This window comes from Schistocerca americana, chromosome 5 (genome assembly GCF_021461395.2).
Source record: "Schistocerca americana isolate TAMUIC-IGC-003095 chromosome 5, iqSchAmer2.1, whole genome shotgun sequence".
Taxonomy (NCBI): domain Eukaryota; kingdom Metazoa; phylum Arthropoda; class Insecta; order Orthoptera; family Acrididae; genus Schistocerca; species Schistocerca americana.
Window position 1 is genome coordinate 446,688,749 of NC_060123.1, and position 72,089 is coordinate 446,760,837.

A 72,089-nucleotide genomic window follows, 5' to 3' on the forward strand; every position below is an offset into this window, starting at 1 on the left:
AAGTACTGCATTGGTTGCAATATCCTGTGGAAGTGGAATATCCAAGAAGCGTAAGTATAACAAAAGCTATTTAGAAATGGGCTTTGTGGAGACAAAGAAGGGTAAAGCTCAGTGTGTAATTTGTGCGCGAGTCCTTCTGAACAGTTCAGTGGTTCCAGTTAAATTGCACCATCATTTTGAAGGTACTCACCCGGATATCCAGGCTAAATACATAGATTTTTTCAAAAGGAAGAGTGCTGAACTAGCTGCTTCTCAGCATTGCATGAAAACTCATGCAAAAACAATCAATGAAAATTCGTTAAAAGCTTATTTCTTGGTTAGTTATCGAGTGTCAAAAACAGGCGAAACTCATACCATTTCAGGAAATCTCATAAAGCCATTTGTTAATGATATTGTTTCTTGCATGCTAGATGAAAAGGCATTAAAACTTGTATCTTAGGTGCCATTATCAAAAAAATACTGTCAAGAGACACATTGTAGGCGTTTCAAATGATGTGAAAGACACTCTTGTTTCTCGCACCCGACACAATTCATTTTCTCTGCAGGTAGATGAATCCACTGATGTTGCAGGATTAGCGATTTTATTGGCTTTGTCCGTTATGAATATTCTGGATGTTTTGAGGACCTCTTATTCAGCAGACCACTACCTGCCAACACAACAGGTGCAGGAATATGGATGATTTTTTAAGGACTAACGAAGTTTCATGGTCTAATTGCATAGATGTGTGCACAGATAGTGCAAAAGCTATGACGGGTCCTACAGTCGGAGAAATAACGAAGATAAAAGAAAACGCCAAGAATTGCAGCAGTAGTCATTGTGCTGTCCACAGATACGCTTTAGCTACGAAACAAATGCCTGTTTCGTTCAAGAAAGTTTTAGACGGATCCATTCAAATCATTAACTACATAAAATCAAGGCTGTTGAAGTCAAAGACTTTTCACAATAGTGTGTGAAGATATGGGAAGCCTTCATTGTTCCCTGTTTCTCCACTCAGAAGTGAGGTGGCTCTTACGTGGGAATGCACTCTCTCGGTTGTACGAATTAAGATTGGAAGCCTTAGCTTTCCTTTTGGAGCATAACACCAAATTAGACCTTATTAATGACGAAAATTGGCAGTGTATACTTGCCTATTTGTCAGATATTTTCTCCAAAATGAACAAATTTAATATTTCACTCCAAGGGCAAAGTGAAACAAAGGTCACTGCTATCGACAAAGTTTGAGCATTCAAGAGGAAAATCAATTTTTGGGCAGAGAGTTTTGAGGAGGGGGAGGTCGAGTGTTTTCCTCTTCTCAAGGAGATTTTGAAAAACAAAACATTGGCGCTGGGGAAGAGTTTGTTTCATCAAATCCTGGAACATTTCTGAAGCTTGATGTCATTGTTGGAGCATTATTTCCCAAAAGCTGAAGATGAGAAGCTGCAGAAATACGAATGGGTGGTCAACCCATTCCCTGTATCCAAAAAGCCAAACATTCTATCATCAAATTAATATGAGTTGTTAATAGAAATTGCCACAGACACTACCTTGAAATCAAGGTTTGACACTGAAGGTTACTCACACTTTTGGATCCATTTGGATAACAAGAAATACTATCCCCTTGTTCGAAAGGCAAAACGGGTACTACTTCCGTTTGCCACAACATACATGTGTGAAACTGGATTCTCGATCTATGCTGCCCACAAAACTAAGTACCAAAGCTGTCTAGATGCAGAACCAGACATCTGTCTCCAGTTGTCAAGAATTGAACCCAAGTTTTCAAAATTGTGTCAGCAGAAGCACCCTCAACCATCACATTAGGATTCCATCATTATTCCTACAAACTGATCTATAGTAAAGAAGAAAGCATTTTTCTTCTTAGATGCTCAGTGAACCTACCTGAACTATAACTCTGTAGGAATTTTGTTTCTGTCTTCTATCATTTACAAAATAATTATTAACTGAATTCTGTTGGCATTGATATTTTTGTCGCGAAAATTAAAAGATCTCTAAAGCTAATTTCTTTTCTTTATGATATATTCCATCCTTTCAGTTGATAATATGGCCTGGCCATACTTCAATTACAATTACTTGCTATTACTCTGACACTATATTGTGGCAACTGGCTGCGAGTGTAAACAAATGAGGACTTTTCACGTGCCACCTTGTAAAAGGTAAACCACTTCTACCAGAATTGTTTCCTTTGAGGAAAAAAGTCTTACGTTCTGTGAAATGCTTTGTCTTCTTATATAGAAATAAGAGAGTCCATTTGTTTTCCTAATTTGTTTACAGTCGAGGCTGACTGCCACGATATAGTGTCCAAGTAGTAGTTAAAGTTGTCAGCTGTGGCTAAACTATTGCCACGCCGCCTGCCAGTTGCCAGCTACCAACTGACAGTACACTGTTGCAACGTGGCCTGCTAGCAGCCGGCTATGGACGGACAGCTGCCATTCAGTAGATACGCAAAGACATAAAAATAACTAGACTTTCCGAGCTGTTTACATTGGCACGAAAACAGATTGTGGAACTGGAAAACGGCTTTTTAAAAGTGTTTACCTGACGAACCAAAAGCGGAACTGGGACATCGGCTTATGAAATCCGGTTTTGGAAACGCATGTAAACAGGGTGAATGTATTTGCACACATTGCACAACAGATGTCACAGTAGTCCTTTAAAGGTAATTCCTTGGCTTCTTTTCTTTCGTGATGTGTTTGCATCCTGAATCATGGGTCTGCCTCTTTTCTTCACAGCCGCGTGGAATGACTGCGCAGTCTCGGACGCCATGTTGTCGTGGGCTGCGCGGCCTCTCCTGCCGGACGTTCGAGTCCTCCCTCGGCCGCGCGCGCGCGCGTGCGCGTGTGCGCGTGCGCGTGCGCGTGCGCGTGCGCGTGCGCGTGCGTGTGCGCGTGCGCGTGGGCGTGGGCGTGGGCGTGGGCGTGGGCGTGGGCGTGCGCGTGGGCGTGGGCGTGCGCGTGGGCGTGGGCGTGCGCGTGGGCGTGCGCGTGGGCGTGGGCGTGCGCGTGGGCGTGGGCGTGCGGGTGGGCGTGCGGGTGGGCGTGCGGGTGGGCGTGCGTGTGGGCGTGCGTGTGGGCGTGCGTGTGGGCGTGCGTGTGGGCGTGGGTGTGGGCGTGGGCGTGCGTGTGGGCGTGCGGGTGGGGGTGCGTGTGGGGGTGCGTGTGGGGGTGCGTGTGGGGGTGCGTGTGGGGGTGCGTGTGGGGGTGCGTGTGGGGGTGCGTGTGGGGGTGCGTGTGGGGGTGCGTGTGGGGGTGCGTGTGGGTGTGCGTGTGGGTGTGCGTGTGGGTGTGCGTGTGGGTGTGCGTGTGGGTGTGCGTGTGGGTGTGCGTGTGGGTGTGCGTGTGGGTGTGGGTGTGGGTGTGCGTGTGCGTGTGGGTGTGGGTGTGCGTGTGGGTGTGGGTGTGCGTGTGGGTGTGGGTGTGCGTGTGGGTGTGGGTGTGCGTGTGGGTGTGGGTGTGGGTGTGCGTGTGGGTGTGGGTGTGCGTGTGGGTGTGGGTGTGGGTGTGCGTGTGGGTGTGGGTGTGCGTGTGCGTGTGGGTGTGGGTGTGGGTGTGCGCGCGGGCGTGGGCGTGGGTGTGGGGGGGGGGGTTGGGTGTGTGTTGTCCTTAGCGGAAGTTAAACTTAGGTTAATAGTGTGCAAGACTAGGGACTGATGGCCTCAGCAGTTAAGTCCCATACTCTTTACATGCATTTGAACATTTTTCTTCTGATTTCACGAAAAACTACACACACACACACACACACACACACACACACACACACACACACACACACACACTCACTCTCACTCGCGACTGTTACGAAATATGCATGCTCCTTACACAACAGTAGCCAAACAGTGGAAGTGAACAGACCACAAGCGGCAGCTTGTCAACAGCGAACAGTTTGGACGGCGTTGATTGCTCTTGGAGGAAGGCAGTTCCAACGTGCGAAATGTCAATTACCAAGTAATTTTAATCAGGCTATAGTGTGTTGAACAAAGGGAATAAATCCACTAGTAAGTGTCTGGATACACTGGGAATTCAAATTGGATCGTTAATTTCAAGTCCTTTTCATTCATCTCTAAACCAAAGACTATTGATACTTTGGGGGGAGGGGGGGGTCATTGGGAACATGGCACTTGCATTAACAAGCTTTCAGTTCCCATGGGTTTCGCTCTGAAATTTAAAGTTACTGTGCTCTTGACTGACAGGGATCCACCATAGATTTTCGACTGAAGAAAGGGTCCGCCAGCTGTAAAGGTTGGGGAGCCCTGATTCGGAGGAATGAGGAGGAGGAAGTACAAGAGCAGTTGGACATATGGGAATGAACAGTACAAGAATATGGGATGAAATTTAGTATAAGTAAGAGTGAGATGATTATCACAAGAAGAAAGGAGGAGAAAGGAACCACGGGAATAACAATTGGTGGGGAACGATTGAGGAGAGTGGAGAGATTCAAGTATCTAGGAAGCTTGATACAGGAAGATGGAAAAAACGACAGAGAAATAAATGAGTGGGGGAGAAAAGCAGAAGCATTTCGGAACAGTGTCAGAAGCCTGATATGGAGCAAAGATGTACCCCAAATCAGTAAAAAGGTTATATACCAGTCATACTATGCCCCAATCCTGACATATGCATGAGAAACCTGGGTTATGTAAGGAAGAGAGAAAAGCAAAGTACAAGCTAGTGGGATGAAATTCTTGAGAAACAGTATTGGAGTGACAAAGATAGGTTAAGAAATGAGAGAATCAGAGAATTAATGGAACCATTACAGGAGGAGATGGAGAAATCAAGGCTGAGATGGTATGGACACGTTAAGAGAATGGAGGACTAGAGGATACCCAGGAGGATAGACAAGATGAAACTTGAAGGAAAGAGACAAAGAGGAAGACTGGGAGACAGATTGCTGAAAGGAGTAGAGGAATGTGTCCAGAAGACTGGACTAAGGCCAAGACGGAGACATGATGCCAAGGCAGAAGACGATGGAGAGGCTTATGTTCCAAACAGAGATCCAGTCAGAGGCTGAAAACTGTCCAAGATGATGATGATCATGATGATGATGATGACGATGACGAGGTGTGGCAATAAAGAAACCGCACTAGTTGTTGTGCTCATGTCTTGCTTCATCGGTGACGAGGAGGAGAGTGCGGGGAATAGCTTTGAGACTCTCCCAGACATGCATACAAAATTTTATGCCACTGTGAGCCGTCTTAGAAACGGGTTGTGTGTCTGAACTCTGTCGAAATTTTGCTACGCTCTAAAATGTAACAGTGTGTTAACACCAAATTCCTCACAAAATGTGGAAAATCCACTACAGAAACTTGAGATTTGTTGAAACAAGTTTATGGTGATCAGTGCCTGTTTTGTACGCAAATTTATGAGTGGGTTAAGAGGGTCAAGGGCACTAGGGAAGACATCAAAGATGATCCGAAATCGGGCCGTCCTTCCACTTCAAAAACTGAATAAAATGTGGAGAAGATAAGTAGATTTGTTCGAGAAGACTGCGGCCTGAACATTCAAGCAGTTTCAGAACTCGCCTGAGTCAATAAGGAAACTGTTAAACAGATTTTGCATGATAATATGGACACGACAAAGGTTTGTGCTAAATTGGTGTCAACCGCACACAAGAGGAAAAGCAACACAGAGTGGACTGCTGTGCTGATACTCCTGAGAACATTGAAAATTACCCTGATTACCTCAGCAAAGTAATTATGTGTGATGAAACATAGATATTCCAATATGTTCCAGAGACTCTTTTTAAGTGGCAAATGATGCATTGGAAAAGAAGAAAGTGTGCGTGAACAAATAAAAATTCAAAGCAATGATGGCTGTCCCCCCCCCCCCCCCCTCCCTCCCCTCCGATATCCGAGAGGTTATCTACAATGATTGGATGCCTCAAGATCAGACTGTCAGTGAAGCTTATTATATAACTGTTCTGAAGGCCCTCTGTGAATGTGTGCAATGAAGGAGACCAGATCTGTGGAAGAATTGCTAATGGATTCTTCGTCAAGACAATGCAGTGGCCATAACACGATGTCTATGAAGAGGTTTTTGGTGAAAAACTACATTCCAGTGGTGGAACAGCCACCTTATTTGCTTGACGTAGCACCGTGCAACTTCTTTCTCTTCTCAAAACTGAAATCTGCACTCAAAGAAACATGGCTCGAGTCCGTGCATGCAGTGAAGGAAAAAGTTAGACTCCTCAACGGCATAACAAAAAAAGACTTACAGCGGTGCCTCCAACAGTAAAAAATTCACACAGAGGGGTAAAGGGATTTGGGAGGGGACTACATTGAAGGGGGACAACATTTCAGTTGTGTAAGTTGTTTTCAAAAAAGAGTAGGAGCATGAGTCCGGCTTCCTTATTACCACTCCTTGTACTGTAGAGAAATTCGTAGCTGACGGGAAGAAATATCAAGGTAAATTAGCATCAAAAATTAAAAAAAAGTGTTTACTTGCAAAAATCTTGTTTGACTTAGCAAAACCTGGAAAAATGGGAGACAACATTACTTCTGAAAAGTCTTATCATCATTTGTGGACAGTATTTCATTGCTTTTGTTGGACTCTTTGTCTGGACATAATGGCACCTCTGTTTTTAGGAGGATCATGAAAAGACTTAATATAATTTGGATTCCACCTGGAACTAATAGTGTGATTTAGCCCCTTGTTAAGAAAATTTTTCAAAAGTCTAAACATTGGGGAAAGGGGGTACTAGCTAATATCTGAGTGCACTCAGGGGTAATGCTCACAGAAAGGTTGGCAACCACTGGGTTAAGCTAGAATATTGACACTGCATTTCTTTCAGTGTATTCTTCCTGTGAGAAAAATTTCAGGTTAGTAAGTGAGGCGACCGTCTATGGAGGTAAGGCTGGCACAGATGGAAATCTTCCATGGACAACAGTTAGCAAAATGTCAGGAAATCTCGTCAACTTGATCATCAGAGGCCAGCCTGCCTGGCTGTAAGTCAAATGGGGCTTGCTTTTCCCTTTGTTGAATGCAGTCACCTGCTCAGTAAGACTATCTACCAATATGTGAAAGAGGTTGAGCTGAAGGTCACAAATGGAGGAATATTTCCAGGTGACAGGAACATGTGTTGGAAGAATAACTATCAATGATAGAACACATTTCTGTGAATTGTCCGTTTAGCAGAATGTAGTCATAATGTTATTCTTAGATAGGAATTCTTGCAGGCAGCACTAACGGTCACATAATTAGGAAGATCAAAGCTCCACATTGATGATGTTATTCCAGTTAGCATGGGTAGAAAAGGTGGCTGTGGATGGTTGTTTGCTGTTGAAGACATTGTTATCCCACTGTCATCAATTATATGAGTTCAAGTCATCAGTCGAAATGCTCAGTTAAACTGTGAAGATTTTGTTGATTGCAAAAAGCTGCTCATGCTCACAACAGAAGTCTTCCCTCCAGGCATTTTGAGTTGAATTTACAAATCATCACTGTAATACACAAATGTTGATCGAACCTACAGGTCACAAATGTAGCAGCCCACCTCTGAATTGCTTTGATGTCTTCCTTTACTCTGGCGTGATAGGGATCTCAAACACTTGAACAGTACTCAAGAAAGGTCACACTAGTGTCTTACATACTGTCTTGGTCTCCTTTACAGATGAATCAACTTCTCTGATATTCTCCCAATAAACTGAACTCTGCCTGTCGACTGAAACGTTTCTGTGTATAGAGAATAACAGTCGTCATATCACACTTCTGTTGGGCCCTTCTGACAATACCCTTGTTTCGATGAACACTTGCCATGAAGGACAATGTAGTGGGTTCTGCTATTTAAGAAGTCCTCAAGCCACTCATGTATCTGGGAACTTATCCCGTTTGCTCAAACTTTCGTTAAAAGTTTTCAGTGGGGAACCGCATCAAATACCTTTTGGAACTCTAGGAATATGGAATCTGCCGATTGCATTTCGTCCATAGTTTGCAGGGTATTGTGAGAAAAGGGCAAGTTGAATTTTACATGAGTGACGCTTTCTAAAACTGTGCTGGTTCGTGGACAGAAGCTTTTCCGTCTCGAGGAAATTTGTTATATTTGAACTGAGAATATGTTCAAGAATTTTGCAGCAAACCGATCTTAAGAATATTGGTCTGTAATTTTGTGGTTCCGTGCTTTTAGCCTTGTTATATACAGGAATCACCTGTGCTTTTTTCCGGTTATGTGAGACTTTGTGCTGGGCAAGAGATTTGCAATAAATGCAAGTGAGGGGCTGTGCCATAGAGTACTCTTTGTAAAACCAAATTGGCATCATACTGGAACTAAATGATGTCCAGGACTCATTTTGCTAACTGATGCAGACAACTGCTTATCTGCTTGTTCTAGCAAAAATAGTCTCCTAGCCTTCTTGATGGATTTTTAGCTTTAGTTAGTTAAATGATGATGGCGTCCTTTTGGGTAAAATATTCCGAAGGTAAGAAAGTCTCCCATTCGAATCTCCAGGAGGGAACTGCTCAGGAGAATGTCATCAGCAAAACAAAACTGGTATTCTACGGATTGCTGCGTGGAATGTCAGATCCCGTAATCAGGCAGGTTGGTTAAAAAATTTAAAAAAGGAAATGGATAGGTTAAAGTGAGATATGTGGGTATTAGTGAAGTTCGGTGGCAGGAGGAACAAGATTTCTGGTCATGTGAATACGGGGTTATAAATACAAAATCAAATAGGGGTAATGCAGGACAAAGTTTAACAATGATAAAAAATGGGTACGCGGATAAGCTGCTATGAACAGCATAGTGAATGCATTATTGTAGCCAAGATAGACACGGCAGTACAAGTTAATATGCCCACTAGCTGTGTAGATGATGAACAAAATAAGAAATGTATGACGCTGATAAAAGAAATTATTCAGATAGTTAAGGAAGAAGAAAATTTAATAGTCATGGAGGACTGGAATTTGATAGTAGGAAAAGGAAGGGAGAGAAAAGTAGTAGGTGAATATGGGCAGGGATATGGATAGAGGAAACTGCCTGGTAGTATTTTGCACAGAGCATAACTTAATCATAGCTAACGCTTGGTGTAAGAATCATGACAGAGGTTCTATACATGGAAGAGGCCTGGAGACACTGAAAGGTTCCAGATAGATTATATACTGGTAAGACAGAGATTTAGGAACCAAGTTTCAAAATGTAAGACATTTCTAGGGGCAGATGTGGATTCTGATCGCAATTTCTTGGTTATGAACTGTAGAATAAAACTGAAGGAACTTCAAAAAGGTAGGAATTTAAGGAGATGGGACCTGGATAAACTGAAAGAACAAGAGTTTCACACAGCATCAGGGAACTGCTGACAAGAACAGGGGAAAGAAATCAGTAGAAGAAGAATGGGTAGCTTTGAGAGATGAAATAGTGAAGGCAGCAGAGGATCAAGTCGGTAAAAAGATGAAGGCAGTAGAAATCCTTGGGTAACAGGAGAGATATTGAATTTAATTGATGAAAGGAGAAAATATAAAAAATGCAATAAATGAAGCTGGTGAAAAGGAATACAAACATCTCAAAAATGAGATCGACAGGAAGTGCAAAATGGCTATGCAGGGATGGCTAGTGGACAAATGTAAGGATGTAGAAGCATATATCACTAGGGGTAAGATAATGCCGCCCACAGGAAAATTAAAGAGACCATTGGAGAAAAGAGAACCACCTGTATGAATATCAAATGCTCAGATGGGAAACCAGTCATAAACGAAGAAGGAAAGGTGGCAGTAGTACATGGAGGGTCTATACAAGGGCATGTACTTGAGGCCAATATTATGGAAATGGAAGAGGACGTGGATGAAGATGAAATGGGAGATGTGATACTGTGTGAAGAATTTGATAGAGCACTGAAAGACCGAAGTCGAAGCAAGGCCCTGGGAGTACACAACATTCCATTAGAACTACTGATAGCTTTGGCAGAGCCAGCCATTACAAAACTCTTCCATCTGGTGAGCAAGATGTATGAGACAGGTGAAATACATTCAGAATTGAAGAAGAATATAATAATCTCAAAGAACGCAGGTGTTGACAGGTGTGAAAATTACCGAACTGTCAGTTTAATAAGTCATGGTTGCAAGATACTAACATGATTTTTTACAAATAAAAGGAAAAACTGATAGAAGCTGACCTCTTGGAACATCAGCTTGGATTCCGTAGAAATGTTGGAACATGTGAGGCAATACTGATCCTATGATTTATCTTAGAAGCTAGGATAGGGAAAGGCAATCCTACGCATTTGGAATTTGTAGACTTAGAGAAAGCTTTTGACAATGTCAACTGGAATACTCTCTTTCAAATTCCGAAGGTGGCAGGTGTAAAATAAAGGGAGAGAAATGCTATTTACGATTTGTACAGAAACAAGATGGTGGTCATAAGAGTCGAGGAGCATGAAAGGTGTGGTGTCACCGCCAGACACCACACTTGCTAGGTGGTAGCTTTTAAATCGGCCTCGGTCCATTAGTATACGTCGGACCCGTGTGTCGCCACTTTCAGTGATTGCAGACCGAGCGCCGCCACACGGCAGGTCTAGAGAGACTTACTAGCACTCGCCCCAGTTGTACAGCCGACTTAGCCAGAGATGGATCACTGACAACTACGCTCTCATTTGCCAAGACGATAGTTAGCATAGCCTTCAGCTACGTCATTTGCTACGACCTAGCAAGGCGCCATAGCATTTGATATTGAGATTATAACATGTACCGTCAAGAGCGATATACACCAATTGTGGATTAAAGTTAAGTATTCCAAGAACTACGTTCTTTTCTTTATAGGATAATTACTTTACCTTGTTCCAGACCTCACGCCAATCTGCGTGAGCTTAACGCGTGCCTTTCGGCCTCCTCTAGCAACACGGTGTTGGCTCTTCTGCCAACACTTCAAAAGGGAAGCAGTGGGTGAGAATAGAGTGAGACAGGGTTGTAGCCTATCCCCGATCTTATTCAATCTGTATATTGAGCAAGCAGAAAAGGAAACAAAAGAAAATTTTGGAGTAGGAATTAAAATCCACGGAGAAGAAATAAAAACTTTGAGGTTTTCCGACGATATTCTAATTCTGTCAGAGACAGCAAAGGACCTGGAAGAGCAGCTGAACAGAATGGACAGTGTCCTGTAAGGAGGATATAAGACGAACATCAAGAAAGCAAAGTGAGGATAATGGAATGTAGTCGAAGTAAATCAGGTGATGCTCAGGGAGTTATAGGGTTCGGCAGTCAAACCTGCATTTATTATTAGTGTGCAGAAGTGTTGGAAGTAGTGGGGGGCGAGTAACCATTGTCGCCACTGCGTTCCCCAACACAAAGCATTTCAGTAGCCACAGAGCAGTGGACTAAGCAACAGTGGTCATTCGCAGTGAAAGCATTCTACCAAAGCGGTAGCTATGTAGCTGTTCAGCGTCATTTCTGGGCGCATTTTAAAATTAATCGTAATAGGCTGGTGCCTTCAGTTAATTCAATAAAAACTTGGTTGAAAACTTCGAAAACGTCAGTGAAACAACAAGGAAAAGAGGCGGCAGAGTGAGGACAGTGTGTACTCACAAGAATGTGCAACGTGTAAGAATTGCTGTGGGAAGAAGCCCCCAGAGGTCAGCGCGTAGACAGTGTTGCCCATGGAATTTCTGGCAGGACTGTCTGAAGGATTTTGAGGTTAGACTTACATCACCACCCATACAAAATCAGGGTGTATACGACCCGGGACAACCGGGAGATTTGGGAAAAACCCGGGAATTTTTTCATCTGGGAGAAAACCGGGATATTTTTAGAATTCCGGGATTTTTCATTGTTTTATTTATTTTACAGCTAAATTTTTGTAATTTTAACTGGTAAGAACCGAATCGTTAACAGAGGATATTACTGTATCCCGCTACTGCAGAATAATACTTCAACAATAAAACATAAAGGAGAGAAAAAAACGAAAATAATTGAAATTCCATAGGAAATGCGCTATATACAACTACTACACACAGTGCTCATGCAAGGGTGTGCCAATTGAAAATGTTTCAAAGTCTTTAGGAAGACTATGCACTGCTTCATAACAACAAATTGCCTCCAATGATCGTGAAGTCACAACTGTTAACATTGGATTCAGTTTAGTGTTACGAGCGGGCCCTTGCGCATGCACAGTTGAGTCACGTTTGAGTAGCAGATTCTCCTGCTTCTGGCTACAAGAATGTTGCTGTTGGCTGTGCAAGAAGTTGCAGCAAGCAGCTAGATGCTACCTGGAAAAGGGGGGCGCCAAATTCATATTCTTGAGGAAAAAAACTTGTTTCACAAAGCGCCTAGCATCCAGCGCACGTTTTTCTATCGATTATTCATATGATTTTGAAATGCTTCCCTGTTGGTTTTTGAACATTTTTGAACACATTTTAAGTTGATTTCTGAATGAATTATAAGTCGACTTCTGAATTCATGCATTGTGTACGTGACGTCTCTGTCAGAAGAATCCTCGTCACATCTAGAAATAAACTTTCGCAGACAAAAGGGGATGGGGCTATACGAGCTGAGGGAGTAAAGCCGAACGGATGAATGCCAATCGCTGTCTGATTCTGCGGTTGATTGGGTTTGCGAATGATCAGCATTGTTATAATTACTAGCGAAATCCATAGATTCAGACTACCAGAATGGAAATAAACGACTGACAGGAATAACAGGTGAAGAAGATTACTTATTACCTTCTCGGTGTATCCAAGAAAATGAAATTTTGACAGAAAATTTATGGCCAGATCGCTACGCTAGTAAGGACCAGTAGTACAGTCCCCGGCTAGCAGCCGATAAGTTTTATTCTGGAAGTAACGCGGAAAACGTTGTTTGAACACGTAATGACGCCTAACCGGAAAATAATTGCGGGATAACTAAACCTGTGATTCAGGCAGGGTTAGTGAAGTTGATTGGTGAACAAATTTTGACAGTGGCACCAATGGCTACAGAATTGGTGATGACAAGATTGTTTGTTAGAATGAGGAAGGAGAAGAAACGGGGACATCACAAAAATTATGGAAGAATAAGACGATTCCAAATTTATATAAAAATTTCGTAATACTTTTCGATCTCATGCTTGAGAAGCTGGTGCATAGGAATAAAATGTGCAACTATTTCCTAACATAAAAGTTTTTGCTTGTAGTAGGCCTAATAGGCATTTGATATTGGTAATTCGTGAATTATATTCTGTCATGTTATAAAAATGGCCTTTTGTGCCAAAACAGTCTCGTTTATTTAGTGTGTGTTACAATTGTTGCAGTATTAGAAAGGCCTAGTTTGTTTTATCTAGCAGACAGTGACAAAATAGATCTAATCAGATCGGGAAACCATACCAGTTTTATGCCCTATTTGTAGTAATAGCTTTTTCGGTATTAGACAGCGACATTTCGATTTTTCATGTAGCAAAACGTTTGACGAACTTTGATGAGGTAATAGATTCTTTCGCAGAAAGGAAAGCACGCCATGTAAAGCTGTAGCAAGATTACAGAGTAAAAATGCTAGGAGCTAAGGTTTGAAGAAATGTGTAATTTCTTGCTTATCTCTTGTCAGTATTGGTTTACTTTTGTGTCGCACAAAATAGCAAGTTATTAACTAATAGGCAATAAAGAGTTCAGATTTTCTGAAGAGTTGTTGTTCTCTCGATTACAAGTAATCCCATCCGCTATTAATTGTGAGATTTTTTTTACAGAGGGGCAGGCTGTCAAACCGGCCAACTGGGAGCAGGAGAGGCACCACAGGACATTTCAATTTCCACTCTTCTGAATATAGTTTGGACGTGTGGTAGAAAAATGCTTTATGAAGAGGCGTGGCACTGCACTTTGGCATACTTAAGATCAAATAATATGTCTTACATTTCCTTGAATACATATATTTTATGTTTCAGACTTTTCAGAAAGATGTGCGCATTTTGAAAATTCGATTTTTTTTTTAATATTGACCCGCTTCGCAAATGTCGTAGACCCGGGGCTGATGCGCAGAGCAGTCTGAGTAATAGTGGGTAGTCTCCACGTGACCTGTGTTTACATTTAGTGATTTTGCTATTTCCCCTTCGCTTACTCGCACGTCAAATGAAAACAAAATGGATATCTGTGGCTGGGAGCTATCAAGTGAATTAAAACACATTCATATAATTACGGAAGGCTGAAACATGCCGTTAGTTTCACATTTTATTTTATTTCAACCTTTATGCCATAATAAAGAACCAAACATGATATAATACAGTACTGGTGCTCCAAGAAAATTAACATCCCGAAAACCACACTGAAAAGCTTAATATCAGGTCGAGGTCTACTTCATTGAGAGTCTAGACATACGGATGTGCCCTTTAGGTATGCACTTAAAATGTGCACATTTTAATATGGTTCACGAAATTCCTATGCTCTTGCAGTATCCTCTGATGTCTTGTGTCTTTTATGCCATAATGTATGATCTTTTAATATTTTACACGTACGTACATATGGGCTTCCTATGTCATGATAGCTACCCAAGCGCAGTGTCGCCTGTTATCTGCGGTCTCTGGCAGCTGCTGAAACTTACCTATTTCTAACAGGTCGCGGGAAAATATTCCGAATAGTGGTTTGAAAAGCATTACTTTCAAAGTAAATATCCTTTTACCATGTTGAGCTATGTGCAAGAATGTACCATGAATTTATTAAACCACAGAGCGTTTGAGTTCATTTAAAAATCAACTCTTTGATGACGAGCCATTTAGAAGAATTTCAAACCCTGAAGATCAGACATTTATGTCATTATTAAAAATTTTACCGGCACATTTGTGTAATATATCTTGAAGTTACACGCGCAAAAAAGATCAACAGTATATGCGAAAGCTTAGCTTCTCTTGCAGCTTGAGGCCAGTATTATATGTGAAAGCTTTTCTTTTCTTGTAGCAACACTGTGTATATTAATTTAAACTATTAACTTTCCCTGTTTGTGTATTCGTGCTACTTAAGAGTGATGTTGCTGTTGGCTGACTACATCACGTGTCCTATGTTCTGAATATCCGCTGTCATCGGCTGGCGAGATCACGTGACATGAGCTACGAACGGCTTACAAAAGCGCATCGAAATCTCGATTTCAATGATTCGGAAAATAACATGCGATGTTTGGTGGAATTCCAATGTATACTTTCGTAATACGAAAATACGCAGCGTACATGTTGCTGCACATCAAAGATATTTCCAAAACGTGTCTTTTTCCTTGAGTTTCGTTTTCTAAAGTGCCAGGAAGTTGTACGTCTGTGTATAAAACCATAACCGTTCAAAGGATTGATAAGAAAAAATATACTGTCACCTGGGAGAACGTGTTTTTAACCAGGAAATCCAGGAAAAATCCCGGAATTTTTTTTCCTTGTCCACGTATACACCCTGAAAATCCAAGTGGTTAACACTTTGAATTATGACGACTTTGTGGACAGCATTTCTGTGAAAGTCTTTTGCAAATGATTGAAGAAAACAAGGAGCTTGTTCACAAACTCTGGATGAGTTATAACGAATTCTACTCTGTAAATGATGAAAGTCTATATGAATGCAGCTTGCCGCTAACTTGGTGTAATGTTTTGTCTGTACAGAAGTGTATCTGTCGCCTTTATCGCTCTTTCACCCTCACACATAAATCGGTACAATAAAGTCAGGGCTTCGTGTTTTCTTATTAGGCTGATCCGTGAAAAGACAGACAAACAATTTTGCTAATGGAGGATTCTGAGTAATTTCTCGAATTTCATTCGCTCTCTCTCTCTCTCTCTCTCTCTCTCTCTCTCTCTCTCTCTCTCTCTCTGTCCTTTATCTGTGTACAGTTTAACTATATTATTTACGTGAAATCAGCCTAGTAGAATCTCTGGTGGAGCCCTTCGTCTTAATGTTCAGCGGCTGGCTTGCTGGAAAAGATTTTTACATTTGTTATTATTATTAAGCGCTGCATTCAGTTGGGAAAATCGATCGTTTGAACAATTCGTTCAGTTTACGACAGATCTAAAATTTCAGATGTGGACGAAGCCTTTTTGGACGATTTATAAAAACTCAGAGATTGCAGGCTCTCTTCGTCACAGCTGAAACTTCCCAATTAATTACAGGGCCCAGACAATCATCAGTGATTCAGACAGAGAACTCATTCATCATTCACTCTAGAATAAAATGGTCACAAACCTTATTTCTGAGGAAAATTGTATATTGAATCCATTTTCGTACATGTTCCGTTTTCTGTTGGTTCCAAGTCTCATGTAATTTTCTTTTACAGGTTTTTCTTTCTCTTTATCTATCACGCTAGCGGCACAAACTTTCCTAGCTCGCTTTAGCGCGAAGAAGAGTAAATAAATCTCTTTTAGCAATCCGAAAATCTTCCAACCGATACTTCCGAAGCTGTTCCTTTCTCCCACTATAATAACCATGGAGCATACATATCAGTACCTCTGTTGTTCCAAAGAATAAACGTACTAGAAAACTACCTTGGCGTCGACGAGCTGTCGGCGCATATATTACTAGAAAATCTGATCAGATACTTTTCAAACGTAAATACATGTGGATGATTTGGTTGACCATTATTAATTATTGCGTGGTAGAGGGTAATTTTCCGTGGGGAGATTACAATGCCCCTCGCAGCGAGCGAAGTTTGTGAGCTCAATTTTGATTCACCGAACACACTTCGCGAGCTATCTATTAGCGTGGATAACCCGGAAGTGATGATTGTCAGTCCTCCGACTGAAAAAGAATATTATATTTGAGACAGACGAAGAAAAGAAATGTTGAAGACAGAAGAAATGAAGAGACCGGTACCGCGGCTGTATTGCTTTTACGTGCATCTAGGTGTTATATTTGCTGTGCACAACCAAGGAAGATGATCTTTCATGAACTGATGTCAGGGTCTACCCATTCGGGAACTTTCTTAAGCAGGGAAACCTTGGAAAACCTCTTAAGCCTAGACCCCCAGCCTACGGTACATAGAAGATAGGAAAGCCTATAGAAGAAAAAAAAAATATAATTTTGAAATAGATCTCTATAGGAAAGACAGGGATCAATTTGTATCACGATTTGGAGAAGAGTGGTTTGTGCCTCTAGCAAAACAAAACGTTTTACAATGAATAACGTGAATTCTCGTTTTACAATCTTGTTCCTAGTACAATATCTTGCGGTGGTAAACTCCCCCCGGGTCTTGCATGTCCCCGACGTCCACATTTGTAGTCGGTCTTCTACGCGGCCTCCTTTGGAGTTGATCTTCTACGCGGCCCACAATGGGAAGAGTAGAAGGGACAGGGATACTCGAATTCACTTGCAACATTCATTCCAAAAGAATTAGCAATGACCAAAAGGGAAACTCTTCCTGTAAGAGAACTGATTAGGTTGCACCGTCCAAGATTCTCCTTTTTGAAAGCAAAATCCTTATGGCTTCATGGATCCTTTGTTACGACGTACTTCAAGGAATTCAACCATTACTTAATGATGTTGCCAAAAGCATCATCCGATTTACTCTCGTTTGAATACACCTTTTGACTTTGCCTCCCCACTTGTGCTTATAAGTCCAAAAGTTCTAACACATTTTCTATCACTGATTTGTTCTTCGTAATTTAAAGGATTCATGTAACTTACTATAGATTTTGGATTCAAATCATCGAATAATGGAAAGTGTAGTTCATTTTATACCAAGACATCATCCATATTTCCTTGATAAGTCATATAATTTAGCTATACTCAAAACTTTTTATTCTAAATACATATATTTCTTCGCTTGAGTGCTGAAATGTAAAAGTTATTAGCATTGAGGAATGCGGATTCGCTTCTTTTAATTACTCTCTGATTCATACGGTGTTCATCCATGCTCATATATGGAATTGGATTTTTCACATAAAATTCCCAAACGAACACGAACCATTAAATTACTACTGAATCTATGAATATTACTTTCTTTAATCATTCATTAATAAATTAAAAACTTTTAACTTCTAATTATAACACCTATTCCTTTTAGAGTTCAACATGAATCAGTTTATCCTCGCGTTTGGTGCGAGTCTCTTACAAAGCATATCTGTGTCGTCTATATCGATTTTAATTCTCGCGCCGACGTCAACTGTTTTGCGCGGGAAATTATCTTTGCGGCGTTAACCGTCACTCACGATTCACTACCACAACACATCCCTTCACACGTTTACACATTTAAGCGTTCACATGAGATTATATATGAATATTCACTCGGAACCTCTTTTGATTATTCAACGTCATTTACGGGAAACATTTCATTCTTCTTGACGGTCAGTTAGATCTTTAATCATTCTTAATGACATTAGCAATGCTAAAGTTCTATGTTCACCCAAACCACAGGTGAAGCCTATCTCCACTATCTTCTTTACAACACTCGATAATAATAGTTAGTCACTATTTCTATACTCTATGTCACTGATTAACTATTTCAATTTAAAGGTTTCTATCACTACACACACAGTTTATTGTTATGTTTTTTACGAGCGTTCATTTTGCTTTTGGCACGACCAACAATGGGGAGCAGTATGGGCTTGTAGAGGGTTCGATCAAACCCCATTTCAACATGCGATCTATTTCTTTTTGAACTTGAGCCTTTAACCTCCAGGGAACAGGATAGAAAGTTCTACAATACGTTTCGTGTGGCTTAACGTAGAGATGGCATATGTATCCCTTAATAACTCCTGGCCTTTCGTCAAACACGTTTTCATACACTAATAATAATTCTTTGAGCTGCTTCTTCTGCTCTTCAATAATGCAGTCGGATTCCTTTAACTTCTCATACACTAATTGACCGAAGTCTCCTTTGACTTGGAACTCATTATTTACGTGCTGTTTAGAATTTTGTGCAGTCCTGATTACTTGCACACTGATCCCAATATTATATTTTCTGGTAAGGCTTTCCTTTTTTAACAAGTCCAACTCAATTTCTTGTTTATTTACATTTAACCAAATTTTTCCTGTTTTAAAATCTATTCTGCATCCGTATTGACGTAGGCTGTCGACTCCTATAATGCAGTCTACCACCAAATTTTTTACAACAAGGAATGTGCTTAATATTGCTACATTTCCGACTTCTACACTAAGTAGTGACTGCACTTTTACATTAGCCGATCTAGCCCCAACGGCGCCTATTATTCTGCAATTTTGAACTGGAAAAATTGGTACTCGTCTTATATTTCTGATCTTGTTGAATAGAGCCTCCGAAATAACATTCGTGGTTGAAGCTGTCCAAAACCGCCACCATAGGTACAGTCTCCAAAATGACTTGCACTTCGGCTACTGCCACCTGTTCCTTATCCTCACCTTGGAGTTCTAAGTCCTCGGTCAATTCATCTGCCAGTAATCGTCCATCATTATACGTTAGCATTGGTACACATATCCTGTTGCCCCTCAACCAATTGTTGACCGCTCCTCCGGGGCACGAGTGGGTCCTTACAAGTTTGTTGGATTTTGATTCGCCTGGTGGTTGACATCGTCCGTCACTTCGGTAATTACCGGTTGATTCGTAGATGTCCGTCCCCACTGATGTTGGTTATTTGAATCTATTCCCCCCGGTTGATTCCACTTTCTATTACTGTTATTGTTCCAGGCTTGCGGTCTGAAATTCCTTTCGTTCCCCCATACGGGATTGTATCGTTTCCCATTGCTGTTGTTCCTTGGATAGCCCCTCGCAAGACTATTGCCGGTATTATTATTGAGATTTTGAGGGGTTTCTCCACTATTTATCGATCTCTGTGCGTTCCCTTGCCTACCATTTGGCGGAGGTTCTATCTCCCTATATTGGAATCTGTTGTTACGGGCTTTCTGGTTGCTCTCTTCTATAATGTCTATATGATCTAACGTCGTGAGGAACGACTCCAAGTCTTTATCGTTCCCGTAAATTAATTGATTCCGGATGTTAGTTGGTAATCTTGCCTTAAGTATGTTTATTATGCCTGGCAAAGGCATAGGTCTGTCCCAATATCTAGTTTTGTTTATATATTTTTCAAAATACTTCCTAAGGCTTCCTTTTGAAAAAGAGAAAGGCTCTGGGTAGAGCAACTCCTGCCTTAGGCGTTCCTGTACCCCTTCTGACCAGAATTTTGCTAAAAACGCTTTCTCAAAATCGTCATATGTCGAGCAAACAGAAGTCATGTCCGAGGCCCAGATCGCCCACGAACCTTGTATATACCCAGTCATGAAACTGATTTTCTGCCACTCCGACCAATTTCTGGGTAGCACTCCTCTAAAACTTCGGATAAAAACAATCGGATGGACCCCCCTTTTGTCAGTGTTAAAAACCTGGAATTTCCGATGCTTTATCATTTTTTCTTCAGCATGGCAAAGACTTTCGTAATCTCCGTCAGATAAAACTTCACGCGAACAACTAGCTCGTGGCAATTTAATATTCGAGTTACTCACACAAGTCGGTATTGTGTGCGAATGTGCAGTAACTGGCTCTATCGTCGCTGCCGACTTCTGCTACTGGCCTGTATTCATTTGTTCTGAGCCTTGTTGTGAAACGCGTATCGACTCTGCTATCGTTTGTTTCCAATGCTCGAAATCAGCCCCTAACTGCTGTCGCACTTCCTCAAGTCCTTTCGCAAACAAATTCTCTTCCTGTTTGCCACATAGACTCTGGAATGCTGCTTTAACATTTTGCTCAACGTTTTCACACATTAGCCTTTTGTTTTCTAATGTGATTTCGGATAATTTACCCGTTAATACATTAATCTGGTGATCTATAACGTCTTGACGTTCTGTCAGATGTTCCACACTTTCCTTTAGGTTCGTCTGCGTACGTGCCAATTCAGGAAGTTGCGCAATTGCTCATGACATGGCATCTTGCTTTTGTACTAACTGCGGAACCATTTCCATCTGTTCGCGTACGGTATCTATCTTAATCGCCACATACTCCTTCATTTCTACACGTACGCGGTGAGTAGATTCCTCACATTGAGCTTTCACCAATTCTATTTGTGCAGTTAATTTTCGTTCCGTCTCTTCGGCCTGATCTTTAAGTTCCTTTGTCTTCGCCTCTATCCGCTGCTCTAATTCGGAAAAACTGTCGTGTAACTGCTGCTTAATCTCAGCTTTCAGATTTTCCTGCCCCTCATTAACTGAGGCGAACTTCGCGTTAATGTCAATTTTTAGATTTTCTTGCCCCTCAGTAACTGAGGCTAATTTCGTATTCATATTATTCATGGTCTCAGTTAACATCTGCATCTGCCTCATAATAATGACCAATGGATCTAATCCATGTTGCGTACTTGCTGTTACATCTCCAGCCGTGTCTACAGGGCGTTCTATCGCGCTATCTGTAGCGATCGGTTCTACAACACTTCTTACTGCATCACTATTATCCGTGCTAACAGCTGAAGGCTGTTGCGTGTTGCTCTGCTCTGCTTGACTCATCTTAAACATTGCCCTAGTTAAAGCCATGTAAATGTTCTATCGTCAATATGTATATATCTCCCTTCACACAAGAATACTTCTGTGGCTACTTTCTTATAGTATATACAGGTAAATGCAAATAGGGCAGGTCAATCAAACTACGTCTGGCATGAACACAATTAGTAAATGTTCAAATCTACGTCTACTTCCTCAATACTACCAAGCTTTAATAAAAAATTATAGTTTTCTGCGCCCAGCGTGCTGCTTTTATTTGTAGATGCACTTAATTTGGCTGCGAGTATTTCTTCTCTTTTCCAAGTTAAGTTGTCTCGTCGTAGTTCACATGAAACAGAGAACAAAATTATTTTAACAACGTCCAAAAATGTGTCCTGTCACGGATTGGCCATTATAATGAATTCTACTCTGTAAATGATGAAAGTCTATATGAATGCAGCTTGCCGCTAACTTGGTGTAATGTTTTGTCTGTACAGAAGTGTATCTGTCGCCTTTATCGCTCTTTCACCCTCACACATAAATCGGTACAATAAAGTCAGGGCTTCGTGTTTTCTTATTAGGCTGATCCGTGAAAAGACAGACAGACAATTTTGCTAATGGAGGATTCTGAGTAATTTCTCGAATTTCATTCGCTCGCTCTCTCTCTCTCTCTCTCTCTCTCTCTCTCTCTCTCTCTCTCTCTCTCTCTCTGTCCTTTATCTGTGTACAGTTTAACTATATTATTTACGTGAAATCAGCCTAGTAGAATCTCTGGTGGAGCCCTTCGTCTTAATGTTCAGCGGCTGGCTTGCTGGAAAAGATTTTTACATTTGTTATTATTATTAAGCGCTGCATTCAGTTGGGAAAATCGATCGTTTGAACAATTCGTTCAGTTTACGACAGATCTAAAATTTCAGATGTGGACGAAGCCTTTTTGGACGATTTATAAAAACTCAGAGATTGCAGGCTCTCTTCGTCACAGCTGAAACTTCCCAATTAATTACAGGGCCCAGACAATCATCAGTGATTCAGACAGAGAACTCATTCATCATTCACTCTAGAATAAAATGGTCACAAACCTTATTTCTGAGGAAAATTGTATATTGAATCCATTTTCGTACATGTTCCGTTTTCTGTTGGTTCCAAGTCTCATGTAATTTTCTTTTACAGGTTTTTCTTTCTCTTTATCTATCACGCTAGCGGCACAAACTTTCCTAGCTCGCTTTAGCGCGAAGAAGAGTAAATAAATCTCTTTTAGCAATCCGAAAATCTTCCAACCGATACTTCCGAAGCTGTTCCTTTCTCCCACTATAATAACCATGGAGCATACATATCTGTACCTCTGTTGTTCCAAAGAATAAACGTACTAGAAAAATACCTTGGCGTCGACGAGCTGTCGGCGCATATATTACTAGAAAATCTGATCAGATACTTTTCAAACGTAAATACATGTGGATGATTTGGTTGACCATTATTAATTATTGCGTGGTAGAGGGTAATTTTCCGTGGGGAGATTACAGAGTGACGAGTCACATTTTCACCTCAATGGATATGTAAACAAACAGAACTTTAGATATTGGAGTGATCAGAACCCTCGCCAACTCCATGAAAAACCCCTGCACTCGACCAATGTAACAGTTTGGTGTGCAATGTCCTCATCGGGAATGATAGACCTTCACTTTTTGAGAACGAAATAGAGGAGTTTGTTACCGTCAGTGCTGAGCACTATTCAACAATGTTAAGGACATTCTTCATACCTCAGCTTTGTCAATATACAGTGAATGATCAAACATTATTTCAACAAGGAGCAACAAGTCACAAAGCCCACGTGAGCATTAATGTCTTCAATGAAGTTTTTACTCACCGAGTGATTTCCAAGAATGGAGTGGTTGCTTGCCCCTCCCCTGTTCACCTGACATTACAGCTTGTGATTTTTTCTTATGGGGTTAACTTAATAGCAAAGTGTATATAGAAAGACCTCATAATGTTGGTGATGTCAAAGCAAGAATACGGCTGGAAGTTGAGAGAATTCCTCAGAGTATGCTCCGTCATGTGATGGACAGCTTTGTAAATCGCCTGCGAGAATGCTGTGATCGAGAAGGACGCCATCTTGCTGATGTTATTTTCAAACAATGAAAAAAAAAGTGTTGATGTGTCTTAAATGCTTTTAAATGTAGAATAAGATTGTATGAATAAAATTTTTATATCTGCATCCGTGTTTATTTTACACTGATTTAAAAAATGCAGGTTTGACTGTCTCACCCTATAGATTAGGAAATGAGACACAGAGAGTAGTAGATTAGTTTTGCTATTTGGTGAGCAAAATAACTGATGATGGTCGAAGCGAAGTAGAGAAGATATAAAATGTAGACTGGCTGTGACAAGGAAAACGTTTCTGAAGAAGAGAAATTTGTTAACATCGAGTATGGATTTAAGTGTCAGGAAGTTTTTTTACGAAAGTATTTGTATGGAGTGTAGCCATGTGTGGTCGTGAAACATGGAAGATAACTAGTTTAGACAAGAAGAGAATAGAAGGTTTTGAAATGTGGTACTACAGAAGAATGCTGAAGATTAGATGGGTAGATCACGCAAGTTATGAGGCAGTACTGAATAAAATTGGAGAGAAGAGGAATTTGTTGCACAACTTGACTGGGAGGGGGGATTGGTTGGTAGAACACGTTGTGAGGCATCAAGGGATCACCAATTTAGTATTGGAGGGCAATGTGGAGGGTAAAAATCGTAGAGGGAAACCAAGAGATGAATACACTCAGCAGATTAAGAAGGATGTAGGTTGCAGTAGTTCTTCGAAGATGAAGATGCTTGCACAGGACAGAGCAGCATGGAGAGCGGCATCAAACCAGTCTCTGGACCACAACAACAGTCATTGTCACTATGATGACATTATAATCACACATGCCTATCTCTTTCCTGAATCATCGATGAAGTCGAGCATGTTTTGAAGCTAAAAGGTATAAAATATTTTCATTGTGTGTGGGCTGTCGAACTAGCTGCTCAAGACAGTTTTTGGAAAATGCATGCAAAAGTGTTTCACAAGATTGCATGCCTGCACCACCTGCATTGTATCCATAGATGTCAGAGTCTGTAATCACTAGATTAAAGTCCCCTGCAACTAGAAATATAACTGTGCAATTTCTTCAGTGCAAAAATAATAGCTTTTCGATTTGACTGTAATTTCAGTTCACCTGCATTAACGTCTTGGAAGGAAATGCTATTGGGTGCTCTACTCCATTGACTTTTTCAGCAAGAACTGTCCCCAGCCCCTAGTCAGACACATCTTTTTACACTAGTATGGTATGGAAAAATCAGATGCCATATGGCATGTTGGGTGGAGTAGTGCCTGTTTCAGGCTCTGAGAAGTCTTCTGACAACTGGAAGACCATTGCCACTTAACATCACTGTGGAGAAACTGATACAATGATTCAGCAATACCTGCCACATGACGAATGAATTTTCTGTAATAATGCAGTTGCTTGAACACTGATTTAATTGCTTGGAATCTCTGGAGGCTGCTAGTTTCTTCATGGCCTCAACATTCTGCAGAATTTTAAGTGTATCTGAAAACAAGTCCCAGATATTTCACGTGCAACGTGCAATAAATTTTTCCTTGTTGCATTTCAAATTAGCTCATTGGATCTCAATGAGCTAGGAGTCCCAATTACTTACTAGATCCTGTGCATTTTTAATAGTGACGACGATATCATATAAATAGTTTGTTACTTGCGGAATGTGCCATGTGAGGCGTTCCAAACAGGGTTGGAAGATGACTGGTGCTCTAGTGGTTATGAAAGGCAGACAGTTATACTAAAGAGATATGTGCTTTAATGTTGGTGATGCTGGTTGATGGACTTGAGAAAACTGAGGCATATTTTGAGAAAAGATCATTCAAGTAAGAGCTTGGAACAAATGTTTACTCGTTGAACCGAGGATTTGCAAGCCAAGGGCATTGAACAAATCCAACTGCAAATTTTTTGTGGCCTACACGAGTCGGCAATGAGGATATGGGCTGTCAGAGAGGCTGCCTTATACTGAACCCAAGTGCTTAACTAGAGCCTTTGATGTGTCAGTACTATAGCTATTCAGCTGGTCTAATTAAATTTGTGGAGGAAGGGTCACAGGTAGCAGTACATGGTTGAAGATCCAATGTCAATTTGAAAAAGAGTTGAGGTGGTGTTGGTCATTTCCAGTGTCAATGACTTATACCAGAGAAAGGAAGAATGGCCTGGACATGGAGGACATTGGAACCATAGATGCAAGCAGTGTTGTCTGAATCAGATATTCATCTTCAAGGCTGAATGCCACACTTTAGCTTTCTGTTCTTTTTTGAACAGGCTGTGCATTTCACCCTGTGAAAGCAGTAATACCGATGCGGATGTATTACAAAACAATTACTACATGATGATAATTGAACAATTACTACATGATGATAATTGCTCGGGGCATTGTTTACCCATGGGGTCTATGCCCTATGCCCAAGGGAGGCATGGTCACTGAGCGAGGTGGCGCAGTTGTTAGCGCACTGGACTCGCTTTTGGGAGGACGTTGGTTCAATCCCACATCTGGCCCTCATGATTTAGGTTTTCTGTGATTTCCCTAAATCGCCTCAGGCCAATGCCAGGATGGTTTGGGCACAGCCGACTTCCTTCCCCATCCTTCCCTATCTGATGAGACCAAGGACCTCTAGTTTGGTCTCCCCCCCCCACCCTCCCCCCCCCCCTCCCAAATCAACCCAAGGCATGGTCAGTGAAGCTGGCCAGCTTTGTGGGCAGAGTGAAGTGACCAGTGGTTGTTCCTGCAGAGTGACGAAGGACCTGACTGACTGTTCAAATGCGCTGGTGAGGGAAGGCACATAGCTAAAGAAGGATCGTTGATCTTTAAGTGGTCATAATGAAGTCTTTCATCTTGACAGTGAACCACGATCATAGCCCTAACCAACGATTCTTTGTATGACTGCTTGCACTGAGGGTTAGAACACTTGAAATGGCAGTGTCTTCAAAGGCCTTGCAACTGAGCTAAACTGTCTGTTTTGACTCTAGATTTTTGTCAAAAGCCTAGAATGCAGAGGGTACCATCTGAAGTCCCTTCACCAATGAATTGATGCGAGACAACTGTGCTGAGATTTCTGGTGGTGTGGTGGTGATGGCAGGCATCCCTAACATCAACTCTTGAGCCTGTTGCATATTTTGGAAATGCAGTAGGACTTGAGTGATAACGTCCATAGATGTAGACACCCTGGAACAAAGAACAAATGTTAGTCTGCCAGAAGTGTGGAAGCCACACAAAATAACACATCCTACCTGGGGCGACCACAAGCGTGAAAATTGAGGTCCCATAAATAAACCTCATCACCATTTGAAGTGGTCCAAGCCAGCTGTGGCACAGAGAAACTCAATCCCAGGCAAACAGTGTAAACCATGTTTATTAAAATTAACATTAACTTCAGTTCTTCAGAGCATAGGTGCACAACATAGATAGCAATTGACAATTAAGTCTCTGTTTTGAAGTGGAAACGCAATGTATCTTTGATGTACTGTTAGCCACAGAAAACTCAATCATAGTTTAGAGTCAGTATGTTGGTACATGAGGAACAGAATGGCTAGTTATACAGAAAACACTGCATCAGGCCAAAATACCAAGTCCAGGAGTTCCACAGAGGCAAAGTCTTGACATAGCCGGAAGATGGCAGCTGACTGCTCCACATCGCAGTGGAGGAGAAGATTCACAGTAAGTGGGCTGGCATTAGGTGCCAGATCGCAGAATGGCTCCAGGAGACCTCCTGATTATGGACCTGCAGCACTGATCGGCATAATTGCCCAGAGTGCTCATCCATGAAGAACTGGCTTTCTTTGGCCATGCACTGACCTTGACCCTGTGGATGGGATTAGGTCCTTGCTGACTGCACACTCTCATGTCGATACCACTGCCTGTGACATGTGGTACAGGCCACCTGCAATACAATGCTGTTATGCACAGGAGCTTCATGTTACAAAGTGCACAGTTCTTCCTAAATACCATTGCGAAGTGTCATTGTAAGAACGATTATCTGTAAGAGTTTCATTCACAGTCAATGAAAATACATCGATCTCTTAGGAAAAAATCCAGTTCATTGTCTTTTGATCTATTGCTGTTACAACTTACATTGTACTCTACTTGGCTGCGTAGGATTTTCAAAAGATCAAACATCTACATTTACATTTATACTCCGCAAGCCACCCAACGGTGTGTGGCGGAGGGCACTTTACGTGCCACGCTAAAGCTTTTCATGATCATAATCAACATGATACTAGATGCTTTGAGATCAGACGACATTGATGGTTAAGACAACTTGATTGTTCCTCATACTACTGTAGCGTGGTTTTCGTCCTATAACACAGTCAGTTGTTTGGCTCTTGTACAGAGAAATGTGCTATAATAATTCATAAAAAATGTGGTCATTGTGGTGTAGTTATAGAGCGCTAGTGGTAGTTATAGTTGTGCATTCATTCCATAGCTTCAAACAGTAGATCCCCTGGCGAATTCAGCTTGGTAACACCAGTAGGTTGATACTACATTTTCAAGTATGTCACCAGGTACCTGAAGTAATAGCAGTAGTAGTAGTAGTAGTAGTAGATTTAACCATAGAGTCTCATCTAGCTGTACACACTGCACACATTTTTGATAGATGAATATTATTCTTCAACTAACTGATTTTTGCTGTAGAAATTACTTGCTGCAATGGAAATTTGATACTGATGCAGATGAAGGGTTAAACTCCAATCATCCTTTGTATAAATAGAAAGCAATCTGACGGTCAAACAAGCATTATGTTTTGAAGTGATTTTTTAGGGTTCAATCGCTGATAGTGTTCCACGTTACACATGAGGCATCTAAAATTTCCAGTGGATTTCTAAATGACTGACAGCTGAGGCATCTGGACGTGTGAGCAATATGCTAAAGCTTTCATGATCATAATCAACTGGTGGGGTAGTGGGACTTCTTTTTATGAACTTACAACTTGCAAATGGTGATATAATGCCTTCGACAAGTGTGATTGTGCAGATCTTTTGCTTGGTCAAGACACCCAGTGCCAGGAGATGTGATGTAAAATGACTCACATCTGGAGATTTACAAGTCTGATAGATCATAGGCCATTCAGATGTGTTTGACTGTAGTGAAATAGTTCAGTAATTTTTCAGCTTAGAATTATCAAGGTCGTGGGAAGTGTTATTTCATAAAGGCTATTCTAAACTATTTTGGATGAAATTTCAGCTTTGAATATTTAATAACATGAAATAGAAATACGGCAGGAAATTGAACAGTTCATGTGGGGCGCAGTGGAGACTACGTAACACTTTACCTAGTACATTTACATGTTACAGCAAAATTTGTAACAAATTATCCCATGTTCCATCAAAAGTTATAACAAAATGCCCAATGTTACACCAAAAACTGTAAGAAATTTCTCCATGTTACAGCAAAGCTCTAACAAATTGCCCGATGTTTCAGGAAAAATTGTAATAAAATGCCGCATGTCAAAGCAAAAGTGAAATTGAAAAAAATTCCCCACGGTACAGTAAAATTGTAACAAAGCATCCCATGATACTCGTACATAAAAAGTTGTAACAAATTACCCAACATATGACAATCACACAGCAAAATTCACTGAATTTATGGAAACAGTAGATTTCCATGAGAGTCTTAGGTCAGACCACAGTACTACCACAGCAGTTGGTACAAGTTCTGCACACTCATGCACAAATTGTGCTGATATGCAGGCTATTAATAGCTGTAATGTCATAGGTTTCAGAATGTTCAATGCTGTTGCCAAATACCGCTTAGTTCCAACAGACATATCCTAAATCATTTTCCCTGAGGTCACATGGTTTAACGGGTGTATGATGTATTTACAGCTCACAAACATTCCATAGCTATCTTTCTGCGTGGATGTCAGATTTCACTTGTTTTATTGAGTTCTTGTCACAGTGAAAGAAGGTGATTTTTGCTAAGTATTGAATCCAAGATGATAAATAAGTTTGAAATCCAAGAGGGCGATCCGGTATGGAAAATCTATGGTGTTACAATTCAGGACACGACTGCTAATGTCAGAATCCAAAATGTCGATGGACGGTGGTGGATGATAGGATACAGGCACTGTCTGCAACATTACCACTTTCTGTGGCCCTGCAGCTGACTGCCTCCACCAGTCATCATTGGCATCCAGGCTGCCAACTGGTGGACTCAACACTTATGCTCTGTGCACTGTAGTGAAATGTTCATCATCATGAAGCATCATCAGGGATCTGTCACTTCCAGACAGAAAAAACTGAGTCACACATTTGGATGTAAGTACTAACCCATTCCTCTCTCAGTTTTTATTATTATTATTATTATTCATTATTCATTATGTGAATATGCATAAAAATTATTTAACATTATTCTGATGTATTTGATACAAATGTTCTATATTGTTAATATATAGATTTTTGTACTTTGTGAAGTGTGGGAAATAAATCACTACCATTAAAGCATTGTCACTCTGTTTTTTCACATCAACCCTATTTAACACTCTCCAATATTTTCAAAATAGCTGTTTTTATATGCTTTAAATTCAGCTTATATTGCACGCTAACTAATTGGAGCACTGACTTAGGCCTGTCATCTGTAAATTCAACTTGTTTGGAATTTCTGTCTAGGAGTAATACTAGCTGACTGAGGTGTAGCATACATACAGACACTTGTCTAACTTTCCTCCTTGTCATGAATTTTATGTTTCAACACACTTGACGTCATCAGGACATTTAAAATATGTTCACCGTTCATTACGTGATTAAGTGTGTACAGGTGATCTGTATTGCAGCGTACAAGCTGCACAGATTCATATCACTTGGACACTTTAAATATGTACACCATGTTTGGCCTTGAGATGTTAACTTCGTCATATCAGCTTCCAAACATGCCCATGTGGATGCATTGTCGTTGCTGAAAATGCTCATGCAATCCTTGATGTAGTTCAGATTGCCTCACAATTGATCCTGCTCCACATCACAAAACTGCATATTTGTGCATTGCCAGACGTTTCTATTTCTACTGTAACTTCAAAACCTATACAGGCACTAAACCAACATTAACTTGCTTAGATTCATTGGCAGTCAACTGATAAGTAGTGTTGATCAACAGCTTTCTGAAACAGCTTAGCTGAGGCTCAGTGAGTGATGCAAACATTGGATATAGTGGAAACTTAGTCTGCAAACAATCCTGTGTCCTGCTCCCATATAACATACGTCAACTAAAGTTTTGCATCAGCCCCTGTATGCTGTGCAAGTGTGTTGCTATTGCGACTGCTCCTGCACTGATCAGGTCACCCCAACATTGTAAACACACACTTTTACCACGAGCGCTACCTATGGTAGAACGCCACACTCAAATGGACTGCAGCATTTAATTTGAAAGTAAATCACTATTAGGGATGCGTTAGTGATGATGTATATTGGTAGGTGAGGAGGCCATACAATGTCCTGAATGAGGATCATCTTTAACTACCGCCCAACCTTTTTTAAACCACTTGAACCACACGTAACACCGATTACGATTTAAGCACTGATCACTGTAGACTTCCTGCTTGATTTGGCGTGTCTCTGTAAAAGTTTTCTTGAGTTTCATGCAATATGTAAGGCAGACGGGTTGCTCCTCTGGCTCTGTCATCTCTAAATCCGCAAACTGTGCGACACAGCGTTCTACTCAACTCAGCACTGAAAAATAACTAACATACATACAACAATGAAGCTTCCGGCAGCTATACAGTAAACACAGGCGTGTACACGGATGCCAACGGCATTTCGGTCCAACACACCATTGGCGCAAAATTACGAATGTTCCGGGATTTTTTAAACAGACCTCATGTTTCGCGATACTCAGTATCTTGACCAGCAAAAGATCTGCTGCACAATCGCACATGTTGAGGGAGTTATATCGACATTTGCCAGAAAATTATTTAGAAATCCTATGTAACCTTGTAAGTTCATAAAAAGAAGTCCCACTGCCCATCCGATTACGATCATGAAAACCTTTCGCATGTTGCTCACACGTCTAGATTCCTCAGCCGTCAGCCATTTAGAAATCCCCTCGAATTGTTCGATGCCTTATGTGTAACGTAAAACACTTGCAATTTTACCAAGGGATCCCTAAAATATCACTTCAAAACCTAATGCTCACCTGAACATTAGATAGCTTTCTGTGTACACGAAAGATGATTGGAGTTTAACGTTTCGTCTGCATCAATATCAAATGTCCATATACAGCAAAAATCAGTTAGTTGAAGAATAATACAGTCATCCATCAAACATGTGTGCAGTGTGTACACCTAGATGAGATTCAATGGTGACATACTTGAATCTGTAGCATGCTGAATTCGCCAGGGGTCCTACTGTTTGAAACTATGGAACGAATGTACAACTATAACTACTACTAGCACCCTATAACTGCGCCACAACGACCACATATTTTATGAATTTTTATAACACATTTCTCTGCACAAGTGTCAAATAATTAACTGTGCTATAAGACGCAAATCTTGCTACAGTGGTATGAGGGAGCAATCATGTTGATGTCTTAACCATCAAATTCGTCTGATCTGAAAGCAATTGCGACACTATTAGATGTCAGTTCAGCATCCGCAATTTGTGGGAAATGTGTAAACATGTAATGTCAGATGCCTCTCGAAATCTGGAAGAATCCGTTGTATCACTTTTGATCTATCGAAAATTCTAAGCAGCCGTGTGCGGCGCAATGTAAGTTGTAACAGCATTTGATCAAGACGCTGAGCTGGATTTTTTTTCCATACAAATAGGTGCATTTTCATTGACTTTGAATGTAAGTAATACTGGAAATAATTCGTCAGTTATATTCACAGTGATATTTAGGAAAGAACGGTGCATTTTATAACACGAATCAGACTTGATGTTGGTGATAATTTATTGTAGACGGAACATCCAGAACCTTTATGCAGCCGAATATTGATATTCTTATATGGAGTTACACTGCATGTTCTCTGTCATTTATGTCCATGTATGTTGTGTTGAAAACATCAAGTGGCTATAAAGCAGTTAAAATTTAGACCTTCTGGACTTCCCTGTTGGCGGTTCCACAACCCTTTTTTATATTACACTCATGTTTTCTCCTGTCTTAGTGATCCTCGCAGAATATGTACATTTACGGTCTTAAATCGTATATGTTTCTGGATTTTAGTATAAACGCTAAAGTGCCCTGGTCATTAGTCTTTGGTCTTCTCCCTCATAGCACAGCTGGTGTCCAACAACACTGTCATTAGAATTTGCCAAAAAACTTATCAAACCATCAAGTAACGATACTTTAGCGAGGGGAAAACGATTGTATGCTTTTGGGCGAGTTCTGAATGCTCCTGTCTTCAAGTTCCTTACATGTGATGTGAACTGTTTTCTGCTGCCTGTCGCAACTGTTTATCCCGTAAACTTTCACATTAATATGAAGCCTGTATCTGTACAGATATCACTGGTGATCTTGCAGCTGTCGAAGAACGAAGTTGTAATGAAATCTAGACCTTTCGCTGGTAACAGGCGTTGATAAATATCAACGGGGACAGTTGAAAAATGTGTGCCCCTACCGCGACTCAAACCCGGGACCTCCTGCTTACATGGCAGACTCTCTATCAATCTTTTTTCTGATCTCATTTTGTTCGTAATTGTTCGCTGGGTATGTTCGGGGCGGACGCCCCATGACACCTGTTGTAGTTCATCGTTGATCCATTCAGTCAGTTTTTATTGTTATTATTACAGAGGGCAGCTAACCCTCTGATCGAACACGCGCCTGAGCCACTGAGGACACAGAGGAGAGTGCGACTGCAGGGACTTATCTCTGGCACGCTCCCCGTGAGACCCACATCTCCAACTTTACTGTCCACACACTACATTTGTAGTGCCCCTGCCCACTAAACTCATTATCCGCGGCAGTCAATCTACAGATTCCCGTTGACATTTATCAACGCCTGTAGGCAGCTAAAGGTCTAGATTTCATTATAACTTCATTTCACATTAATGTTCCACAGTAGGACTGCCAGTGTGTCTAACTGGAGTGGTTACACTGCTGGTAGATAGGCTCTCGAAGGGCCTCACGCCGGCCGGAGTAGCCAAGCGGTTCTAGGCGCTACAGTCTGGAACCGCGCGGCCACTACGGTCGCAGGTTCGAATCCTGCCTCGGGCATGGATGTGTGTGATATCCTTAGGTTAGTTAGGTTTAAGTAGTTCTAAGTTCTAGGGGACTGATGACCGCAGCAGGTAAGTCCCATAGTGCTCAGAGCCATTTGAAGGGCCTCACTGCTGATAGCCACTGGCCACCAGTATTCAGGGTGGACTTCACTGTACTGACAGCGTCATCCCACGCTAAATGAACGTTTGGGGACTCTCTTCACGTGCCGTCTCCAGACCATGCTGACAGGATACTCTTTGTGGGCCAACATGTAACACTGATGACATTTTTTCATGTTGAAATGCTATGCACATGAATCCTACTGAGCACTCTAATGAAAAATGTCGTTCTTTCCGTCTTCTATATTCGCGACATTTTTGGTCGTATTGATTTGATTTGTAAATTTGTATAAATATGTTTACTTCTGGAATGTTATATGTCTCGTGCGCGTAAATTCTAGTGTTTTGACGCATCTGTGGGGGGCGGGAGACGTGGTTACGAGCAAGGCAGCTCATGATAAGTTTAATAGCCTTGTTTTGGGCTTCTGAGGCATTTGCCCAAGTCTCCAAGGGGCCAAGTGTATTAATTTTCTGCAGTACATCTTCGTGAACTTTGGTCATATTGTATTTCCTGCCATTTTTCAATCTGGATTAAAGCATAAGTGTGCTTCTTGCATTTTCTCAAATTTCCTCGCCATTTTAACTTGCGTCACATGGGCTGTGATGTCAGAGGGATTGTAGGGGTGGCTGCAGTACCACCATAAATCGCATATTACACTACTGGCCGTTAAAATTACTACACCAAGAAGAAATGCAGGTGATAATCGGGTATTCATTGGACAAATATATTGTACTAGAACTGACATGTGATTACATTTTCACACAATTTGGGTGCATAGATCCTGAGAAATCAGTACCCAGAACAACCACCTCTGGCCGTAATAACGGCCTTGATACGCCTGGGCATGGGTGTCAAACAGAGCTTGGATGGAGTGTACAGGTACAGCTGCCCATGCAGCTTCAACACGATACCACAGTTCATCAAGAGTAGTGACTGGTGTATTGTGACAAGCCAGTTGCTCGGCCACCATTGACCAGACGTTTTCAGTTGGTGAGAGATCTGGAGAATGTGCTGGCCAGGGCAGCAGTCGAACATTTTCTGTATCCAGAAAGGCCCGTACAGGACCTGCAACATATGGTCGTGCATTATCCTGCTGAAATGAAGGGTTTCGCAGGGATCGAATGAAGGGTAGAGCCACGGGTCGTAACACATGTGAAATGTAACGTCCACTGTTCAAAGTGCCGTCAATGCGAACAAGAGGTGACGGAGACGTGTAACCAATGGCGCCCCATACCGTCACACCGGGTGATACGCCACTATGGCAATGACGAATACATGCTTCCAATGTGTGTTCGCAGCTATGTCGCCAAACTCGGATGCGACCATCATGATGCTGTAAACAGAACCTGGATTCATCCGAAAAAATTACGTTTTGCCATTCATGCACCCAGGTTCGTCGTTGAGTACACCATCGCAGGCACTCTTGTCTGTGATGCAGCGTCAAGGATAAATGCAGCCATGGTCTCTGAGCTGATAGTCCATGCTGCTGCAAAAGTCAGACATGGTGCTGTTGTCGAGGTCTTATTAGCAGCGAACTTTACAATCGGCGTGTTTTGAGACTGCAGAAAGAGGTCTCACAGGTGTGGTATTTGTTTTAAAGACATAAACATTCATATGCTATCTCAGCCGTGGTGGCAGTTATTAAAGCACAGCACAGGTGAACTTAAACTTAGGGCACGTTAGCTTCAAACTTAGTGTGGCAAATATTTGAATTGTGGCATCAGAGAGGTGGGATAATTGTTTAAACATGCAGGCTGCACTGTTTTTAAACTTAAGATAAATGAACTGTAACGTGAGGGAAAACACCAATGATTTTTTTAAATTTCCAACCAATTTAAATATAGGACTGGATCCTGCTCTTAGCGCAAATGGCCTGGCAACCATGCATGTGCACTTGTAACCCTCATGAACACCATCTTGCACTGTGATGATATAGGGGGGCGGGGGGAAGCTGGCGACCTTTCAAGGTGTGCCAGAATCTTCAGGTGCACTATTGTGGGTCACCATCTTGGATTCTGATATCATGGGCTTTACCAGTATCCCTGGTCCGCCATCTTGGTTTCTGATGTCATAGGGCTGCACATGCATGTGCAGTTCCACCATATTGGATTTTGATGTCATAGAGCTGGGGAAATGGACAACCATGCAGGCTGCACCCATGTCCTTACGCCCACTGTTGTAGATTGTGATGTAATGGGGCTGGGAAAATTTGACAGCCATGAGGTCTGCCATCTTGAATCGCCATCTTGGATTTTTGAATTTCACAGCAACAGGATAATGTCCCATCTGGGATTTTTGAATGTTATGCTTACGAAAATGTCCTACTTCTCAGTAATAACATAGGAATGGAGGAAAATCCTCTAGCACAGTTAGACAATTTTTGAATTTCCTGCCATTTTATACATAGGGCAACTAATTTGTGTCAAAGGATGGTGGAGGTGGAGAAACCTGACAAGGTCTGATCTCATCAATGACACCTTACATATAAGTGGTGGAGGAGATTTGGGGGGGGGGGGGGGGGGGGAGAGAGGAATCTGGAAATAATGCAGACAGCACCCTAGTTATACTACTACAGTTTACACCACTGTTGGGTAAACTGACAAGATCATGATATGACAGTTATATTACATCTACATCTACATGACTACTCTGCAATTCACATTTAAGTGCTTGGCAGAGGATTCATCGAACCACAATCATACTATCTCTCTACCATTCCACTCCCGAACAGCGCGCGGGAAAAACGAACACCTAAACCTTTCTGTTCGAGCTCTGATTTCTCTTATTTTATTTTGATGACCATTCCTACCTATGTAGGTTGGGCTCTACAAAATATTTTCGCATTCGGAAGAGAAAGTTGGTGACTGAAATTTCGTAAGTAGATCTCGCTGCGACGAAAAACGTCTTTGCTTTAATGACTTCCATCCTAACTCGCGTATCATATCTGCCACACTCTCTCCCCTATTACGTGATAATACAAAACGAGCTGCCCTTTTTTGCACCCTTTCGATGTCCTCCGTCAGTCCCACCTGGTAAGGATCCCACACCGCGCAGCAATATTCTAACAGAGGACGAACGAGTGTAGTGTAAGCTGTCTCTTTAGTGGACTTGTTGCATTTTCTAAGTGTCCTGCCAATGAAACGCAACCTTTGGCTCGCCTTCCCCACATCACAGAGTCGACTTCGTATGATCTATGTTAGTGTTGTACTCTTAAACTACCGAAAATTTTCTTAGAACAGCTTGTCAGTGAACGGAAAAAGGAAAAATATTGCTCTGTACGTGAGTACCTGCTTCAGTAAGGAGGAATCGACTGTTAAAACAAGATATTTCTTCCCAAATTTATAGAATACTTAACTTTATCTCACAAGTGTCTCTGTGTATGAAATACCTTATGCACAAAAATAATAAGCTTCCGAAATACTAAAAAACCAAACGAATTACATGCAGAACTCGTAAACGTCCCAACGTACCCTGTTTTACACGGCACACACACAAGTTTTGGCACAGTGTTAGAAGGATACTGGAGAAATGACTAAAAAAATTTAGAATCTAGAATTCTGTAGCGAATTTATGTGACACATGCTCGCGCTTGTACACAAAGGAGAAACAAGAAATCACTTACAACAAAAGTAATCATGGAGCACAACAAAGCATGTCTTCTGTTTGAGGTAGCTAAAAGTGCTGTTGCTAATAACAGACCTAAATGTGGCATCTGAAGGCAACACATATAACTGAAGCGAGAAACTGACCGCTAATACCACAACACATAAGGTAACTAAATTTCAGGTCCGTGATCTGTCAAAAGCCACAGATACATGCAGTGCTGTTTTGGGCAACATTGAATCTTGGTCAGACTTTTGGGAATAGTTTTCATCTTACATAGACCAAAACAAGGAATTTACAACGATTAACAAACATATATTCTTGCGATGTTAACTGGAAGGTGAGTTGAAGTACTGATTGGTGCCATCACTAGCCGTGTTATCTGAAATATACGAAGAAATAAAGTGGACGGCTGTAGATGATATGCCCAGTACATTTACCTCAGAATGGTTGAAGAGGAGAATTGTATGTGCCGCTTCTTGGTAGAACAACATAAAATAAATGAAAACAGTTCTGTATGTTATACAGCATTAATTTACACTCCTGGAAATTGAAATAAGAACACCGTGAATTCATTGTCCCAGGAAGGGGAAACTTTATTGACACATTCCTGGGGTCAGATACATCACATGATCACACTGACAGAACCACAGGCACATAGACACAGGCACATAGACACAGGCAACAGAGCATGCACAATGTCGGCACTAGTACAGTGTATATCCACCTTTCGCAGCAATGCAGGCTGCTATTCTCCCATGGAGACGATCGTAGAGATGCTGGATGTAGTCCTGTGGAACGGCTTGCCATGCCATTTCCACCTGGTGCCTCAGTTGGACCAGCGTTCGTGCTGGACGTGCAGACCGCGTGAGACGACGCTTCATCCAGTCCCAAACATGCTCAATGGGAGACAGATCCGGAGATCTTGCTGGCCAGGGTAGTTGACTTACACCTTCTAGAGCACGTTGGGTGGCACGGGATACATGTGGACGTGCATTGTCCTGTTGGAACAGCAAGTTCCCTTGCCGGTCTAGGAATGGTAGAACGATGGGTTCGATGACGGTTTGGATGTACCGTGCACTATTCAGTGTCCCCTCGACGATCACCAGTGGTGTACGGCCAGTGTAGGAGATCGCTCCCCACACCATGATGCCGGGTGTTGGCCCTGTGTGCCTCGGTCGTATGCAGTCCTGGTTGTGGCGCTCACCTGCACGGCGCCAAATACGCATACGACCATCATTGGCACCAAGGCAGAAGCGACTCTCATCGCTGAAGACGACACGTCTCCATTCGTCCCTCCATTCACGCCTGTCGCGACACCACTGGAGGCGGGCTGCACGATGTTGGGGCGCGAGCGGAAGACGGCCTAACGGTGTGCGGGACCGTAGCCCAGCTTCATGGAGACGGTTGCGAATGGTCCTCGCCGATACCCCAGGAGCAACAGTGTCCCTAATTTGCTGGGAAGTGGCGGTGCGGTCCCCTACGGCACTGCGTAGGATCCTACGGTCTTGGCGTGCATCCGTGCGTCGCTGCGGTCCGGTCCCAGGTCGACGGGCACGTGCACCTTCCGCCGACCACTGGCGACAACATCGATGTACTGTGGAGACCTCACGCCCCACGTGTTGAGCAATTCGGCGGTACGTCCACCCGGCCTCCCGCATGCCCACTATACGCCCTCGCTCAAAGTCCGTCAACTGCACATACGGTTCACGTCCACGCTGTCGCGGCATGCTACCAGTGTTAAAGACTGCGATGGAGCTCCGTATGCCACGGCAAACTGGCTGACACTGACGGCGGCGGTGCACAAATGCTGCGCAGCTAGCGCCATTCGACGGCCAACACCGCGGTTCCTGGTGTGTCCGCTGTGCTGTGCGTGTGATCATTGCTTGTACAGCCCTCTCGCAGTGTCCGGAGCAAGTATGGTGGGTCTGACACACCGGTGTCAATGTGTTCTTTTTTCCATTTCCAGGAGTGTATTTAGTTAACCTGTTTCCGGCTTACAAAGTCATCATCATACTTTAACAGAGCATGGTTGTCAAAGTAGGTACAATATTTGTAAACAAGATTGGAAAAGATATTATTCATCTAGACTGAGAAAGAACACCTAAATAACGTTTTACATTGAGTTAACAATCCTAATAAAATTAATTAGTATTCGACGATACTACTAAAGAATGGCTTCACGAGGTATTATATGGAAAGTGATACGAAAACAGAATAAAACACATAATTGACAATGACAACAACAGAATGTATGGAGTACATAGGCAATCACAATAAAATAAATACAGAAAAATGGAGGAATAGAAAGAGAAGGACAGTGTGGAAAACTATGGAATACTGAGAGGATTAAATGAAATTTGGAAGAGGGAAGTATTGAGCCGTGTTTGGCCATTTGGTATTAAATGAGGACTGTGGGCCAGATGTTTTTTGTTTTACAGGGCTTCCAACAGGTTCAGTTTTTGGACTTTGTTTGCTAAGTGGACTACATGGGACTGTGGCCGGTATCTGTGGCACTGATTCAGTACTGGCTCAGCAAATTTGGAATCACAGTTCTGCAACCTCCAGCTGTATCCATGTTGAGGAAGCCTAACCATGTTGAGGAAGCCTAATTGTTATGTCTCTGCCAGATTGACCAATATAAAACTTATCATATCAGGGCAAGTAATTTTGTATACCGGTACGTCACTGTTGGCGTCTTATCTTTGCTACTGAAAATACACTCCACTGTGGTGTTCTTCACACAGTGGAAAATATTCAGTCATAAACCAGTTCTTAGGTATGCCTCCTAAGCACAAAATACAGGTAACGCTTCTAACTAGCTAACCGTTCTTTCATAGTCTCCTATCTGAAAAGCACGTGCATACGAATGTGACGGACAGCCGTGAAAGGGACGTCGTCCGCGGTCGTCGCCGAGTTTGTAGGACTTGAAGCCGCGACCCGCGTGGGACGGCGTTGACCGGTGAAAGTCAAGGGGCGGCGGAGGAGAACGCTGGCTAGGGTGGAGGGGGAACACGAGGCCGCCGTATACGGCAAGAGTAGCCCATTTGGACTCTTCGCCAGAGCACAGCAAGCCACCAGCCACCTTCGATAGTTGCTACCGCAATCCGAGGCAGAGGCCACATCTCGCATTTTATAACGTCGCCGACAGAGATCTTAAGAGTAGTGGCTGACATAACACTTTCGTATTATATTGGCTCAAACATGGTAAATAGACTTAACGCTTCTCATTTTCTGTCTTAGCTGGGTTCACATACAAATTTATTGGTTATTAGTTTCGAGCACAACGTTCATTTCAAACCAGTACTTATCGTCAAGATAAACGTCTTTAATATTAACAATTACGGACGCGGCAATACTGCAGACATGTCAGATCACAACAATCCCCGGACCTTTGCATAGTCAAGACACACTTGCAGCTAGAAGCTGATCAGCTGGACGAGGCCTGGTGCATGGTGCGCTGTCAGATGGGACAGAAGTAGTCGACTTTAATGTTAAGAAGAGGAACCGTAGTCCAGTTCGTTTTTATTCCGCTTTGTTTTATGAATGTCGCAATTGTGTCGGTAGACTTTTTAGCGTTTTAATCACATCAGCTAAGCTTTAGCACCTAATGATGTTGAGCTGCGTGTTGAATAGAAATATGGGTAAATGCTAGCAATTATTATTGTAAAGACGATCGTTAGAGCCAAAATATAAAATAAAAACCCTGAAAAAACCTTATTAGCCCTCATGTGTACACTGTGGTTCACTGTGATAAAGAAATAATTCAGGAATGTTTTCACATTGCAGATCCCTTTATCACTTCCATAAATGAAATCTGTTAATAGTCTTACAATAATCGGAAGGCCATAGGGCTGATTATAATTTGTTACGGCTGTGCTGGGGTACAATAAAATTAAAATCATGCCTAAATGATTATCACTTGCATAAGGCACCAATTCTTGTATGAAATGAGGACTTATGCAGAAGAGACTAAATGCTATGAACAAGCCGTAATACCATTTGTGTCGAGTATTGCTCTTAAATTAAATTTTGTTGTAGTAGTGTTAACCAGTAGGCCTCATAATAGAAGATTCCAGTAGAAGACGCAATTCTCGTTAGTATGTACACGCCTAGCTGCGAGTTAACAGGCTTAGGAACGAATTTTGTCTGCTGAGCTGAGCGAGCAAGCGAGTTCAGGCCTACCTCCATGACTTAACGCGCCGCGTGAGCCTCGGATAAAGACGGCTAGCGTCACTCGTCAGGTGTCCGCACAGCCGACGATTTGCAGCCTCGTTCCGAAGGACTGATCACGCCCTCTGCTGCTGAGCGGTGTAGAGGGTCTAACCGAGAGACTTCGTCGGGTCTGCAACGAGATCGGCTCTAGACTCCTAGGCCTATACCACACAGTGTACATGTGGAATACACGTGGTGTTTTTGTAAATTTAAATTAGGCGATATTTCGAGACTCTCCGTTAAAAAAAAAAAAAAAAAGAAGGATGAACCGATTACTGCAACAGAACAGATAGAAAATGCAGGGAATGAGAATATCAGAATAGTGGTTGTTAACTGCGGGGCCGAAACTAGGATTTTTACCCACAATGGGCAAGCTCAAAATTGCCACCCTTTCTTCTCCCCTCCTCCCCACAAAAATCAGTAACTTTGTAACAGTAATTTAGGCCATATATTTCGAAATAAATATCACCATATACATCTACATACATAAACTGCAAGCTGTCTATGGTGCACGGCGGAGGGTACCGTGTACCACTGATAGTCATTTCCTTTCTTGTTTCGCTCTCGAATAGAGCGAGGGGGAAACGACTGTCCACATGCCTTCGTACGTGCCGTAAACTCTCTAATCGTATCTTCGTGTCCCTTACGGGAAATGTACGTTGGCGGCAGTAGAATCGTCAGCCTCAAACGCTGGCTCTCTAAATTTTTTCGATAGTGCTCCCCGAAAAGAACGCCACCTTCCGTCCAATGATACCCATTTGACCCCCCAAAGCATCTCCGTAATACTTGTATGTGGTTCGAATCTACCGGTAACAAATCCAGCAGCCTGCCTCTGAATTGTTTTAATTTCATAACATTAACTTATTTCATTGACTGAATTAAGTACAAAGGCTACATCTACATCTATACTCTGCAAACCATCGTTAGGTGTATGGCAGAGGGGGCGCCTGCAAACCAGCGGGAGGTACATAGCAGAGCGTGTCCCAGTATAACAGTTTTTAGGATTTCTTCCCGTTACACTCGCGTATGTAGCGCGGGAAGAATGATTGTTTGAATGGCTCTGTGCGTGCGGTAATTATTCTACTCTTATTCTTACGGTCACATGTGAACGATACGTAGGGAATTCCTACAGTCATCATTCAAAGCCTGTTCTTGAAAATTTGTTAACAGACTTTTTCGAAATAGTTTACGTACAACTTCAAGAGCCTTCCAGTTCAGTTCCTTCAGTATCTCTGTGACAGTCTCTCAAGGATCAAACAAAACTGTGACCATTCGCGCTGCCCTTCTCTGTATACGTTCAATATCCCCTGTTAGTCCTATTTGGACACACACTTGAGCAATATTCTAGAACCGGTAGCACAAGTGATTTGTAAACAATCTCCTTTGTAGACTGATTGCGTTTCTCCAGTACTCAACCAATAAACCGAAGTCTACCACCGCCGGCCGGAGTGGCCGTGCGGTTCTAGGCGCTACAGTCTGGAACCGAGCGACCGCTGCGGTCGCAGGTTCGAATCCTGCCTCGGGCATGGATGTGTGTGATGTCCTTAGGTTAGTTAGGTTTAATTAGTTCTAAGTTCTAGGCGACTGATGACCTCAGCAGTTAAGTCGCATAGTGCTCTGAGCCTTTTGAACCAACTCTACCACCCGCCTTATCCACACTGAGCCTGTGGATCATTCCATTTTACATCCCTACAAAGTGTTACCGCCAGATATTTGTATGAGGTGGGCGATTCCAACAGTGACTCATTGATATTATAGTCATAGGATAATACGTCTTTTACATTTATGAACATTTAAAACAAGTTAACAGTCACAGCACCACTTTGAAATTTGACTGAATATTTATGCAGTTTCTTTCAGGCAGCACTTCATTATTGATGACTGCATCATCTGCAAAAATTCTGAGGTTACTGCTGATAACTGCCGGGTCATTAATATACAACATAAACAGCAAGAGCCCCAACACACTTCCCTGGGGCACACCTGAAGTTACTTTAATATCTGACGATAACTCTCCATCCAAGGTGACAGGCTGGGTCCTATCTATCAAAAAGTCCTCAATCCAGTCACAAATTTCGCTTAATGCTCCATATGATCGTAGTTTTGACAATACGTATATGTGTGGTGCTGAGTCAAGTGCTTTTTCGGAAATCAAGAAATACTGCATCTACCTGATTCCCTTGATCTAAAGCTTTCAGTATGTCATGTGAGGAAAGTGCGATGTGCGTTTCCCGTGATCGATGTTCTTTGAATCCATGCTGGTTGGCACTGAAGAGATGCCTCATTATATTTGAACTCAGAATATGTTTTAAGATTCTACAATAAATTGATGTCAAGGATATTGGATGGTAGTTCTGCGGATCACTTCTACTATCTTTCTTGTAGACAAGTGTGACCTGTTCTTTTTCAAAAGAAATGGTTACAGATCTTTGTTCAAGAGATTTACGATAGGTTATAGTTAGAAGAGGGGCTAACTCAGCTGCAGTTCAATACAGAATCTGACAGGAATTCCAACGGACCCTTGAGCTTTGTTCGGTTTTAACTATTTCAGCTCTCTCTCAACACCACTGACACTAATACTTATTTCATTCATCTTTTCCGTGGCACGAGGATTAAACAGAGGCAGTTTTCCTTTATTTTTAAAGTGAAATCAAACAAAGAACTTTAGTTCAACATACACTCCTGGAAATTGAAATAAGAACACCGTGAATTCATTGTCCCAGGAAGGGGAAACTTTATTGACACATTCCTGGGGTCAGATACATCACATGATCACACAGACAGACCACAGGCACATAGACACAGGCAACAGAGCATGCACAATGTCGGCACTAGTACAGTGTATATCCACCTTTCGCAGCACTGCAGGCTGCTATTCTCCCATGGAGACGATCGTAGAGATGCTGGATGTAGTCCTGTGGAACGGCTTGCCAAGCCATTTCCACCTGGCGCCTCAGCTGGACCAGCGTTCGTGCTGGACGTGCAGACCGCGTGAGACGACGCTTCATCCAGTCCCAAACATGCTCAATGGGGGACAGATCCGGAGATCTTGCTGGCCAGGGTAGTTGACTTACACCTTCTAGAGCACGTTGGGTGGCACGGGATACATACGGACGTGCATTGTCCTGTTGGAACAGCAAGTTCCCTTGCCGGTCTAGGAATGGTAGAACGATGGGTTCGATGACGGTTTGGATGTACCGTGCACTATTCAGTGTCCCCTCGACGATCACCAGTGGTGTACGGCCAGTGTAGGAGATCGCTCCCCACACCATGATGCCGGGTGTTGGCCCTGTGTGCCTCGGTCGTATGCAGTCCTGATTGTGGCGCTCACCTGCACGGCGCCAAACACGCATACGACCATCATTGGCACCAAGGCAGAAGCGACTCTCATCGCTGAAGACGACACGTCTCCATTCGTCCCTCCATTCACGCCTGTCGCGACACCACTGGAGGCGGGCTGCACGATGTTGGGGCGCGAGCGGAAGACGGCCTAACGGTGTGCGGGACCGTAGCCCAGCTTCATGGAGACGGTTGCGAATGGTCCTCGCCGATACCCCAGGAGCAACAGTGTCCCTAATTTGCTGGGAAGTGGCGGTGCGGTCCCCTACGGCACTGCGTATGATCCTACGGTCTTGGAGTGCATCCGTGCGTCGCTGCGGTCCGGTCCCAGGTCGACGGGCACGTGCACCTTCCGCCGACCACTGGCGACAACATCGATGTACTGTGGAGACCTCACGCCCCACGTGTTGAGCAATTCGGCGGTACGTCCACCCAGCCCCCCGCATGCCCATTATACGCCCTCGCTCAAAGTCCGTCAACTGCACATACGGTTCACGTCCACGCTGTCACGGCATGCTACCAGTGTTAAAGACTGCGATGGAGCTCCGTATGCCACGGCAAACTGGCTGACACTGACGGCGGCGGTGCACAAATGCTGCGCAGCTAGCGCCATTCGACGGCCAACACCGCGGTTCCTGGTGTGTCCGCTGTGCCGTGCGTGTGATCATTGCTTGTACAGCCCTCTCGCAGTGTCCGGAGCAAGTATGGTGGGTCTGACACACCGGTGTCAATGTGTTCTTTTTTCCATTTCCAGGAGTGTATAAAACATGATTTCTCATTGTTCAAATAATAAATTTAAATTTTACTTCCCGAGCTTTTTGGCAGAAAAAGTATTTGATCTCATCATACTTTATGGAAGCAGCTCAAATTTAGTAGCCTTTGTTGAGCAGTAATGGTCCTCAAATAACGTTTAATTAAATTCTTTTTGCTGAAACTCCTTTCTCCAGAGGATACAGAAACAGGGATGGTGGCGAAAAATTTTAAGGCTGTAGTGAGGTTGAGATACCGCTCTGCCAGTTTATTTGTAAAAATTAAACTTAATGTACATGATGCAGTGGCATCTTGCAAGCCTCTCCCAATTGCCTACACATGTTGTTTAAACTTACAATTTAAAAAATAAATTCTTTCTTGTAGGTATCTGTCAGTACCGCTGCTTTGATCTTCAAGCCCTCTACTTCCAAGTCTTCAATTTGGACACCAAGCAAAAAACTAAAGTTTGCACTAATTTTCTCCAGAGCCTTCATCCTGGTACTCAACTGCATTATCACTCTGTCAGTTACTTCTGACAGGGACTTCCTGACCAAATCTTCCCGTGAATGATCAAATACTTCGTTCTCGCAAAGCTCCTCGGCCACTTTTTCTTTCCTCTAATTATTTCTGTGAATTCCATTGATGTCGCAATATTTTCTACAAGTACTTTGAAGCCTCAGAAATAGCTTTGGAGGTACAAGAGGTTGTAGAGGCTTTACGAAAGCTTAAAAAGCCTTGAATATTTGGAGCAGCTTTACCAGTCGTAAGGTCATCTTTTCGCAGAAACTGATTATACCACAAAGAAGGTAATGCAATAAATTTGAGTTTTCTCATAGTCTTCAAAACAGATTTTGCCTCAGTTTTTGTTTCTGGTGTTGACAAGTTGTAAGTTTCAACTTCTTTCAGACCTTTTATAACTTCCTCAGAATGCTTATAAACAGCTCTGACCGCCTCTACTCTCGTAAACCACCTAGTCGTGGACTGGAATTTTAATGTTATGGGAACATGCATTTGTAAGATTTCCCATCTGCAAGTTGAAGTCACAAAGAATAGGTACAAGGGCGTGCTGGAAAGTAGTGCCTCCGATTTTTTTATGTGAAAACTCTTACAGCTTTTTATATAAAACAAACCTTATTAATGTTCTACTCCTTATTCTCCATGTCTACATATTTGCAGCTCTATGCTGCTAGAGAGCTCTGAATGGTAGCGTGTAACATGACGGTGAGTAGCGTAACTATGTTGGTGCGTGAGAAACAGCTTGCTGTAATCGAGTATCGAATTCGAACAGTTTGTCCACACATGGAGCAATCTCTTCTTCAACCTGACAATAGCAAATCACACACGAGCGCTGCATCTACAACAACCCGACGCCTTAGGTTCACTGCCATTAGTCATCCTCCATACAGTCTCGACTTGGTCTTATCCAATTTCCATCTCTTTCTGTTCGAGGACTTCACTTTAACAGTGATGAAGCAGTGCAAGCATAAGTCAGGTTGAGGCTTGTAACACCTCCGTTTTTTATCCCGACGTGATCTGATCGAATAGCAACCCAATACTTATTATTAACATGACCGTGAACCTAATGGGGCTGGTAATCTGAATTGACTGCTACGGAAGTTGTTACTTTCCAGTTCGTCCTGTTCAATACTATAATACTGAATGTATGGTAATAAGGAACACCAACACAGTTTTACTAATTACGAACTTACATTCTTCTCAAAACACAAAAAGGAGACAACCACTGCCTTCGTCATACATATCTAATTACGGCTAATCTCAGCACAGGCTTTCTTCATTTGCCATTATCGTCACACGCTAATCCATCACTGCATTCAACACTGCAATCCAAGGTTAGGCCGGCGCGGTAGACGCGAAACTAAATATCAGCACAAGTAACGTCACTGATCACTTTTATTAAGATACTTCATCAGTTTCCCGGTATTTATTTATTATTTGGGGGTCTAACCACAGCGATGGTGACACCCTTCTCGGTTAAAAACCCTGTATTCCAATAATGGCCTACACACACACACACACACACACACACACACACACACACACACACACACATACCATTCCCGCCAACCACTCAGGCGCATTTCGACACTCGCTCTCGCAATACGTCACAATCGATTGTTCGCCCTATCGACCTGTGCCGAGTTCAAAGTTATTGTAAGGGCCTACGGACCCCTTACAGGCTCCATCAATAATGTCTAACACTCTACACTACGGTATCGACAAACTGATCTCTCGTTGGGAGAAATGTGTACGTCTCTAGGGTGACTGTGTTGAGCAATAAATATATAGGCATAAAGAATAAAGATATAGAATGTTAATGACGTATGTTTTATTAAGAAATTATAAGTGTTTTAACATAAAAATTCAGAGGCATTACTTTTCAGTGCGCCCACGTATAAACACGATGGGCAGTTAAAAAAAAAAAAAAAATTATTTGAGCTTCGGCAGATGTGTCGCCTGATGCGCTCCCACTAAATTTAAAGAGTGAGCAACACATGATACAAAATAGATCAATTCATTCATCTCAAGTGTTCTTAAATGGATCCCTTTGTACTTTCCAGCCATGTTTGTCCCCTTTACATAAGACTGGCCTCCGCAGTATTTCATTTTTGACCCAGTTTGTTCTATTTTTTGTAGTATCACTTGACTAAGACATTCTTTCGTTTTATATCTATAAAGAAATCAATAAAACTCCAACAACATCTGAGTCACTTAACTTGACTTAGTGAACTACTTGAGTCATTTGCTCATTGTGGCGGACATCTGGAGTGCAATGAAAAGTATTTAGCATCCAAAATATCTTTATGTCTTGTTTTATTTTTTTGGCAATTCGTCAAGAAACTACTCTTGTATATTTTTGGAAAAAATGATTATCTGCCCTTTCTTGCGGCGTTCAGTATGTTGAGGAAGGGGGGCACTATAGTATGATATGAGATCAATGGCGTTTAGAAATTTTCCGCTCTCTGGATTATCAAAATCACCCACTTCTTTTGTTCCTCTAAACCCCCTTGCTTTGCTAGAAAAACGATAGCGTCAATAATCCCGTACAATACTGCTTTCCGAGGAGATCCCTCTTTTTTTGTCTGGTCTTGCAACTCTCTATGAATGCCCTCGACTTCGAGAAAAGACTCTAGAGCCTCCCAAGAGCAAAAACAAAGCTCATGGTCTGGGGAATTTTCGTGCCCAGGCCCTAAGCGTTTTCCGATTAACCACCCATTCCTCTTTAGCTAAGAATTATTTTAATTCAGAATCTGAACCTACGTGAGAAAATGACCTAAATTTAGATCATTTATGCTCTCATTATAGCTTAGCTATGATCTTTCACTTTTTTTAAAACCTTTCGAAACCAATTTTTATTTAAATTACGGCCTTCCCAATAGCTTTTACTGATGTCAGGACCACCTTCGTTTTCTACTCTTATTTTTACAGCATAACATCTTTCAGTATCAGAAAACTTTTTCGGCCATTTGCCAGGATCGTTAAAATCAAATTCAAACTCACAACTTTCACTCTTTTTATGAAGACCAGCTGACGTGAGTTTTAAAATTTTCCCGGCAAATTGAATGTTCAAACAAATTTCGGGCTTGCAGCCGGTCGTCGTGTAATTCATCGCACGATCTGACTCGGCACATGTCAGACATCTTCAGTTGAGCCATCGAAGACTGAAGAACACTTTTGTTTTCGGGAAGTTGCGGTCCAATTTCACGGGTTTATAGTAGTCTAGCAGTCTTAGTGTAGGGCTAAGATCTTCCTACAGTAACACCATTGCAATGATATCATTATATTGCACGTTTAAGGTGGGACTAGAAGTTCGAGTTGAATGTTGGCGGTAAGAAGTGACAACTACATTGGTAGTTATAGTGGTGGGCGTGCGAAGGGTTTTACATAATGAGTGTCCATGTCAAAACTGTACATTATGAGTGGCCATACCAGGGCTCCCGTTAGCCATAGTCCGAATCCGAGACCTCGAGAAACACAGTGGCGGTACCAGTGCCGGGGAGTCGTAACACCAACGAATTGCAAGCCATTGATCGTGTCGGGCAGGAGGTCCACTTTGTCAAAGAAACGCCTTGCTTTCACTCGAATGGTCGTCTTTGCAGGGACCATGTTTGTCTCCTCGTGCAGAGTAACAATCCTCGTGAGTGGAGAGGAGTGAAGGTTCCGTCGAAGCACCTTATTCCGCAGGCGCTGGAAGCCCACGCAGTGGAGCCACAGATGAGAGAAGGGTGGACAATCGTACGGTACAGTCGGAGTTTGGTGTCTTAAGTTCAAGTCACTGCTGACGAAGAGCGGGTACAATGCTTTTTTATCAGCTTCAGTCCCTTTTGGGTGACGAAGACTTACCCGTTCCGCAATATTTAGCGCGCTGCGAGTGTTGCGCGCATGCGTCAGTATCAAGTTGTTAGACGGACCTCAGTTCCCGGCGGCAGCGCCCTCGCTGGTGGAACTGCGGAACTCAGCTGTCTGCAACACCGCTCGCCGCGACTGTTGCCACACCCTGTCGTATTCGATTAGAACAAATGTGCAGATGTTGGGGTTCCATGCACTGTCCAACTGGTAGTTACTATCTTGGTTCATCAGCTTTTCCGCCAGGAGTATTTCCACGTATTCTTTAATAATCGAGTCCTAGAAAAATGTGGTCAGAAGCGTAGTTCTGTCAAACACAATTGAATGCGCAGAGGAAATATAGTGTGCGGCAATAGCGGACTTGCTCGATAGCAAACGGCGAGTGCGATGTTCTTTCACAGTATGTGTGGTCTGATCCATGAAACTCATGCAAAGTACACTACTGGCCATTAAAATTTCTACACCAAGAAGAAATGCAGATGATAAACGGGTACTCATTGGACAAATATATTATACTAGAACTGACATGTGATCACATTTTCAGGCAATTTGGGTGCATAGATCCTGAGAAATCAGTACCCAGAACAACCACCTCTGACCTTAATAACGGCCTTGATACTCCTGGGCATTGAGTCAAACAGAGCTTGGATGGCGTGTACAGGTACAGCCGCCCATGCAGCTTCAACACGATACCACAGTTCAGCAAGAGTAGTGACTGACATATTGCGACGAGCTAGATGCTCGGCCACCATTGACAAGACGTTTTCAGTTGGTGAGAGATCTAGAGAATGTGCTGGCCAGGGCAGCAGTCGAACAAGTTCTGTATCCAGAAAGGCCCGTACAGGACCTGCAACATACGGTCGTGGATTATCCTGCTGAAATGAAGGATTTCGCAGGGATCGAATGAAGGGTAGAGCCACGGGTCGTAACACATATGAAATGTAACGTCCACTGTTCAAAGTGCCATCAATGCGGACAAGAGGTGACGGAGACGTGTAACCAATAGCGCCCCATAACATCATGCCGGCTAATACGCCAGTATGGCGATGACGAATACACGCTTCCAATGTGCGTTCACCGCGATGTCGCCAAACACGGATGCGGCCATCATGATGCTGTAAACAGAACTTGGATTCATCCAAAAAAAGGGACGTTTTGCCATTCGTGCACTCAGGTTCGTCGTTGAGTACAGCATCGCAGGCGCTTCTGTCTGTGATGCAGCGTCAAGGGTAACCGCAGCCATGGTCTCCGAGCTGATAGTCCATGCTGCTGCAAACGTCGTCGAACTGTTCGTGCAGATGGTTGTTGTCTTGCAAGCGCCCCCATCTGTTGACTCAGGGATCGAGACGTGGCTGCTCGATCCGTTACAGCCATGCGGATAAGATGCCTGTCTTCTCGACTGCTAGTGATAGGAGGCCATTGGGATCCAGCACGGCGTTCCGTATTGCCCTCCTGACACCACCGATTCCATATTCTGCTAACAGTCATTGGATCTCGACCAGCGCGAGCAGCAATGTCGCGATACGATAAACCGCAATCGCGATAGGCTACAATCCGACCTTTATCAAAGTCGGAAACGTGATGGTACGCATTTCTCCTCCTTACACGAGGTATCACAACAACGTTTCACCAGGCAACGCCGGTCCGCTGCTGTTTGTGTATGAGAAATCGGTTGGAAACTTTCCTCATGTCAGCACGTTGTAGGTGTCGCCACCGGCGCCAACCTTGTGTGAATTCTCTGTAAAGCTAATCATTTGCATATCACAGCATCTTCTATCTGTCGGTGAAATTTCGCGTCTGTAGCACATCATCTTCGTGGTGCAGCAATTTTAATGGCCAGTAGTGTATCTCTGCCGCATATCAAGCAGCTCCCGGTCATAAACACTCCAAATGCGTTGCAATTTCTATAACTTCCGGCCTTCTGCAATAACAAGTCGTCCTTCACTGACCCCAAAAGGGCTGCAACCTTAGATGGTGGACAGAAAATCACTTTCACCTGAATCGTGCCAGATGATTCTTGATATTTTAAACGAAATATTGTCCACAAAAAAAAATTAAACTAATGATTTTGCCGGCGTGTCCTCTTTATCTACTTCCTGGTTTTAGTTGACAGTGCCATGTTAATCTGCTGTCTGTAATATGCATTTTTTCTGAACGCTGTCTTTAGGTGGGCGAGCTCTTCAGGGAGACAATGTGAGCTCTGTGTACGAATGTTTCAAGCATGCTCGTAGTTTGCAATGTGTGATGACAACTCGATGCTTGCAAATACAAATCGGTATGAGTGGGCTTACGGTAAAGTGAATGCCCCAGAGAACCATCATTCTTTCGTCTGACCAAGACGTCCAAGAAAGTCAGACAACCATCTTTCTCTATTTCCATAGTGAACCGAATGTTGTTATGAAAGGATTTGAGGTGATGAAGAAACTCCATCACACGTCCACATATGTCAAAAATATAATTGGTTTAAGGACAGTTGATTCAAGCGCTCTCTCCTTGAAATCCTCCACAAAAAGGTTAGCCATCAAGGGAGACATAGGGCTCCCCATGAAGAAACTGTCAGTCTGTTCAAAATATTCTTGGTTGAACATAAAACAGGTAGAGAATAGAGCATGCTGAAACAAAGCAGTGATGTCCAGCTGAAACTTTTTGGCAATTAGTGCCAAAGCTGCTAGAGGAACCTTTGGAAAAGTGATAACACATCAAAGCCAACCGAACGGTCAGAACTGCTTAGACGGAGAGCCTCCAGTCTATTGATACAGTCAGCTGAGTTACGGATGTGATGTGAGCATTTGCCCACCAACGATGTCGGCGAAGGTGCGAGATATGTGGCTAAACCATATGTAGGAGCTCCAGTGTTTCTCACTACTGAACGTAACGGAACATTTTCCTTATGAATTTTTGGAAGGTCATGCAGTCTTAGTGGTACACAGCCATGTGGTCTTAACCGCGTGATGATCTCTTGAGGTAAGGAGGAAGTATTCAGTAATGGAAAAACGACTGATGGAACAGCATATGAACTGAGGTAGTGGCTACCAGCTGCACAGTGCATGGAACCAGTCATCTCCACGATTGATTCTAATCGAAGACGACAGAGTGCGCCAGCAGTCGCGCCAAGCACTAATGCAGAGGACAGCTGGGTTCCGTGGTTCCACCAGCAAAGGCGCTGCCGCCAGAAAGTGTTGTCCATGACGCATGCGCGGAATACTCGCAGTGATCTATATATTGCAGAATGGGGCAAGTCTTCGTCAGTCTTCTATGGGTCACCTGAAGATGACTGACAGGCGCCCATTCGAAATATTGTGCGATGAATTAAACTACTATTGGCTCAGAACTCGAAATTTCTATGAACAGACGAACTGATGCTACAGGAATTGGTGTTTGATACTCGTATTCCATGAGTCGTCTACGTCTGTCTAACTCGTATCATCTTGGTGCTCAATTTCAAATTCTCCTGAAGCTTAAAAATATAAAATCCATTCTAAACTTATGAGAGTTGTTGTATGTGATTAATTTGTTTATGTCTTTTTCTCTTGTGGTAGTATAAACCGTGACGGTAAAGGGTTAATCCCTGTTAAAAATGACACATAAAAACGGACACAAAAAGAAATGTGAGTAATTTGTTTATGTCTTTTTCTCTTGTGGTAGTATAAACCGTGACGGTAAAGGGTTAATCCCTGTTAAAAATGACACATAAAAACGGACACAAAAAGAAATGTATCCACACGCAGTCGGTTATGGTCGCATCAGATAATGCAACAAAAATCTACCATTATTTGCTTCAAGCTTAGATACATATTTTCATACGTAAATATCTGTTCATATTTACACTCTATTTCGTCTTCTATTTCATATCTACGTGTCATTTATAGAACATACAATATTCAAATTCATTTTTATACGTTCTGTGTCTCCACACATAAAGGCAATATCATGACTGACTGAATGAATGACTGACTCATCAGCGCCCAACCCAAACTGCTAAGTATAAAAACCTGAAATTTGGAGAAGATACGGATCTTATATTGTGTGCGTGGTTTAAGAAGGGATTTTTCGAAATTCCATCCCTAAGGGGGTGAAACAGAAGATGAAGGGTTTTGTCTGAAAATATGTCACTATTAAGGCAATTTTGAGGCTAGGCCTTCGAAAATTGGTATATGCTTTCTTGGTCAGAAATAAAGAAATGTTTGTTTCAGCATTTTTGGAAATTTAATCGTATGGGAATGAAATAGTGGGTGAAGGCTTTTTTGAAAATGTATCATTATGAAAGAACTGCTAAAGTATTTTTAAAGCTACATCTGTGAACATTGGTATTTTACTTCTCGGTTACAAATAAAAAAGTACGAGTTTAAGTGCTTTTGGAAACTGAACCCCAAAGGGAGTGAAATAGGGGATGAGATTTTATATGAAAATACTTCATTACGAAATCATTTTTAAAGCTAAATTTACGAAAATTTAAATTTGGCTTCTCAGTTAGCAATAAAAATACGCATCTCACTGTTTTTGAAAATTCAACCCCTATGGGGTGAAACGGGGAATGAAAGTTTTTATAGAATTATTTAATCGTGCAAGTGTTTTTAAAGCTAAATCAATGAGAATTTGTATTAGGCCTCTCTGTTAGAAATAAAAAATACGCCTGTCACTGTTTTTGGAAATTCAACCACTAAGGGGGTGAAATAGGAGGTGAAACTTTTTATGATAATGTTTTATTACCGAAGCATTTTTAATGCTAAATCTTCGAAAACTGGTGCTTGGCTTCTCGGTTGGAGATGAAAAAAATCCGTGTTTCACTGTTTTAGGAAATTCCATCCGTAAGGGAGTGAAACAGGGTCAGACTGATTCACTAACTCATCACCGCACGACACAAACCGTTAAGGATAGAAACTTAAAGTTTGGAGGAGGTATGGATTTTATGCTGTAGCCTAAACACCATTTAAATGAGTGTATCCGAATTTCAACTTCTAAGGGGGTGCAATAGAGGATGAAAGGCCTTTTGAAGCTAAGTCGCTATTAAGAGGATTTTGAAGGTAGAACTACGAAAACTGGTATTTAGTTTCTCAGTCAGAAAATAAAAAATATGTGTTTCAGCGTTTTTGGAACTGCAACCATTAATGGGGTAAAATAGTGTGTGAAAGTATTTTTAATAATAAATAATTAGTACAGAACTACTAAAGGATTTTTAAGGGTACGTCCGTGACAATTGGTGTTTGAGTTCTCGATTAGGCATAAAAAATACGTGTTTCAGTTTTTATAGAAACTCAACCCCTAAGGGAGATCAATAGGGGATGAAGGTGTTTAAGGAAATATTTCATTACGTGGGGTTGAAGCGGGGGATGAAATGTTTTATGGAAATATTTCATTGTGCAAGCATTTTTGAAGCTGATTCTATGAAAGTTTGGCTTCCTGTTACAAATAAAACATATGCATATCACTGTTTTTTGAAATTCAGCCCCTAAGAGGGTGAAATAGAGTCTGAAACGTTGTGTGAAAATATTTTATTGCGAAAGCATTTTAAAAGCTAATCTTTGAAAACTGGTGTGCGGCTTCTCGGTTAGAGATGAAAAAATACATGTGTCACGGTTTTTGAGAATTCAGCCCCTAAGAGCGTGAAATAGGGTCAGACTGATTCCGTGACTCGTCATCGCCCACCCCAAACCACTAAGGAGAGAAATTTGAAGTTTGAAGAGGGTGTGTATCTTATACTGTATGCATCCTTTCAGAAGGGGTCGTCCGAAAATCCACTCCTAAGGAGGTGGAATAAGATGAAAGGCTTTTTGAAAGTATGCCGCTATTAAGGGAATCTTGAAGCTAGAACTACGAAAACGTATATTTGATTTTTCAGATCGAAACTTAAAAATACGTGTTTCAGTATTTTTGGTAAATTCAACAACTAATGGGGTAAAATAGCGGGTGAAAGTTTTTTTGAAAATAAGCAATTACTAAACAGTTTACTGAAAGATTTTTGAGGCTACGCCCATGACAGTTGGTTTTTGACTTCTCGATTAGAAATAAAAAAGTATGTGTTTCAGTTTTTATGGAAATTCAACCCATAAGGGAGTGAAATAGGGGATAAACATTAAGCTTAGACGGTTTCGCAATTTGTTAACAGCATAAAAATTTGATTAAAATAAATTCGATTAAATAAAGACAAAAAAATCTCTGCAGCCTACACAGTCTACGCGAGCGAGACAGTTGGCGCTAAGCTAGTTTAGATTTAACAGAAACGTTTATGTATGTATATATAAAAATATAAACTCTTTGATAATTTGTGTTGTTCAGATCTTCCACATACGGAAACATAATTCAGACTTGCGAACTGAACGGACTTGAACAATCAAAAATTGAAATGAAACAAAAGTAGGTGGCCTAGTGTTTTGTTTACATCTGGTCTTCCTGTTTTTAGTGGTAGTAGTACTAGTAGTAGTACTAGTAGCTTTATTCATCTGTAGATCTCTTTTTAGGACATGTCAAAGTATTTACAAGTTTAGACCAATTTAAAATAAGCTAATTCGTATACGCATACATTTACAGATATCTAGTTAGAGACAATCATTAGATTTGCTCCTGGTATACAACATTTTTTTTTACAAATAACTTATTAAATAATGTAATGCTACACTGTTCAGTCATATCTCACTATCAGTCACTGCACACACTACACAAACATTGTTTCATAGAACTTCACTCACCACACACACACACACACACACACACACACACACACACACACACACACACACACTGGTGATCTCTGGGCCATTTTCTGTACCACAACTTCCCATTTGCTATCCTGAGTAACTGAGTCAGCGTCCCTCTATAATGAGTTGAACTCGGAAAGAGGAAGATGTGTTAGTATTGTGCAATAATGCAAAGCTTGGGGGTAAGTTTTTCTTAAAAAGGAAAAAAAGAAGGAAAAAAAAACAAAGTGTGAAGGTGTTATGTGGAATGTTGGATGTTTTATAATAATTGTTATTTATTTGTATGACATTTTTTTACCAAACCCCTACTCTGTTTTATCTAAGTAATCCTTCAATGTATAAAATGTATTATGTAACAGGTACTTTTTAGCTGCCTTTTTAAATAAATGTATTTTTGCAATTTCTTTTATGTTTTGGTAATTTATTGTACAGTTTTATTACTTGGTAGAAAATGCTATTTTGAGTTTATGTTTATTTTTCCTTGGCAAATGTAAGTTGAGTCTAGCTCTTGTTCTATGGTCATGGACAGAACTCTTAATGAGTAATTACCAATGTTATTTTTGATGTGTATAACTGCCTGCTAAATGTATTCACACAGAGCAGTTAAAATCCCCAGTGTTTTGAATAGATCTTTACAATAAGCTCGACTACCATTTTTGGTTATGATTCTTTTGGCTTTTTTCTGGAGGTTGAAAAATGTGTTCACATTTTGTGCATTTGTTCCCCAAAAAAGAGTGTCATAGCTAAGAATCGAGTGTACATATGAACAGTATGTAACTAAAAGACACTGCATGTTAGACACTGATGATAGGATTCTAAGGGCATAACATGCTGATGATATTCTGTTTGCAAGTACCTTTATGTTTTCACACCATTTCAACTAAAAATCAATATTCATTCCTAGAAATTTTGCATTTGTTATACTGTCTATAGAGGTGCCATCTACATTTAATTTAACATTGTCATTTTCTCTCTTCAAACTGAAATTCATGGCATTAGTTTTCTTTATGTTCAAAGTCACTTTATTACTTGTTGACCAATCATAAACTTCCCTGAGAATTTCATTTGCTTTCTCTGTAAGGAGTTCTCTTGTTTTCACATAATATTGCTGTCATCAGCAAAGAGAATTTTTTCACCATGAGTAACATTACTGGGAAAGTCATTGACGTATATCAGGAATAGTGTGGGTCTTAATATGCTGCCTTGCAGAACCCCTATATTAATGTATTTTGGTTCTGATAAGTGTTTTACTAAATGTTTAGATACATTTGAAGTATGTGTTATCTCTGCTCTTTGTACCCTATCTGCTAGGAATGATCAAAACCAGTCATTAGCTACTCCTCTTATTCCTAATGCTTCTATTTTATTTAATATAATCTTGTGGTCAACTGTATCAAAGGCCTTAGAAAGATCCAAAAATATGCCTGTGACACACTTATCTTTTTCAAGAGCCTCAAGTACAGCATTCGTGAATTCTACTATTGCTGACTCTGTATTTTTGCCACTTCAGAAACCAAACTGTGATTTGCTTAAAAGATTGTATTTATTCAGGTAATTCATTAATCTGACTTTCATAATTGCTTCTATTATTTTTGAGAATGGTGAGAGCAGGGAAATGGGCCAGTAATTTTCTGTGTCTTCTGCATTACGTTTCTTAAACAATGGTACAACTCTTGCCTGCTTTAACTACTCTGGAAATGTCCCTGATGTGAAGGACTCCATTTAATTATATTTGTTAAGGGGTCTTGTATAATTTCTATGCATTGTTTAAGTACACACATTGGTACTTCATCTAAGCATACTAACTTTTTATTTTTTAGTTTTGGAACAGTGTGATCCCCCTCCCTTAGCAGTATGTTATTCTACGTTTCTTTGCCTCTCCCTGTTTCCTTTTGTTATAACATCCCAGACTGCTTTGCTTTAATTCTCTGCATTATAAACACACACAAAAAAAAGTTTTGCATCACGCCGGTTCCCAAAACTCCCGAAGATAGACGTTGACTGTTCAGAGATGTCACCAAACCCACCCAAAGGTGTAAACAACCATACAAGGGCAGCACCTATTGGACGGAGGGGGTCCGACAGCCGATCAGTTCCAGTCATTCCACCAGGAAGGAGATACACGGCTCGTGTAGTCTGTAGTTCAACCATGCGTAGACGGCCAATACTGCGGTTCGATCGCGTCCGCATTGTTACATTGTGCCAGGAAGGGCTCTCAACAAGGGAAGCGTTCAGGCGTCTCGGAGTGAACCAAAGCGATGTTGTTCGAATATGGAGGAGATACAGAGAGACAAAAACTGTCGATGACATGCCTCGCTCAGGCCGCCCAAGGGCTACTACTGCAGTGGATGACCACTACCTATGGATTATGGTTCGGAGAAACACTAAAGCAATGCCACCATGTTGAATAATGCTTTTTGTGCAGCCACAGGACGTCGTGTTATGAATCAGACTGTGAGCAATAGGCAGCATGATGCGCAAATTCACTCCCGACGTCCATGGCGAGGTCCATCTTTGCAACCACGACACCATGCAGTGCGGTACAGATGGGGCCAACAACATAGTGAAAGGACTGCTCCGGATTGGCACCATGTTCTCTTCACCGATGAGTGTCGCATATGCCTTGAACCTGACAGTCGTCCGAGACTTGTTTGGAGACAACCCAGTCAGGCTGAATGCCTTATACACATTGTCCAGCGAGTGCTACAAGTTGGAGGTTCCCTGCTGTTTTGGGGTGGGATTACGTGGAGCCAAGTACGCCGCTGGTGGTCATGGAATGCGCCATAACGGCTGTAAGATACGTGAATGCCATCCTCTGATATGCAACCATATCGGTAGCATATTTGTGAGGCATTCATCTTCATGGACAACAATTCGCGCCCCCATCGTGCACATCTTGTGAATAACTTCCTTCGGGATAACGATATCGCTCGACTAGAGTGGCCGGCATGTTCTCCAGACATGAATCCTATCGACATGCCTGGGATAGATTGAAAAGGCTGTTTATGGACGACATGACCCACCAACCACTCTGAGGGATCTACGCCGAATTGCCGTATAGGAGTGGGACAATCTGGGCCAACAGTGCTTTGATGAACTTGTGGATAGTATGCCATGACGAATACAGGCATGCATCAACGCAAGAGGACGTGCTACTGGGTATTAGAGGTACCGGTGTGTACACCAATCTGGACCACCATCTCAGAAGGTCTCGCTGTATGGTGGAACAACATGCAATGCGTGGTTTTCATGAGCAATAAAAACGGCGAAAATGATGTTTATGTTGATCTCTATTCCAATTTTCTGTACAGGTTCCGGAACTCTCGGAACCGAGGTGATGCAAAACTTTTTTGATGTGTGTACGTTAATTTGTCATTAAATGACTTTTTTGCAGCAATCAGCACCTTCCTATAGATCTTTTTGTATCTATGATAGAAATTTAGGAATTCTGGATCACAGCGACTTTTTTTCATGAAACTGAGGTGTTTAAGTGCTTCTTAATACCTGCTGTAATCCATTTGATTTGTGAGATGCTGGTACATACATGCATACTCTTGGAAATGCCTTTTCAAAGTTCAGTTTAAATAATGTGGAGAATTTCATATTCACATTGGTTTCCTTATGCACTTCATTCCAGCTTTGTTTTGCAAGTTATATTGAAAAATCTTTTATTTTGATTTCTGGTAGATGTCGTTTGTAGGCTTGTAGCTTAGGGAATGATTCGATGCCTGATTTTACTGTTGTTATTTGACAGAGATGGTCTGATAGCCTGAGATATTTTACAGCTACATCACATTTTTCCCTGTCCACATTTGTGGCCACATGGTCAATTACTGATGCAGTCATTGTAGTAACCCTTGTTGCACTATTGACCAATAGGGACATACCAAAACTTTGGAGGATATTTATGAGGGTGCTGCTGGATTCATTTATGATATTAGTGTTGATGTTATTGTCCCCATACAGAATTAAGTTGACCTTTGTGTACTTGTGACTTTATCTAGAACTTCTGTTAATTTATTGAAAAAAGTGTCCACAATACCACTTTTCTGATATAAATGCATGATCCTTCACCCCTTGAAGCAGTTTTGTCGTAAGAGTTTGCCCTTTCATAAGGTGATAACACTACATGCTGGGTTTCTGTCACCATACAGCGACCTTCAGAGGTGGTGGTCCAGATTGCTGTACACACCGGTACCTCTAATACCCAGCAGCACATCGTCTTGCATTCATGCATGCCTGTATTCGTCGTGGAATACTACCCACAAGTTCATCAAGGCACTGTTGTTCCAGATTGTCCCACTCCCCAAGGGCGATTCGGCGTAGATCTCTCAGTGTGGTTGGTGGGTCACGTCGTCCATAAACAGCCCTTTTCAATCTATCCCAGGCATGTCGATTGAGTTCATGTCTGGAGAACACGCTGGCCACTCTAGTCGAGCGATGTCTTTATGTCTAAGGCTTTCAGCCTGACCGGGTTGCCTTCAAGCACGTTTCCGATGATTGTCTGGTTGATGGCATATGCGAACTCGTCGGTGAAGAGAACGTGATGCCAATCCTGAGCGGTCCATTTGGCATTTTGTTGGGCCCATCTATTGCTCGCTGCATCGTGTCGTGGTTGCAAAGGTGGACCTCGCCATGGATGTCGGGAGTGAAGTTGCGCATCATGCAGCCTATTGCGCACAGTTTGAGTCGTAACAGGACGTCCTGTGGTTGCACGAAAAGCATTATTCAACATGGTGGCGTTGCTGTCAGGGTTCCACCGAGCCATAATCCGTAGGTAGCGGTCATCCACTGCAGTAGTAGCCGTTGGGTCGCCTGAGCGAGGCATGTCATCGACAGTTCCTGTCTCTCTCTATCTCCTCCATGTCCGAACAACATCGCTGTGGTTCACTCCGGCACACCTGGACACTTCCCCTGTTGGTAGCCCTTCCTGGCACAATGTAACAATACGGACGCGATCGAACCGCAGTATTGGCCGTCTACGCATGGTTGAACTACAGACAACACGAGCCGTGTATCTCCTTCCTGGTGGAATGACTGGAACTGATCGGCTGTCGGACCCCCTCCGTCTAATAGGCGCTGCTCATGCATGGTTGTTTACGCCTTTGGGCGGGTTTAGTGATATTTCTGAACAGTCAAAGGGACTGTGTCTGCGATACAATATCCACTGTCAACGTCTGTCTTCAGGGGTTCTGGGAACCTGAGTGATGCAAAACTTTTTTTAATGTGTGTGATTATGCAGTTGCAATGGCAAGACGAGGTAAGTTGTCTGTTGCGTGCCGGAGCACAGCAGTATAATTGTTTGGAGACGTTAGAGAATAATTTTTAAATTCGCAATCAGATATGAGAGAATAGATTTTTCATGATTTATAGGAAGAGTAATTAATTTCTGTTTTTGTTGTATTTCAGAATACTGACATGTTTGATAGTAGGAGGTTCCAGAAAATGTTTGAATACTGATGTGTTGGATAAGGATTTTCATAATACAAGATGTACGGCTACATGTCAGATTTTATGATAACGGTAATAAAGTTTCACTAGACTGGCTTACAATTTTTAGTGAAAATGTGTAGGTAACGGTAATGTTGTCCGAGACAGAGCTTTACATATTTACGTACGTCTTTCACCATGGTGAATATAATTACATTTTTGATAGTAAAACTTTCGCCGTGTTGGGTAAGTTAGAGAACCTGTCGTTCAAGAAGATTGTATGACCATTATGCAACCACCATTGTACATCTCACATATGGTTCATGAGAGGGGTTAGATCGCGTACAGAGGTATATAGACGATCGTTCTTCTATCACACGGTGCACTAATGGAATAGGAAAGAAAATCTATAATAGTGGCACGATGTACTCTCCACTACGCACAATACATTGGCTCACAGAGTATGTACAAGGGTTGGATAAAAATATGGAAACACGAAAAGAAATGCGTGTTTGAACATAAATGCAGATGCTGGCTAAGCCGGCAGGTTGCTCTGTGTATCTAACCACTAACGGCACCTGTGCATTGTTCTCAGTACGTTGTAACCGTCAGTCGTGGTAAGACCAGTATTCTGTGTAATTGTGATCGCATTGTGTCAGAGTTAAGTGATCTCGAATGTGGATAAACTGTTTGCGCTCATACGGTGGCGCACTTGCATCGAAGCGAGCCGAAATATTTGGTGTTTCAAGAGGCACCGTATCGAAGATTTGTACTGCATACTGGGAACGCGGAAAATCATCATCCGCTAATCACAACGTGGGCGGAAGTGTGCGTTGGGTGATAGTGACAGACCGTCATTGAAGAGGATTGAGAAGAAAAATAAGAGGACGACAGAAGCAAAAGACACTGCAGAAGTGAATGTCGCACTCGCGAACCATGTCAACACCTAAACAACACGGAGGGGACTCCAAAAGGAGGAAATTGCTAGGCGAAATGGAATTTCAGTACCACTCGTCAATAATGTATAAATCTCCGTATTAGGAGAACGTGGTGTCGAAGCCATTAAACCTAAACTACGGAGCAATGGAAGAAAGTCATTTGGTTGGAAGGGCCTTGTTTCACGCCGTTTCCAACTTCTGGCCGAGTTTACGTCTCAAGAGTGAAACATGGCGAGGGTTCGGGGATGATTTGCGCAGCCATATCGCGATATTCCACGTGTCCCAAGGTCACTCTGCAAGGTCGCATTACTGCCGAGGTTTATATGACCATTTTGGTTTATTTTGGCCCATCCTATAGTACAACGTTTACGGAAAGGTATAGCGTCCATTTGGCTCTATGATATGCTTGCCTACATGATTTAGATATCATCCTTAGGTTATGTTGAAGAATTACAACTAGGATGAATGAGTACACAATAGAAGTACAAATAGCAGAAAAGTAGAGCAAAATATAATTACAGCTCAGCTTACATGATTTGTTTTCTTACTTACATGTCAAAAATCATCTGACTTGTGTGTAACACAAGTAATCGTTAAAGTATATATCTTCGGTTATATAAACCTAATGTTTTGTAAGTGCGAACTTTTTGTGATATGTTAATTGTCTGGTGACTTGCATGACTTTTTAACAGGACAAGGCTGTAAAATAAAGCGGAGGAACAAATCGTGGATCTACACTGTGTCTACACAGCAACCAACATAAACATAAGTAAAACGAACGTGAGAGATCGTCACAGAAACATCGCAGTCTGTACTATACAATCTATGGTAATTCAGGGAACTAGGTAGTGCAACTCTTTTTTTTTTTTTTTTTTTTTTTTTTAACAAGCCAGTGACATAGGTACGAGATGCCAGTGTTTACTTTATGTGGCGTGGAGAACCAACTTCATAGTGTGTATGTAAAGTATGCGACATACACCATCGTAATTTATGAGGCATAGAAATTCAACCTTGTAAGATCGTTAAATATTTGATTCATGGTCCGTTGTAAAAATAAATAATCGCTAAGGTTTACAACGACTTTACACAAGGCATGTTTGATACATGGTCCATAATATAAAATTAATGGTTACAAACACCCTTAAAAATTACAACTCACCTTATACTAAAGTTTTAAAGATTCTCATAAAAGACCTAGAATTCAAGAAGACAATAGAGAAAAAAGAGGGGAGAAGGCAGAGTGGGGAAGGATAAAGTGCAGATTGGAGTTAACAGAAATAAATGACAAGTAAGAGATAGAGAAGTGGTGGACGGTTGCGGGTGGTGTGGGAGGCGGTAGACTGATTACGTAGGTGGAGAAAAGAGAGGGGGTGGAGGAGGAAACCAATGTGCACAATGTTCACAGTGTTGCCCATTATACAATCTAAAGTGCAATATTACTTAAGCATGTGTTTAACATAAAAAATAAACCTCATATTGTATGAGGGTTAACAAAAGTAGTACATGTGCAATGTTTGTTTCCTAACGCTGAACTATATTCCAAGACAACAGGGCCTCTGTTCACAAAGCCCGCATCTTTCAGGTTTGGTTTTGGAAGACTTGTCACATCTCCCGTGGCCATCACAGTCACCACATCTCAATATTATTGAGCCTTTGTGGTTTACTGCGGAGAGAAGGTTACGTGATTACTATCCGTCTCCATCATCCTTTCCTAAACGTGTTACTATCTAGCAAAAAGGATGTAATAAGATCCCTTTACAACCATACAGGGCCTGTATTTATCCACTGCGAAATGACTGGAAGCTGTTTTGAACGGCAACATGTTTCCTGCACCGTACTAGGTACAATAATGTGTTGTGTTTTTGGTTTTCTATATTTTTGTCCAACTCTTGTGTATGATGCAAGAGGAATATGAGACAGATATAATCCATTACAGAGTTTTCCTCTTCTGTTGTCTAGTTTGCTTTTACAATCAGCTTTTACAATGCTGCTTCAATGCAGCTCTTCGCACTAGTCTATCACGCGCAGCTATTTTCGTCTCTGCATATCTACTGCAGTCTACATCTATCTGAATGTGCTAATTGTATCTGTAATTATATATTTTAGTCGAGTTGTACCATAAATCTCTTTTCTGTTCATTTCCAGAAAACCTTTAGTCTCTACTGCTGGTCTACAATTTATTTCGTCTGTCAGTTGTTTTGGTGACTAATTTTTTAATATTATTTCCTTAACGCCACCTGACTTAATTCGGCTAAACTCCACTACCTTTGTTTTACTATTATGCATGTTATCCTTAGAACCTCTTTTCAGGACATTTTACATTCACTACTTTCAAATGGCCTTCTAAAATAGTTTTGCTGTTTACTTGAGCTCTACCAGAATCGTTGTGGAGAATGCATTTGGTAGTCTCAAAGCTTGATAGAGGTGCCTTGCCAAACGCATAGATGTAAACTACCAATTTTTACCTCAAGTTATTGATTTTCCTACTCGGGTGGTAAAGGATAGCAGCTCACTGATAGATAACTTCTTTATAGACCAAGATAAGTTTAACCAGATAAATGCTCAGCCTGTTGAGAATGGTCTTTCTGATCATAGTGCACAGCTAGTTACAATATATGACATAGCTCCATTCAGCAATACTAAACAGTCCTCCAAAGTAGTACGTTCAGTCAACGATTTAACAATTGCAAATTTCAGGGAAAGCCTACAGCAGTTAGACTGGGATGAGGTGTACCGTGAAACTGATGCCAATTTAAAATATAATTTATTTCATGACATTTTTGTAAATGCATTTGAAAACTGCTTCCCCAAGAAAATAGTTAAATATACTCGTAAGAAACCTTGTAACAAACCATGGCTTACTAAGGGTATAAAAATATCTTGTAACCGGAAAAGGGAAATGTATCTGACAGCAAGAAAGAGTAGTGACCCAGAAACTATCAAAAATTATAAAAACTACTGTATTATATTAAGAAAAGTTATTAAAAAATCCAGGAGTATGTGTATCATGTCTGAAATCAGCAATCCTGATAATAAAATTAAAACAATTTGGAATATTATTAAAAGAGAAACAGGTCAACCAAGAGCAGAGGAAGACAGTATTACCATCAAATTGAATGAAAACTTTACGAACAAAAAGTCAGAAGTTGAAAATATTTTTAATAATCATTTTCTAAATGTTGTAGATATAGTAGGATCCAGGTGTTCATTAGAAGATGCTAGGCTGTTAATGGAAGAGGCCATACCTCTGCAATTTGATACAATTGAAATCTCACCCACTTCTCCCTCTGAAATTAGGAAAATAATAAACTTGCTTAAAAGCAAAAACTCACATGGAATTGATGGCATTTCCAGCAAAATACTAAAAGCTTGTTCTCAACAGATAAGTAAGATTCTCAGCCACCTGTGTAATAGCTCTCTGGAACAGGGCATTTTCCCTGATAGACTGAAATATGCTATTGTTATACCTTTGCATAAAAAGGGGGATAGATCTGATGTCAACAATTACCGTCCAATCTCCCTTCTAACAGCTTTATCCAAAATTTTTGAGAAAGTAATGTATTCAAGAGTAGCTTCACATATCTGTAAAAATGAAGTACTAACAAAATGTCAGTTTGGTTTCCAGAAAGGTTTTTCAACAGAAAATGCCATATATGCTTTCACCAGTCAAATTTTGAATGATCTGAATAACCGAACACCACTCATTGGGATTTTTTGTGATCTCTCAAAGGCTTTTGATTGTGTAAATCATGAAATTCTGCTAGACAAGCTCAAGTAATGTGGCATGAGTGGGGCAGTGCACAAATGGTTTAATTCGTACCTAACTGGAAGAGTGCAGGAGGTTGAAATAAGTAGTTCTCGTAACACGCAAAGATCAGCACATTCCTCAAACTGGGGAACTATCAAGAATGGGGTTCCACAAGGGTCAGTCTTGGGTCCTTTGTTGTTATTATTATATATTAATGACTTGCCATTCTATATTCATGAAGAGGCAAAGTTAGTTCTCTTTGCTGATGATACAAGTATAGTAATCACACCTGACAAACAAGAATTAACTGATGAAATTGTCAATACTGTCTTTCAGAAAATTACTAAGTGGTTCCTTGTAAACGGACGCTCACTGAATTTTGATAAGACACAGTACATACAGTTCTGTACAGTGAATGGTATGACGCCATTAATAAATATAGACCTTAATCAGAAGCATATAGCTAAGGTAGAATATTCCAAATTTTTAGGTATGTCCATTGATGAGAGATTAAATTGGAAGAAACACATTGATGATCTGCTGAAACGTTTGAGTTCAGCTACTTATGCAATAAGGGTCATTGCAAATTTTGGTGATAAACATCTTAGTAAATTAGCTCACTACGCCTATTTTCACTCATTGCTTTCATATGGCATCATATTTTGGGGTAATTCATCACTTAGGAATAAAGTATTTATTGCACAAAAGCGTGTAATCAGAATAATAGCTGGAGTCCACCCAAGATCATCCTGCAGACATTTATTTAAGGATCTAGGGATATTCACAGTAGCTTCTCAGTATATATACTCTCTTATGAAATTTGTTATTAACAACCAAACCCAATTCAAAAGTAATAGGAGTGTGCATAACTACAATACTAGGAGAAAGGACGATCTTCACTATTCAAGATTAAATCTAACTTTGGCATAGAAAGGGGTGAGTTGTACTGGCACTAAAGTCTTTGGTCACTTACCAAATAGTATCAAAAGTCTGACAGATAACCAACAAGTATTTAAGAAGAAATTAAAAGAATTTCTGAATGACAACTCCTTCTACTCCATAGAGGAATTTTTAGATATAAATTAAGGGAAAAAAATAAAGAAAAACAAAAAACACCAAAAAATAAAGTTGTTATATTAACTTAAGTATGTTGTTAAATTAACCTAATTATGTCATGTATTGGAAAATTCGACTCATTCCACATCATTACGAAATATCGTATTCATGATCCATGGAACTAGTATTAATCTAATCTAATCTGCATGTTGTGTACTACACAACGCCATTAAACACACAATGGCCACTTCAATGAAAATTGGCTAAATGACATGGAAAGGGAAATTAAATATTCCTGCACCTTAATGAATACACTTGCACGGAAGCTGGCCAAGAAGCAGAAAGGATTAGAGACTGTCTAAAAACATACTGTACTCCCAATTATACATTAAGAAAATCTAGATTATGATTTTAATAATTACAGTGTATACTCTGTAAATAATATATACTGACATCCTGTACATAAGATCAAATTTGGAACAGTTATCAATAAAATAAAAAAGTATTTGCGACAAGCACTATATTTCATATTATAATTAAAATTTTGACACACAGTAAGAATGCTTACACTGTTTCTTTTGCAAAGTGAAAAGTATTTGTGACATAACTGTGTTATCTTTGTGTGGTTAATGAGAGTGCAAAAGAAAAATGACCTGCTGAACCAAAATATGACAAAGCTACCAGTACATGAGAATATAAAAGTGGTCCTGTATAATGTAGGATCAAGCATAAAATAAAAGAAATGCCACTGATGATGGCACAGAGGTAAAGAAACATTTATGGGCAACAGGAAAACACAATGTTTTGCGTAACAGCCAAACTTTATATAAAGTAATTTTAAATTTTTTTGGTTTGAAACTGGGATGTGGATGGGACACCAGATGTAGGTGGGAGACTGGATGTAGACGGGAGACTGGATGCAGATGGGAAACTCTATGGAGATGGGAAACTGGATGTTGATGGAGAAGGGAACTTAGCTGGATAAGGTGATCTTGGTAGAAAGAAACCATGTTGTGGAAAGAACTGGAGGGTAAGACACGAACTGTTATTGGGTGTTCCTGCGGTAAATTGTTTGAAGGACACTTCATAAAGTGGTCACCTGTATTGTGTCTTCTGAACGTCTTATCTGCATATTTTATAGCGTCCGCTTCTGCCACTGCCTGTCCCTTTCAAAGTCCTCTGATAACCTGTAACAGTGAAGTTAGCACTGTATTGTTGTAATAATAATTTGTAATGCTACTTCGTTTATAAGCAAATGCCGATGTGATGACATGGTTTTCCGATATACCCATGACATACATCTATCCTCATGCCCATGCTACTTGGATTATAGATCTATCATTGTTCCGAATTGGTACTTAGCTTTAATTGGATGACTACATAACTTCAGTCAGTTTTATGTTCTGCTGATGCTTTCAGTAATAAATTTTAATGATGAGACAATCTCTCAAAAGATTCCCACTACTGTTGCTGTACCTCAATTTAATATTCACATGTTGAATAAGATCAAGTCTTACCATTTTTCCTGGGTTCGATTCCCGGCGGGGTCAGGGATTTTCTCTGCCTCGTGATGACTGGGTGTTGTGTGATGTCCTTAGGTTAGTTAGGTTTAAGTAGTTCTAAGTTCTAGGGGACTGATGACCATAGATGTTAAGTCCCATAGTGCTCAGAGCCATTTGAACCATTTATTTTACCATTTTTGTTGTTCCTTTTACTTCTCCAACTGGTTTTCTCGCACATTCTTTGCAAAGGTATCCAAAGCAACTGCATATCCCTTTTGCCAGTGCGAGTTCTTCGTCCTGAATAAAGAGTACAATTATGAATAAACAATATACATTCCATCGTAATGCAACAGATACAACGGCTTTGTTCCATAATGTGAATCAGCTACCAAGCTTGTATTAGAGGCTAGGGGGCTATATTGGACCCCCAACCCCGTCCCTCCTGTAATCCTGGGTGTGGCGAAAGACTGGTTTGCAACATAGCCTAAGGTCTAGATGAATGCGGAAGATGGTGATTTGGTTCTGAATTAGCGAAGCAAACGATTATGAATGCAAAATAAAAGTTGTGGTAACAGACTGGTCACAAAAATACAGCTGCAAAGTATATTCAGAAAACATTTACCAGGTAATGGACAAGTCACTGACGGGCATTTTGATGTACATTATTTACATATATTGTACATAAACTACAAAAAAATGCAACTTTTACCTGAGACAAATAAATGTAATATGAACACTGTATAATCACACTACGCATCCGAGCTACCATCGTGGCTATGTAACGAAACCAGAAGACAAAATCAGCTGCATAATAATCAGTTTCAATTTGAAAAGCTACATAAATTTCAGATATAAGCAGCACTCACTTTTTGCAGGTCTGCTGGTTGCTGTTACAGTAAAACTCGAAGAATCCTATGCAAACACCATAAAACCTATCTCGTCTTGTACTGGCGCTTCAGACTCTGTCTCGTGGGCAGTTTCTACAGATTCTGTGCAGTAAAGAAATGTAAGATTTAGCATTTAATTTAGGATCATAAATATCAAGTTAACTATACTTGCTATATCACTATATGACCGAAACACTTACTTGCTTCACATGGTGGAATCTACACTAATTCCAACAAATGAAGCAGATGGCCTGCGGTCTAGGAGACTTTCCATCTCGTCATAAAAAGTGAAATCAGAGCGGCCGCATCCGCTAGTATTATTTCGCCTCTTGGCCTCTTGTTTCGAGTTACATCCAATTTAAACACAGAAAAAAATTATATTTAAATCACACAAACTACTTCTTATCTAAAAAGCTACACCAATCTTAATTGTTCAGGCGTTCGTATGTAACCACCTTCAGCCACAGCTATGGCAAACTGAGCGAAAATGTCACTATTTCGGTATCTTTTTCTATCCAACAAAGTTAATATGTGCTTTTCTTCTATTAAGTACAACATATGAATTATTTCCTGATCTGTCCAATACCTTTTTATTCTTTCAATGCGTAAAAGCATGCTTCTTACGCAGTGCCAGACATAAAACCACCATAAAACGAAACAAAACCCGAAATCAGACAGTCCAATAACGCTTCAAAACCGGTTGTGTTTACCGGTTTGTGTGAAGTTGGAAAACCGGCAACTAGAAGTAGATTTCCAGAATCGGTTTTGAAGTGTTTATATGACCACCCAGAATTGGTATTGGGCAATCAATTTACAAAAACCGGTTTTGGGAGCCCCATGTAAACGGGGTGCAAGAGTCGTGACGAGTGCAAAGGCGGCTGCGCAAGGCAGAAACAGTGGATCAGCCGAGAAGTAATTAATGAATAAGAAAACAGGTGATATATTCGGGACCTTTTGATGGGGAACAAACCACTGCTATATGCGTAATTTGTGTAACAGTTTCATTTCGATATATCTAAAAATTAACCTGAGAATTAAGGATTTAGGTAATAACAAAAAGGAAGCAAACCTCATAGTAATAATTCCCTGCATACAGAGGAACCAAAAACGATAAGCAGATTTCGACTGCCGTCATTTTGAGAGAAATTAATAACTTGTTCAGTATGGTAGTGGCCGTTAAAAAGATGCAAGTTTAAAAGGAGCGTCTCCTTGGTCTTGAGGCGCTGACGAATACAGAAAAGCATGCCTCTTGGGCAAAAAGGAAGCAGTCAGTTTTATGGTCCAGCAGGCGACAGCTAAGCAGAACTACTTTTTTTCAGCTATAGGCACTTTAATGTGAGGTGTTGAGCAGCTAATGAAACCTCTAAGCATCGTCGCTCCGCCCCATTCAGCGTCTTCTTAGAAATAGGCACACTCCGCCATTCGACGGTAAAGTTTAACGGTTCGTTACTTCTGGTACAGTCTAGTAATTATGCCCGGATTGTATCGCTGTTCGGTCGTTTGGCGATCGCGAATATTTCGCGACACTACGGGAGAGCAGCAGCGCCAGCCATGCGGTAAGGTTCACCGAATTCTGCAGAAACTTAATTCTCATGGTTCTGTATATCTCTCTAAGTTTTCTCAGTTAAAGTTAAGTAGTTACAGATCAATGCTAATTCCATATATCGTTCGGTTAACGTTTTTATGCAAAGGAGGCTGCCCCCAAGGGCAAGTACGAAGTTCTGTACTGATTTCATAACATAATTCTTTGTTTTATTTCTAAATATTTTATGTTTAGTGTTACCATTTCTACCACCTTTCCCCCAATAATCCATTCAAATCAGGTCCGATACTGGGTAGAATATTAATTATGGGATACGGCGGCTTATCAGTACCTACCTCGCCCGCTAGCTGGGGCAAGCTCTCGCCTGCGTTATGAAAACTATGGCACTCAGTATAAGTGAGGTACAGCAATCT

The 72,089-nt window shown here is 41.4% G+C and overlaps 1 protein-coding gene across 1 annotated transcript; it reads right to left on the reverse strand.

Annotated features, from left to right (window-relative positions):
* Positions 1 to 2,331: 2,331 nt before the first annotated feature.
* Positions 2,332 to 27,197, reverse strand: LOC124616426 (uncharacterized histidine-rich protein DDB_G0274557-like). Its single transcript, XM_047144734.1, has 4 exons — positions 27,150 to 27,197; positions 26,357 to 26,519; positions 2,828 to 3,596; positions 2,332 to 2,407 (listed from the first exon to the last, which is right to left on the reverse strand). Exons 1-4 carry the CDS (start codon positions 27,195 to 27,197, stop codon positions 2,332 to 2,334), a joined length of 1,056 nt encoding a protein of 351 aa, XP_047000690.1.
* Between the last annotated feature and the right edge of the window lie 44,892 nt (positions 27,198 to 72,089).

Coding starts and splice junctions, on each gene's coding strand:
- LOC124616426 (XM_047144734.1), bottom strand. CDS start 27,197: ATGAGAGTGTGCAGTCAGCAAGGACCTAATCCCATCCACAGGGTCAAG. Junction 26,520..27,149: donor ATCCCATCCACAGGGTCAAG/GTCAGTGCATGG, acceptor TCTTTGTTCCAG/GGTGTCTACATCTATGGACG. Junction 3,597..26,356: donor TGGTGAAGGGACTTCAGATG/GTACCCTCTGCA, acceptor ACTTCCGCTAAG/GACAACACACACCCAACCCC.